We start from the raw sequence: 72,089 nt of genomic DNA, 5'->3' as shown, positions 1-72,089 counted from the left end.
AACTGTGAAAAAACGGAGAAAGCAAGATCTTCGTTGCTTTTTTAGTCTCGCTATGTTAAATGAGTTTAACATAGCGAGACAGTTTAAAAATAAGCAGCGGACATCTCCGTTGCTTATTTTAAACTCGCTATGTTAAACTCATTTAACATAGCGACATAAAAGCAACGGAGATCTTGCTTTCTCCGTTGCTTTTTTTTAAAACATTGTCTCGCTATGTTAAATGGGTTTAACATAGCGAGACAGCTTTAAAATAAGCAACGGAGATGTCCGTTGCTTATTTTAAAACTGTCTCACTATGTTAAACCCATTTAACATAGTGAGACAGTGTTTTAAAAAAACGAGTTATACTAATGGAAAAAAGTCCGGGCGACCGGACCTTTTTCCATTAGTATAACTCGATTTACAATGGGCACGCTGGCCAATCAGCGTGCACGTTTTGGGGGGATCATGGTATAATATGGAATCCTTTTAACTAGCATGAGTAATTGGAAAGAATGGAGTGTAAATATACCAAGGGTATCCATGGATGTGAAATATGTGTACAGTGTTTCATATAGATAGTTAAGAGGAGACCTTATTTATAGGTTCATAGGTATACACTTGGCTAATGACCACCAGGACCTTTATTGCAAAACCATGCAACTCAACCTAATTGTGTCCCTATGTATCATGGGTGTTTACTGGGAGGGATATGTTAATTAGGAAGTTTCTCAAGGTAATGTTCAGGATATATGCAAGTTTGTGCAGAACTGCTATCTGCCCCTGTCTATCAGAAGCATGAGGGCCAGACCCAATGTGATTTTTCTAATTGCCCATCCATTGGTCAAGATTACACTTAAATAGGGTTAGGGGTGAACTGTGCTTCACATGGATTGGGAGCTTAGTCCAGAGCATGGGGATACCCTGAGACACATATTTGTCCTGTTTATGTCACATGCAAAATTTAAATCTTTAATCTAGTGGTTCTGATGCTGTTCATTTTGCGGATGTGCTAAAGGTAAATCACAGCTGGATCTGAGGATATCTTGTATGCCAGGCATAGAACAACTTTCATTATTCTGTATGAGACTGTGTACAGAGATAGGGCTTTAAGGCAATCCATATAAGATAATGTATTTATGCCCTGATTTCTTATGGTATGGAACCTTTGTAGGCATTCCAACTGTTGCATGTCTGCTCAGGTGCATGCTGAAGGGGGCATTACATTCAGTGATGGGTCTGATAAGGAATGAATAAAGTGGCACTATGACTTCTTTGGACTTGGATTCCATGCCCTTATAAGCTGAGCAACATAGAATGATTTTTTCACTATCTTGGCCGAAATGTTGGTCAAAGGCTGGATTACTGTCTACATATGTTCCCAGATCCTTGACTACTGGGTCAGCTCTTAGGGATGACTTACTGATGGAGTAATTACAGTAGCTTGGGTGGCTGTTTTCCCAAACGGCACAATAATGCATTTCTTGTTATTGAGTTTTAATACACAACTTTGGCACCAGTCAGTTGTCTGGGTTAGACCCTCTTGCAAGATGTTTGTATCATGAGGGAATATATGATAGCTCCCCATTTGCAGTCATCTGCGAACTTGGTCAGCCAAAGGCCCTTGATGTTAGCCTTTACTTCCAATATGTAGATGACAAATAGTGGTCTCAACAAGGAACCCTGAGGCAGTCCACTAGTGACTGGTCTCTTACTGGAAGTGATCTCACCAATCCTGATTTCCAGGGTCCTTTCTGTGAGCCAGTTGGCAATCCAGTGAGTTATGTGGAGGTTTATGCCCAGTTCAGTGAGTATGTCAACAATTCTCAAGAGACAGGGAGGATTATGATAGAGGAAGACAGTTTGAGTCACACAGGGGGGTTAGGTTTGCCCAGGGTACTAAGAATTCGACTTATGTGCGTAAAAAGAGGCCTAGGTCTATTTTGAAAAAGGCGGGCTTCAGTAACACTACTTCTGGTGAGGAGTTCTCAACAACAGACACAGAATCCTTTGGTACTGGTGACTCACCATATGTTAAGAGGGGACGAACATCAGATGACCCTTTAGGGGTAGAAAACATAGGGGATGCAGAAAACACAAGGGTAAAAAGTTTGGAAGATCTGTTCCTGTCAGTAGCGAAATAGATTCACCTTGTACTAATGTGCTCAACATCTCTAAGTATGTTTTATCACAAGATGAATATACATTGCTCAATAAAGGTCTTGGATTCATTCCTGGCTTTTTTATTGATGAGAGTTTTCTAGTATCAGACACTATTGCATTCTGTAGAAAGATTAACCTGAATTTATTTTTCAGACAACAGGATCATTCTGATCCTCCTCAAAGATCTTCTGAATTTCGGTTTCATAAATCAACATTTAATCCTCCAATGGATAAACATGTGGCTATTTTTCAACAGGCAGTTATCAAAGATTTACGTTTTCATTTGAGATCAGATTACAATACCAAGCATAATTTATCCAAATCTGAACAACTTGCCCTAACACATCTTAAGAATAATACTGATATAGTCATTCTGTCTGCTGATAAGGGGGGTGCGGTTGTAGTCATGGATGCTGATTATTATTGGGATGAAGGAAACAGACAGCTGTCTAACCATCATCATTACATGAAAATGAGTACCGACCCTACACCTAACTTCAAAAGGGAAATAGATGACTTTTTACAGGAGGCTGTGGAGGCTGGCATTATTTCTGATAAGATTAAATCACATTTGATGGTCAAAGATCCAGCTAAACAATATCTATATTTACTACCGAAAATCCACAAATCTCTACATAAACTGCCAGGCAGACCTATTGTGTCTGGGATTGGATCACTTACAGAACCACTTTCTGTTTTTTTAACTGAAAAACTGAAACCCCTTCTATCTCTAATTAGAGCCAGACTTCATGACACTACTGAATTTTTGCAAATTGTCTCTGAATCAGAATTGGAGCCAGATTGGCTAATGTGTACCTTAGATGTTAAGTCTCTATATACTAGTATTCCACACTGGGCAGCTTTGGATTTTTGGTTAAACAAAGCTAATATTTATTCCCCAGGATTTAATACATTACTTATTTGCATGGCTGAACATATCCTTAGAATGTCTTTTACTTCAAACAAGATTGCTATTGGCAAATACAGGGTACGGCAATGGGTGCCTCATTTGCACCCATTTATGCTGACCTTTATATGGGTTATGTGGAGGAACACATCATCTATGATGAGTTACACAATATATACATACCAGAGATTGATATCTGGAGAAGATACTTGGACGACTGTTGGCTAGTGTGGAAAGGTGGCAGTGATTATCTTCAAGAATTTGTTGAACATCTTAATGGAAACATTTGGAGTACAGAATTTACGGTGGACTATCATCATAATGAAATACACTTTTTGGATGTCTTTTTACAGCGCCAACCAGACAATACACTAAAAACTTCTGTATATCGAAAATTTCCTGAATTGAATACGTTGCTCCATGCCAACAGTCTACATCCAAAACATACAATTAATAATATTCCTAAATCACAGTTTTTGCGGCTCAAAAGGATATGTTCCTCTGAGCAAGATTTAAAACAACATCATGATGACTTAGCTAATAGGTTTCTCACTAGAGGATATTCCAGACATGCTATCAGTTCTGCCATGCAATGGAGCAGAAACCAATCTAGGGATTCACTACTGGAATATAAAGAACATCAAAAACAGACAAATCAAGAAACTTGTAGATTTGTCACTACCTATGGTAGGAATACTAAACATCTTCTTAATATTGTAGATAAACATTGGAACATACTGAAGTCTTATTCCCTCTTAGAGGACTATTTGGGGAAGCAATGCTCATTTTCATACAGAAAGGGGAAAATGCTGGGATCTCATTTCTCACATTATAAGAAAATCAACTTTAGGGATGAAACTTTATCCCAAAGGACATTAACAGGTGAGAAACTAGTTGGAATATACCCTTGTGGTCATTGCAGCTTTTGTGGCTACATATTTAAAACAAAAACTTTTACTAGTAAAAACACTGGTCATTTATATGATATTGTTTTTTTTGGTAACTGTAGTTCAGATTGGATTATCTATCTTGCAACATGCACATGTCAAGCGTTTTACGTTGGACAGACATCCAGACAGTTCAGAATTAGAATATCTGAACACCTGGGGGATATCAGAAATGGTAGGATTACAAATGCCTTATACAGACACACTATAAATCATCCCACTGCCAAGTTTTCATTTACTATCATTGATAACATTATAGGCAACCGTGCTTTCAAAACTGGATGGCATGACATTCTGAATAACAAAGAGAAAAGATGGATAGTGAAATTAGGGAGTTTGTTTTCCCCTGGACTTAATGACAAATTATCATAATTCAAACATTGTTCTTTTTTTACTTTAATATTGATGTAAGAATATGTATATCTTCAAAGCACATGCATTTTGAATTGTATTACATTATATATACCAATATTTATTTTTATTTTTTATGTTTATTTTTGTAACAATTACATTTTCTTCTTGAGACAGGAAATGATGTCTTTCTACTTCTGGTTATAAAGGTATTTATAGCAGGACCTTCTCATTCTATGTGTAACAATCTACTGATGAAAGCCATGTGCTGAAACCGGTCTAGAATTTTAGCTTAAATAAAGCTATTATTACTCAATTCATTCTTGGTGCTGGCATTTTTTCATTTTAGTATGTCAACTGTACCAGAGTGGGTTACTGTATCAGAAGCATTAGCCAGGTCCAGGTAGGCACTATGCACCATTTTCCCTTCATCCATTGCCTTGGTGACCTTCTCAAAGAAGTCCACCAGGTTTATTAGACACAACTTTCTCTTGACAAAGCCAAATTGGGTTGGGTCCACTGTCTGAAAGTTGTGTAAGTCATTGCTGATAATTTATTTTATTTATTTATTTTTAAACAAAGAAACAGCAACAGAACACTCCATGGTGATCGGACCACACACAGAGAAAACTAGTTGCATTATAAATAATAGTTTGAGCATGTAGTATAAAATCCAAGGTTTATTGGAATACTAGGTTAGCGCTTTCACCCTCATGGGCTTCTTCAGACCTTTTACTTTATTTATTTTTGTTTTTATTTATTTTATTTAACATTTGTTTACCAGGAAAGTCCAACTGGGACAGAGCCCATTTTCAGCTGAGGCCCAGGGAGAAAAACTCTTCAGACTCAAGTCTTTGGAATGTTGGAAGCACTCGGAAGAAACCCTCACGAATGCAGGTAGGACATGCAGACTCCGCACAGAAAGTACCCAGACAAGAATTGAACTGGAGGACCTCTTGCTGTGAGGTGACAATGCTAACTGCTGAACTTTGGTTTTACATATTAGACTAATCAGACTAATTGGTCTGTCGTTTCCAGGGTTGTTTGGTCCACAGTTGTGAAGTGGGATAACTGTTGCAGTCCTCCAATCTTCTGGTGCAAAGCCTGTTCTGAGGATGTAGTTCAAAAGAGACTCAAGTTGTCCTGACAGATTATGGTTCAAGCTGTTTAAGTGGCATCGTGGGATATTGTCGGGGCCCACTGAGGCTATGTTTTTGGCCTTGGCAAATGCCACCAGGACCTGCTCCTTGTTAATAATTGGGGGTTATGCTAATTGGTATTTCATGGGGGGATAAAGGGGGAGTGGGGTGAAGTTTGAACTGAAATTGTTAGTAAGCAGATTCACTGTGTCACTTTGATCAGTGAAGTTGGCACCACTGACCACCAGTTCACCACACTGGTGTGTGCTGCCTTTGAGGCTTTGGACATAGCTGAAGAAGGCCTTGTGCTGTCTTTAGACAGTGAGGCTATCTTGACCTCATAATTGGCCTTGTTAGATGAAATTAGTTCTCTTAGTTTTCTATTTATTTTAATTAGAGAGCTCTTATCATTATGGGAGTTGTTCTTGCTGATTTTAGCCAAAATGTTTTTTCTTTTATTACACACCATATTAAAGTTAGGGTTCCACCAGTGTGGTTTGTTTTTAGTTTGCTTTGGGTTTACTTTTATTACATACAACAGCCTCTATACAGCCATTTACATGGTTGTACAGGGTCTCTGAACAATTCTGCACAGGTTGCTGTGAACTCGGGGTTAGGAGGGGCACTGAATTTTGACAAGCTATCACTTAATAGGATGTATGCTTTGCAATAACTCCTTACTGTTACTGGGTTTGCCAGGGTTACTGAGTTGATTTTTATTTCAAAGGAGACAGCTTTGCGGTCCCACCTCACCAATAAGGACCTGACACTGAGGAATGGAGTGCAGATCCCTCCCATATTGTTGAGTACCATGCGCAGTATGTGCATACTATCTGGTCAAGGGTATTTGTGTTAATAAAGTTCATGAATCGTTATGCCTGCAAGACTGTGGCAGTGTATGTTTCCCAATCTATACAGGATTAGTCTCCCATGAATAGGGCATTTGGTTTAATGGCATTTTCAGTAAGTCTAGGTACAAGCTATGGGATTACTGGGACATAGAGCATAGCTTGCTAGGATATGGTAAGGGGCTTTGTCTGTGGTTATTTGCAGGTAAACACCAGGTCATATTCATCTTAAACCAAACTAGAGTTATACTTATTGTTAATATAGATAGAGACTCCTCCACCTTTTGTCTGTGTCTGTGCAGCTGATTGTCTAAATGTGTGGAATGCATTGTCTGAACACTTTCTGTGGATTTAAACCATGTCTCGGTAACGGCACATGTGTTTATATTCTTTGCACCCTACAAGCTCTCCTTCCTCTCGAGTTTCTTGCCCCTGGCATTGGGTTTTATTTGCTGTGTCAGTAGGCTTGTCAATATGGCATTCCCTAAAAAAGATTTTAAGGGGATGGATAAAGTTTTAGCCAATATTCTGAAGCCAAGAAGAGACAGGTGCAGATCATCCTTTGCGAGAAAACATGATCATATGCTGGCAAATATTGAATCCCCCTAGAAAGACACCAAAAATAAGTCAATTATTGAAGTCAATCATCTTTTGTGTGTAATGTAGCATCATCCTTCATGAAGGCAGAATGCTGCTCAGTGGTAGTCACATAACCTCTTTGAGACATGTATTCAGAGACATCAATAACATCTCTCTAAATACAGACTAAACAGGTGGATCTCAGGTTATTACCCACATGGACTATGACAGAATCAGACTTGTACCTGTACCTGTAATGTGGTAACTTGAGTGCATGCATAACCTGGTGCATCCTGGCTACAGATAAGGAACTAACCATTACACTTTTTTATATTTTCCTTGTTCAGTTCAGTCTGGTGAGTGGTGCCTCTGTAAGTCATACAGTGGAATCCTCTATGACAAAAGTCCTTGGTAATGTGTTTGCTTGCCTTGCAGGCTTTGCTCTTGGGTTTCCTCTGAGTGTAGGCATATGTGTGGTGTTTGGTTTTGCTTTTGGTGAGTTGTTTAGAGATTGCTGAGGATAGGTGCTGTCATTTATAGGCTTAGGTCTTTGAGGTTTGGGAAGATTGCTTTTCACTGACTCAGCATAAGTTGGTCTATGTGTGTGGTGGATACCATACATGGTAGATGTAGTGTGTGGATGTGCATGTGCGTGTGCGTGCACGTGTGCATGTGTGTTCTTGACAACTTTGTTTGAATGCAAGATTTTTACCTGCAGTAAAATTGTATATAGTATGTTTCTTTATGGATTAAAAGTTTGTGAACATGAGACACTTGCTACATTGTCTCAGGATGCTCATATGTACCCCTGACCCTAACTGTCTACACAGATTTGTTTTTAACAGTTAGATCATCTAGTTTTCACATAGCTGAGTGGTGCTCATCAAGTTCATTGTGTTAAATTTTCCCTCACTCCTCCCTAGTAGATTAATAGCCATGGACATGCACTCCCTGACTCTCTTTGTGGCCGGTCTGGTTGAGATGGGTATCTTGAGGCATTGTAGCAATTGCCTCATGTACAGTGACAACCCACTTATTCTTAATAAACAGATAAAATATGCAAGAGGTGTAAACAGACTTTAACACTGGTAGCTAAACTCTCTCATACAACCAAAACTAATCCTTTAGAGGTTGTCAGTGACACTTGCACCATGCCTACTCCACAGGCTAAAGACCCTACACAGAAAACTACTTATGCTAAGGTACTTACAGGTAAACTAAAACATTAAGACCTCCAGCACAACACAATTAAAAACGGGTCCTCAGCTATCATGTAAACACTCGGTTAGAACACCACTCACAGCTACACATAGTAACACTGTATCCAGTGCCTCTACTGCAAAGCCCTTAAAGCAAACTAGTGCACAACCAAATTTCTTGATCATAAGTGACTGTATAGTGAGGCACACCAGTGTCCCCCACACCTGACTGAGTAAGGAGAGAGCTATGGTTAGTTGCCTTTCTGGGGCTGTGATCCCTTAAGTCACACAGGCACCATTAAACATTAAATACTGGTACCAGTATGACTCTGTCATAGTCCACATGGATGTTAATGACATACCGCCCTTGACTATATGAAGCAAAACCTAGTTAAGCTCATTGATTGTGTGTCTTGGGCAGTTTACTATTAAAATGTCATCGTTCAGATGTTCCCAAGTGAATATTTGAAACACAGATGTTCAAATGTTCATCTGGCAGAACATCTGAATGTCCAAAAGTTTACATTAGCGAATGCACTGTTCATTTGCTAATATAAATGTGAAGAACTGTGCAGAGATCGTGGTACAGTGCAGTTTGGGAAATTCTTCCCTTTCCTTACTGTAGTGCAATCACAGAGTTGGAATATATAGTTAGCATGGGTGTGGGGGCTGCATGGGGAGTACAGCATTTGGCAGCCTGGGAGGACATGTTTGACAGACCACACTGTTTTGCCAGGAATGGTCTGCATTATCCCCTCTAGGCTTTTGTATATTGGCAAAGACATTTTCCACTCCTATAGTGCCTTTTTTACACAATGTCAAACTAATAAACCTTCTGGCATAACTGAACCTATGAAGGAATATCTGGAGGTGGTACTGCTCAATTCTAGAAGTATTAACAAGAAACTCCACTCCCTGCAAGCCTTCCTCTCCCTGGAGAGTATAGCCATCTGTGTAGTAATGGGGACATGATTTAAAGTTGCAGATAGTACCCTGGTAGTGCAAGGTTATAATGCCTTTCATACCTTTGGACCAGTTATTACACTGGAGCGAACTAAAGGTGTGTGGGGGGGGTCTCAATCTATATTAAAAACAACCTCACATCCAGACTAGTAAGCTTATGACCCTCTGGAACTCATACATGTACAACTCACAATAAATATGATATTGTACCATATCCTTGCAACCTATAGTCCCAGGCAACCTCATGTGCCAGGAAATCCATATTACTTATCAGAATGTACTACAGTCACTCACTGTTCAACCCATATATGATCTTCATTGGGATCTCCACTACCCCTCTATTGAAGGGGAATCCTACACCACTTCTAATGCGCAAACAAGCCCAATGATCCCTCAACTTCATTAATACCAATATCCTGGAACAGTCGGTCCAATCTCCTACCAGGACTGCAAATATCCTTGACCTTGTAATCATGAACATGAGGGAGAGATGTTTCTCACCCAGAGTAATGTCCTCTCTCATCATATCCGACCATAAGGTAGTATTTGCTTGAAATAAAAATTAAATTCAAGGACCCAGTGAAAGCAAAATTCTTTAGGAACTATTCCAAGGCTAATTTCTCTCTACAAAGTGATACCTTGGCTAAATTCCAGGCACCCACAAACCCAGTAAAAATCATAGCATATGCAGAGCTATTTACAAAATCATTGTACAGCCATATTGATCCACTCATATTAAAGCTAAAAACACAGCATCAATGGGACCGGATGGCGTCCCCGGCTGTGTGCTACACGAACTCAACGAGGAACTAAACCCACATATAAGGCAGCTGTTTAATCTTAGCCTTACCACAGGATACGTGCCCAAGGAGTGGCATACGGCAACTGTGGTCCCACTCCACAAAGGCGGTGCCTCTACAGACCCTGGTAATTACCGCCCCATAAGCTTAACAAGCCTGGTCTGCAAAGCTATGGAGAGGATCATAATGGAACTCATAAACAAAGACATAGGGGACTTGCAGACATTGGACCCAACCCAGTTTGGCTTTGTCAAGGGCAGATCATGCCTTTTGAACTTGGTCGACTTCTTCAAAACAGTCACCAAGGCCATTGATGAGGGAAAGGCAGTCCATACAGCCTACCTTGACCTTGCAAAAGCTTTCGACACAATACCCCACTTGGGTATTATAGAGAAACTTACCAGCTTAAATATAAACCCATATGTCACAAGATGGGTTGCAAACTGGCTAAAGGACAGAACCCACAGGGTTAGAGTTGCTGGCACCATGTCAGACTCCAAGCCAGTCACAAGTGATGTCCCACAGGGCTCAGTCCTTGGCCCCCTGTTGTTCGGCATCTACTTCTCAGAAGTACAGGCAAACATAGGAGGACTATGGCTGACAAAGTTTGCAGATGACTGCAAACTGGGCACCATAGTAGAAAGTACATCGGACACAGATATCCTTCAGAGGGGTCTCACAGAAACTGATAACTAGTGCCAGAGCCATGGCCTGAAGTTAAATGCCAAAAAATGTATAGTCATACCCTTCGGGAAAAACAAGGTAACCCCAAGCTACCATATAGGTGGCAATCCATTAAGCACAGAAGAGGTTATCAGGGACCTGGGGACCCAGGTTGACAGTGGCCTTTCTTTTGACACTCACATTGCTAAAGTGGTTAGAAAGACCTTCTACATTGCCTACCTGATCATGAAGGGATTCACATCCAGATCAAGTGAGGTCATTGTTCCCCTGTACTCTTCACTTATCAGACCAATGATCGAGTACAATGCCCCATTCAGGATGTATCTCACCTGACACCTGCAGCAATTGGACAGACCCCAAAAGTTCCTCACCAAAAGGATAAAGGGACTCCAAAATCTGTCATATGCTGCCAGACTGAAGAAACTCCAGCTCTATTCAGTTGCATACCGCTTGCTCAGAGGTGACCTGTGCCTGACATACAAGGCCATGTCCAACCCAGAATTAATGGACATGCTCCACCTCAAAAAATCCAAATCTTCCAGATCCACTAGAGCAAGTGACTTAAACCTTAGCACGGATATAAACAGGACATGCTGGAGGGATAGATTTGTCATCCAGAGACTCCCTATGCTGTGGAATAAAATCCTGGTCCATGTGAGGCAGAGCACCTCGCTGGCTCTGTTCAAGAGAAATCTTGACCGGTGGATGGGAGATCGTAGGTTTACCCCGGGAATCATCTCTGTGTCACTGCTGGACAGAGGCACAACAAACTAATGGGCACAGTATTTTTTAACATAAGGGGTGGCGTAAGCCACAAAACTTTGGGCTAGGCTTATAAATGCCTTAGGGCAGATAGCCTAGTATAAACCTATGAACCTATGAACCTAAGAGTGAGACAAACTCAAAAGACAAGCTACACTAGGGGAATCACAATATCATTTGGTTATAAAACAAAAGAAAAACAAATCTTGGCAAAGCATAAGAGGAACCAACCCCAATATACTAAAACTCCTTACTCCACCCTGGGACTACCCATAATCCATGCCCAAATCCAGAAAAAAACACCCAGTGAATGAGCCTCTCTCTCTTTCACTCTTATTTCATTGACGCTATTGCTAGGCTTACCACCACCTTCCCACCCATCAACACAGACCAGCCAAACCCTACAATGCTACATACCCCAGCTACTACAGTACCCATTTTCTCACTTTCTCCCATACCTACCTCAACCATGCAAAAACTCCTTCACAAACTAAAACTATGCACCAATGTCCCAGATAACTATCAGTCCCCTCCATAGCTTACCCCATCAGCATTCTCCTCAATAGGTCCATTCAGGAATCATGTATACCTGACATCTGGAAAAATGCAAAAGTTCTCCCACTTCACAAAGGCAGCGTTAACTGTGACATCTCTAACTTCCAGCCTATCGCCATTCTCTCCCCATCTCAAAAATACTTGAGAAGTGCATTCGCACTCAGCTCCTTAGTCACATGGTTAAACGCCACCTCCTTTCCTCCACTCAGCATGGCTTTTGGCCAGGACATAGCACTAACATTGCCCTCATTTCCTTCCTGGACACAGTTAATAGAGCCAGGGATGATGGATCCATAGTCTCCGCACTCTTTCTCGATCTATCAAAGGCATTTGACACAGTTTCCCTCTCCCTTCTGCTTACTAAATCCTCAAACCTTGGCATCTTTCCCTCCACTCTTCATTGGTTTTCATTGGTCAGAAATAGGCAACAAGCTACTATTTGGCAGTACTGCTCCTCACCTTTCACCAACACCAATACAGGGGTGCCCCAGTATTCCATACTGGGTCCCCTTTTATTTAGTATATTCATCAATGACTTCCACACATCTCTTATCCACATTACTGTAATCCAATATGTAGATGATTCTACCATTATCTGCTCTTCTAAATTTGCCTCTGTACTACAGCAACTTAACCAAAAAGCATTCACCTCAACTGAATCCTGGATGTCACAGAACCATCTTGCCCTTAACCCCAATAAAACTAAACTCAACTCAAACTCAAAACTATTTACTCAAAAAAAATCCAGTCCAGTTGACAAGTCTGAATTCTCTGTTCATTCCCAAAACAATACTGTTATTGAAGTTGTTCCCAATACCAAATTACTCAGTGTCATCATTGACGACAACTTAACCTTTGACCTTCATATCCATAACATCATCAAAAAAAAACATCAAAAACTAGAAGCCCTTTACAGGCAGAACTACTTTCTTAGCTTCTCTGCAAAAAAGGCTCTTGCCTCATCATTCTTTGCCTCCTCATGTTTTCAACTCTCTTAGCCCCCATCCTCACTAATATTCAATCCTCTCTGAAAACTAAACTCAATTTAATGCTACAAAGTTGCCACATTTGCTACAAATGCTAAAGTCTGCACTCACCACTGTTCCGCACTACATCAACTAAATTGGCTCGAATTCCCCCATCACCTCACATACCTATAACTAACTACTGCCCATAAACTTATTTACTATCCTGCAGCCTGCCCATCCCTCTCCAACATTCTGACCATATACCATCCTAATCGACACCTAAGGTCAGAAAACAAAATGCTATTAAACACTGATAAACCTAAGCTCTCAGCGAGTCAAATGCTGTATTCTTTTACTGTCTCAAAGCTATGAAATAATCTCCCTCCTTCACTCAATCAGTAATCCCACTGCTTTTAAAAATTCCCTTAAACTTCATCTCTTCTCTCATTGGATTTGCACCTACACCCCTACTTACAACCCCAAACCTTGACCCCCTCCTAAGATCCTACTCCTCCTCACTCTACAACTAGTCTATTTTGCCCTTCTCTCTATCATATCAACTCCTTCTGCTGTCACTTTAGCCTGTGCTATCCCTGCTTTAAGCCTTCGGCCTCCTTCTTTTTCCCTTTAAACTAATTTCCTCTCTCTCTGCTAATAATCTTACCTGTTATCTAAAACTTCTATTCCTCTACTTGTACCATGATTCTAAACAATTCTTTACTTTTATTACCAATTTATGTAATGTTATTAAATTATTGTATGCAGTTATTAATTTATTTAATGTGCTACCTCTACCTTATATCCTCTGTATGGTTTGTGTATAGTTTTTCTTTATATGTAATTACATGTGGAGCTTTTCTTCCCGGGCCTCCACTGAAAATGGGCTCATTTCTGGCCCAGTGGACATTCCCGGTAATAAAATGTGATAAATAAATAAATTAATAAAAGCCCTCTGACCAATCTAAATATGTATCTAAGATGGTTAATTAATACTTCAAAGCCTAAATTTGAAGAACAAAAAATAGCTTCTCAGGCAAAGGACAACCACAAAACTTTCTACAACTGTGTCCATGAGCTCAAGGGAAATAAGTAACAATGAGCAGAACTTAATGTAAATGGCATCACCCACATTCAACAGGAGGCTATTGTCATCGAGTTTGGCTGATAGCTTCAGCTCAAATCCCCCCATTCCCTCCTAATAGTCGAAAGGAAAATATGCATAACACGATTCCACCAACCATTACCAGTGAACAGGTTATCAATACACTTTCCAAGGCCAAAAACACTGCATCAGTGGACCCTGATAACATCTTAGGATGCTTACTAAATAGCATGAAACATCACTTCTCTGGTCTACTTGAATCACTTTTCAGCTGGAGTCAAGTTTTTATTTTTGCCCAAGGTATGGAAGACTGCTACAGTAATTTCCCCCTGCATAAAGGAGGTCCAACCACTGATCTGGGTAACTACATGCCCATAAATCTGACCAGCCTCCTATGTAAGATTATGGAAAGAATTACTGTGAAGGAGCCACCTTTATGCATAGGTTAGTACTAGACTAACTGCTCTTGTGGGCTATTTTAAGCCTAGCCAATTACCCTGTGTAAGGATCAAACTGTGCACCTTGTGTCTGTAAGGTAAACACTCTAGCCATTATGCCAACTACCCACCATTACTAAATAGCATGAAACATCACTTCCCTGGTCTACTTGAATCACTTTTCAGCTGGAGTCAAGTTTTTATTTTTGCCCAAGGTATGGTAGACTGCTACAGTGATTTCTCCCTGCACAAAGGAGGTCCAACCACTGATCTGGGTAACTACATGCCCATAAATCTGACCAGCCTCATATGTAAGATTATGGAAAGAATTACTGTGGAGGAGCCACCTTTATGCATAGGTTAGTACTAGGCTAACTGCTCTTGTGGGCTATTTTAAGCCTAGCCAATTACCCTGTGTAAGGATCAAACTGTGCACCTTGTGTCTGTAAGGTAAACCCTAACCATTATGCCAACTACCCACCATAACTAAATAGCATGAAACATCACTTCTCTGGTCTACTTGAATCACTTGGTATAATATGGGATACTTTCCAATGTGTAGGGACATAGCATTCTGTTAAGGAATGATTAATCAAGACATAGACTGGGTAGGCTAGGGTATCAGCTGCTATTTTTAGGTATTCGCTGGGGAGATTGTCAGCAGCAAGTTTGGTAGGCTTGAGTTTTACTAGAAGTTTTTTTATGTTGGATGCAATGACTGGAGTAAATGAAAAGACATTGGGCAGAATATTTGGTATTAGTAAGGGCAGGGGGTTGTGTTGCCTAGCCAAAGCTAGAATGGCTTCAGTGAAGTGTTTATTGAATGAGGTGGCAATATTGTTGGGGGGTAGGTGGGGGGTTGTCAGCTCTACCTGGGTGGAGAACGGAGTCAATGGTGGACCAGAACTGCCTAGGACTGCGGTGGGAAGAGTTTAGGGCAGATTGATAGTATTTTGTTTTATCTTCTTTTATTTACTTTTTCACCTTATTTTGCCATTCTAGGAATGACTGTCTAGAGGAGGTTTTTTTGTAGTGTGCCAGTGCTCCCAGACCCTGTCCCTGCATTTCATTAGTGACCTAGTGCTTTTTTGTAGCCGGGGGAGTATTGTGGCTTGACTGTGGCATTTCTTATGGGAGCATGGGTATTTAAGATGTTTAAGAAGGTACTGTTGAAGAACTGTACAGCTTCATGCAGATCGAGGTACTTTAGTGGTGACCAGTTACAGGTTTTAAGTAACGAGGTAAAGGTGAGAGGGTTAAAGTTCTTCCTGTTATGTATTTGTTGATAGATAATTTGTTCAGCATTATTTAAGTGGTGTTTTAGAAGGAAAGTTGGGGTATGGTCACTGAGGGTGTCAGATAGACAGCCAGCTAGGTATAACTGAGGGGCTTTATTGACAAATATCTAATCAAGAGTAGATTATTTGTTAGAGCTTTTATGTATCTGAGTGGGTGACTGTATAAGTTGGAAAAAAACATGAAGGTGTAGGTGATGGGATGGATGATTGTTACAGGATAGCCAGTCGATGTTAAAATCATCTAAAATTACGATTTCCTGGAGAAGAGAATGGCTTGTCCAGTTGAGGAGGTTTTCAAGGAGTGAGGTGTTTTGGCCAGGTGGGAAGTACCATCCAATGATGTTGATTGTTTTATTAGAGTTCAGTTTGAGGTCAGCAAATAGGATTTCGTAATTTCCAATTTGGGGTGCTGATTTGTTAAGGATTTGAATGTTTAGGTGGTGTTTGAACATTAGAGCAATACCACCACCTTTCTTTGATAGTCTACCCATACGAAGTATGTTATAAGCTGTTGGTAGTATTTCCTCACTTTTGATGTGAGGTTTGAGACAGGTTTTAGTTAGAATGAGTATGTCTGGGGAGTATAAAGCTATATTGGCATGGAGGTCAGGGGTTTAATTAGTTATACTTCTGATATTTAGACTTAGTAGGAGAAGGTCAGATGGCTTTCTGTTTGCTGTTAGTTGAGAGATGGTGCAGGTAGTGGGTAGGTTATTGGGAGTGGGGTTGGAAATGTTTGGGCCAGGGTTAGAATAGATGTCACCACTGAGGGAAAGTTTAGATAGGGCTGCATGCATAGGTTTTCTAAATTTGTTAGTTAGTTTGTACTTGGGAGAATTTTTGCTTATAAATAGAAGGTGACTGATAATGTTTTGGGTGTATTGGGATAGTGATTGTTTTGGTATGATAAGTGTAGGAAGTGGGTGGATGGAGGATGGTCGTGAGAGTAGTGGAGCAGTGAAAGTGGTTGGGTGGGTCTGTTATGGTGTTATGGTAATATGTGAGGTGTGCAAGAAGAGTGCATGTTAGGAGTGTAGTTGTATGTGTGAGAGAAACTAGGTGTGGAGTAGGTTTATAGGTGTGTACTAGGCTAATGGCCATGAAGTCTTTACAAGCATAGCCCATAGAAATGCCCTGGCATCATGCCGCCTGACGTTAGTTCCTAGTGCCTCTATCAAGTGGAGTCACTGGAGTGATCCCTGGGGTGAACTTTCTATTACCCATCCACTCACCAAGATTTCTCTTGAAGAGGGACAGAGAGGTGCTCTGCTTGACATGTATGAGAAGTCTATTCCAGAGCTTGGGCAGTCTCTGAGTGAGGAACCTGTCCCTCACTAGAGTAGTATTATGTTTTGATGAGATTGGTTTGCTGGCTATGGGCTAGGTGGGTAGAAGTTTCAGGATTGTTGTGACTGGTTGTATGGTTGAGTGCGAGGGGTTTGTGGATAGAATAAATGTAGAAGTAGTGAGGGCGGGTGGAAATTGGGGGCAGAGTAGGTGAGTGGAGTGAGAGCAAGTGAAGTAAGCAGCGAATGGAGCGGGTAGACTCTAGGTCCTTGCAAGGGCGGGAGCCATGAAAAACAAACAGAAGCTTTGGAACAAGGGTAGGTTTACACTCATTCCTGCAGTCTTATACCTATGATTTAGGCCCTCCTTCTTGCCAAATTAGATAGATTCCTTAAAGTTATTTGATATCAGGGGAGTTGGGGAAGGAGTTTAGAAGAGATGGGTTTGAGAGTATGGCAGTAGTGGGTAATTAAGCAGCTGTTTCTCCTGACAGAGCGCTAACTAGAACAGGCAGAGAAATTTGTTGTTCTACTTTGGCAGTGACCTATTGATGATACTATTACAGTACCCAAAGCCTTAGAGGTTCAGCACTTTAAAGCACCTACAATTAACTTTCAGTAGAATTTCTCATTTATTATGGTCCTCGGGTTCCTGGTGTACAGAAAATGTATCCATTCATTCAATGTGTTTATTCATTCATCTTTGTTAGCTTGGTAATGCACTAAAAAAAATAGTGTAGGTTTTCTTTTTCTTTTATTTTTCTCTTTCTTTCTACTTTTTTTTTTTGAAAGGATTGGAGTGGTTGCTTATACTTTTTAAGAAAGGATATATGTATGTCACTTTCCACAGAATTCATCTCAGTTGAAAATAATCTGTCACACTTGAAAGTGAGGTTAGTATACTATTTTTCTAATAATAATAATTAGTATTATTTAGGAGGTTTTTTTTAAGCTGGTGACAGTGGGCTTATAAATTAGATACAATGGATTTTGTAAAGGGCAACTTTTGAATTTGGCTGCTGTTGTGGCAGATGTTAGATATAGTGATTGTTTTCTGGAGGTCATTCATACAAGTGATCACCTTCATGAAAGGAGATGGTCTTCATGAGACTGGGCTTTAAAGACAGGGAAGCATTTTTTATGTTTGGGAGATTCTTATTTAAACTGCCGTGAATCACTTCTGATGTCTCTGGTGCAGGGTGTAACTACCGGAGGAACAAATAAGCTGGAATTATATATTTAATGCACTTTTTGTTTCAATGCTGTATTCTTTAAATTACTAAACTCTATGTTTCATATTTTACCAGTTTTGCTGCATTTTGTGTGAGCAGTTATTTCAATATTTTCTCACACACTAAACCTTATTTTTCTTTAGTTCTATTTGCTCACTATGCTCATGTGGCTTTGTGGTAATTTGGCAACCAGTCTTTCTGAGTGATTTTTTTTAGAGAGTAGGTGAGGTGAATATTTGTGTATGTCTATAAATATATGCATACAAATATGTATAGAAATGTATGCATATGTGTGTATTTATCTGTTTCCGTGGTACGTATATGGCTTTGTATGCATGTGTATTTTTTTGTATCACAGTAAACTCTTCAGTTAACTGCAACTCAAGCAACCAGAACTTTCACGCAATGAGAAAAAAAAATTGTAGAAATAAAATACAGTACAGTTTTCATGTATTGCACCCCCCCCCCCCGCTTCGCAGAAACAAGACTTATGTTTTTAGAGTTTAGAGTATTAAAAAAGAAGATAGGAATAAATTTCCTCTCTCCCCAACCTAAGAACAAGCCAAACCAAACAAATAGTATAGGGTACAGTATTAGGCCTATTTTTAATAGTAACTCTCAAGCAACCAGAAACTACAGTTTTTCGGCATCTACTAATCCCCATGGGTGCCGGTTAACTGAGAGTTTACTGTATGTGTGTTTTTTAACATCACATGCTGTTGTGTTAATGCTTTACTATACTGAATTCCTTACTTTTTTCCCCTTGGTTTGCATTCAGTTCATTAGTTGTACAGATTATGACTGATGAAACAGGCAATGTATTGAGGATGGCAAGATGAAAGGAGAATGTAAATACATGGTTGATAAGGCCACATTGGCAATCAAACATCTGAAGTATTGGTCAGACTAATGTTTTACGAACCCATTTGTCAGATTAGATAGTGTAGGTGTGTATGCTAATGTGTGTGCATATATGTATCTTTTTTATATTTATATATAAAATCTTTGACTCAGAATTTTGAAAATCATAATATTGATGAATAAAACTTATTTTATGCAGGGGAAGACCCCCCCCCCCCATACCGCCATACCCTGTGAAACTATATTTACCAAGTATGGGATTGCACAACAGCAAAGAAAGGGCAAATTCCAAATTTTTGATATTTTCATTTTTAGATAATTTCACTTTTAGATATTTTGACTTTAGATCAAAGGAATGTAACCAGTTTATAAATCTGGTGGCAGTGTAGTAACTGCTTCATATTCACTGACAACCATTTAATTACAGAACAAACACAGTATATGAGAGATGTCGATGCACAGTGTCATTGGAGACAAAGATCTCATATACACACATGAAAAATGCAAACCAGGTTGTCAGCATTACACCCAAAGCATTCACTGCTAACACTAAGGAACAAACATATAGACCTTCATAGGTGGAGGTACTCACTCTAATCTACCCAAACCTGCAAGACCCCCTTAAAGAATCTCTCATTGGTCCCGTGCACATTCTAAAAAGACAGTACCTCACACAGCACATAATTCTGAAAGTCAAAGTAGTTCCACTTCTGAGCCCATAATACAACAGCACACAGCCAAACATTCTAGTTATTGGGGATTACATTGTAAGACATACTGTTTCCTCCTTACCAGGCTAGACAAGGAGAAGATCACAGTGAGCTGTCTGTCCAGAGCCGGGATCCACCAGATCACTCATGCACTTAGGTCTTTAAACCACAAGTACCAGTATGACAGGGTCATAGTCCATGTGGGCGTAAATGCCCTAAGATATACCTCACTGGACTATATGAAAAGAGACATGATGGAGCTCTCTGAATATGTGTCCCACATGGGTATGAATCTAGCCTTGAGTAGCATCCTACCTTCACCAATGATGATGCCACAGTACCAGCAAAAAATGACTGAATTCAACAAATGGCTTAGTTTCTGCTGTCAAACAAGGGGATCCAATGTATGTCAGCCTGGGGACACATGACTGACTGTGTTGCCATATATGGTTTTCACTTTTCACCACTTGGCTTTCAGATACTTGCAAAAACTTTACCTATCCCCATAGTGCCTTTTTTAGGCTATGCCAAGTTGTTAAGCCCTCCAACAAAATAAAAATCACTCATGACTACCCAAAGGTACTGCTGCTCAATGCTAGGAGCTTAAATAAAGAACTGCACTCCCTGGAAGCACTCCTCACCATGGAGAACGCAGACATATGTGCAGTCACAGAAACATGGTTCAGAACCATAGAAAGCACCCCAGCTATCAAAGGCTACAATGCCTTTCATACATTTTGATCTGCCTCAGCTCAGGATAACCCAAAGGGAGGAGGTGTCTCAGTGTTCATAAAGGAGAAGTACATTGCTAGAATGGTCCAACAGAATAACTCATGAGCTGCTCCATGCCCAACTAATCATAGGTGCAACCCCCTATCATATCCTTGCTAGCTACAGATCCCCTAACATGAGTCTGGAAAACCACTTCTCTAAACCTGCTGGGATCTCTTTAACATTCAGCCTAAAACCATACTTATGGGTGACTTTAATTACCTCTCCAAAAACTGGGAGACTTATATGACCCGTAAATCACTTGCTCAGTAGTTTGTCTTCATCAATGCAAACAACCTGGAGCAACCAGTTAGCTCCCCAACTAGAGGTACAAATATCCTACACACAGTACTAATGAACATGGGAGGAGGATGCTGCCTCCCTCCCATGCATTAACTCCTCCGCAGTAAGATCTGACCACAAAATGATCTCCCTTGTATTAAAACTAATTTAGAACACCCATCAAACTCCAAACCTGTTAAGAACCTTGCTAAGGCCAAATACCTCAAACTAAGTGACAGCATATTAAACTTCCAAGCCCCTCCGAACCTGGATGCCACTAAGGCCTACTATGAGCTGTATACAAAAGCACTGCACAACCACATTCATAGTTGCATAGAGAAGGCAATACCCGTCTAAGTAAAACCTGTGATTACTGGCAAAAATAAACTGCCCTGGTGGACCCCTAGCATAAACAGGAAGAAAGAACAGACAAAACAGTGCAAAAATTCTAAACAAACAAATTACAGAGCTAGTCAGATCTGCCAAAGCAACCTATGAGGCCAAGATAGCCTACCAGGTGAACTATAACCATAAGGCTTTTTTTTAATTATTTTTGTAGCACAGGCATATGACTGGTTCTGAGGATATTGTTTCCTAAGTTTCTACTACATACCTTACTCAAGCTGTTCTAGAAAGAAGAAATTAGCATATAAGACTGACTAGTAAACAGGTGACACATTTTTGGGATATTTACCTTGTGCTGGAAAAGTTAATTTTGTCTACATTTGAACCAGCTCTTCTGGCTGTTTTTGTTTCAACATTACTTGCTGAATGTTTTGCTCTCTTCTGACTTATACTGCGGTGGTGGTGCTGCAGTAGCGTTGTCGCCTCACAGTAAGATGTTGTCTTGTTCGATTCTCAGCTACAGCGTCTTCTGTGTGGAGACATGCGTGAATGGGCGTACCTTCGTTGAAGATTGTGTGTCAGGGCTGGCAACTCGGCATGTAAAAATCTACTGCCAATCATTAGCGGACCGGAGTTCCGCTGTAGCGACCCCTAACCGGGAAAAGCCGAAAGACACAACAACAACAACAACTTGTAGATTGTTTCACTTATTGTTATGACATCTACACCACAGTATCCCAATTGAAAGTGCTGTACTTTCTGTTCTTGTCCTGACACATTCTGATTATTCCCCCTCTATCAGCAGTAATGCTTCCTGTACTGTTCACCTTTGGACATCTCCCATAATTGTTGTGCCCTTTTCCCATATAACAGTAGGAACCATCACTGCAACAAACTGAAAGAGACATGTATGTAAAAAGCACCTCAATGAGCAGTTACATTAGCAAATGAACAGCACTGCTCCAGACCGTACAGTAAAACATGTTCACTGCATCTGTTTCCATCATCATTAAATCAAAACAACTATAAGAAACTATGTTGCAGAAAATATTTTAAAAAGTTCACTGCTGTGACTGCCGGGAAAAAAAAGAGCTCATATAAGCACTACTTCACTACATTTCAAAGACTACTAAAGCTTTCCTGTCAGCATGGGGCTGCAGATAAAAGGAGCACACAGAGGAAACTGTTAACATTTCCTGAAGCATTAGTTACCCTTCCCATAAAGTACTGAAACCTGAGGTCATAGACTAAAATCTGCCTGAATGTAAACAAAAAGATCACATGAGCTACCATCCTAATCAAAACAATCAGACAAGCAGAGAATATTGACACTCTCCCTTTAAAGTAGAGTCGTCCACATATTGGATGCAGGTGGCCTTGGAGTGATGGTGGGTAGGTCATTGATAAAGACTGAGAAGAGTAGTGGTCCTAGTATGGAGCCTTGGGGGACTCCTAGAGTAATGGGTAGACATGTGGATAGGGTATTCAGACATAAAACTGCTTGTCTATCAGACAGGTAAGATTAGAACCAGTTAATAGAGCTACTATTCAGTGACAGTTCCTTCAGGGTACAGAAAAGCAGTTGGTGATTGACCATATCAAAGGCCTTAGAGAGATCTGGGAAGAGAGTAGAGGTAAGTTTGCTATTGTTTTGGTTGATGTTGATAGAGTTAGAGAAGGATAGGAGGGCTGATGTGGTGCTGTGGTGTGGCCTAAAACCATGCAGAGAGTTGGCCATTAGTTTATTTTAGATGAGATGGTGCATTAATTGGTTATGGACACACGTTTCCATAATTTTGGCCAATGGTGATAGTATGGCTATTGGTAGGAAGTCTGAGAGGTCTAAAGAATTCCCTCCTTTATGAAGAGGAATGACATGGGAAACCTTCCAGAGAGAGGTGATAGTGGCTTCAGTCAAGGTGTGGTTTATTATGATCAAGACAGGGTCTGCAATGGCATCTGTCCCTTTTTGTAAATATTCTGGTGGGATGAGATCAGCTGCCAGGGTAGTGGGCTTTAGTTTGTTAATTAGAGATCAGATGGTGGATGAAGATGCAGGTTAGAAGGCGAAAGGGAGTGGGGTAGTGGTTGTGGAGGAGTTTTGAAAGGTGCTGGTGCGGGGTAGTTGGCTAGCTAGTGATTGATGGTTTTGGTAAAAAAATTGTTAATGATGTTAGCAGTTTCCTCTGGAGTTTTAAGGTCACAAGTTGAGGGGGTGGGGGTGGGGGTGGAGATTTGACCAGGGTGGAGCACTTTGTTTATGCTTGCCCAAAATTTTGAGGTTTGTTCTGGTGTTTTTGATGAAAGTGTTGATAGTTTTTTTTTTGTCTAACAATGCGGCTCTCTTGGTATCATTTCTTAGTTGTCAGAATTTAATATGGTCGAGTGGGTCTTTGGAGGTGCGCCATTTGTCCCATGCTTTATTTCTTGCTATGATTCTGGTTTTGGTTACTTTGGAGAGCCAGGGGGCAGTCTTTTAGTTTTAGCTCTGAGGGGTGCGTATAGGAGCATGGGAATCTAGAATGGCGAGGAATTTAGAATTAAAGTAGGCTACAGCATCATCTAGTGGAAATTCTTTAAGTACGGTCAATTGCATGCTCTGAGTTCATTCTGAAAGTCAGTGGATTTAAAGTTCTTGTTGTTTCTGATAGATTTATATAGAACTTGGTGGTGGTTATCTACTTTATGCTTAATGATGTAAGTGAGTAGGTGGTCACTTATATCATCTGGGAGGGTACCCGTGTTATACAGGTCTGGGAGATTGTTGATAAGAATCCAGTCTAGGATACTGCCTTTGTAGTTGGATTTATTTATTCTGATGGGTGAGGATATAAGTTGGGTATAACCGTGAAGGTTTATATGGGTGGTGGGAGATTCAGAGGAACAATTGTTCTAGTCAATATTAATGTCTCCTAACACCATAGTTTCATGGGGGTATGTGTTGGAAAGCCATTGGAGAAAGTCTTCTAGGGTATTTGCATTGTTGTCTGGGGGGATATAAATGCAAGCAATGAATATAGATTTACTTTTGTTAAGATGTAGTTTGCTAACTAGGGCTTCTGCATTACTGAACAAGTGGGGTTGTTGTGGGGCTAGTGTGACATCTATTGTGTTTTTAAACAGAACTGCTACTCCTCCACCTTTCCTGGTGTTACAGTCTAGTCTAAGTATGTTGTGCCCTGGTGGGATAACCTCATCATTTTTAGTTCCTGGTTTTAGCCAGGTGTCTGTAAGACATAGATCATCAGATGAGTAGGTGGCTAGAAGGGCATGAAGATTATGGACCTTGTTGTTAATACTTCTGATGTTTAGGTGACAGGTCAGGAGAGAGTTAGGGGACCTTGAATTTAGCCATATGTTGAAGGTGGTAGTGGACTGGGAGCTTGTGGGAAGGGTGGGTCCAGGGTTAGGGTGGATGTCCCCATACCTCATCAGAATAAATTGTACAGTGATTATTAGTTTCAGCACTTTACTTATTATTTTATGATAATATCTAGTTTTGGGGGAGATGGACCATGGTCTAGTTAGTTGGTGCTTGTTAAAAGTGGAGAGGATAGGTTTTTAGTGAGGTAGGGGTTCGTCTGATTCACTCAAGGTGGGAGAAGAGATGGTATGAGATATGGGGTGGTGAAAGCCAAGATAGGGCTGGTTTTCGTAGATGGTGAGGAGATATAGCCCAGGCAATATAACTGAGAGGAACATAATTGGTCTCATCTTGATAGTAGTGGTACTTGGTAAGGAATGTGGGTGGAGAATTAAGAGGGTTGTTGGCAGGAAGGGGTGGTGTATGGGTGGTGGTGTATGGAGGTGTGGGTTATCTGTGATAGGTTGTAGGAGAGGGAGTGGTTTATTGGGCTTAACTTTAGCACTAGTGGGGGTGGGTGGAATTTGGGGGCATGGTGAGGCACGGAGCGTGCCCGAGCAAAGCGAGGGCAAGCGGGGTGGGGCTATAACAAGCTGCAAGGAGTTCCACAGTCAGTGAGTATGAAGGCTTAAAGAATACAGCTTTACAGTGATTTTACTCAGTTCCTTTTAAAGTGAGCTGCAATTTACCCAATTTTACTCAATTCTTTTGAAAGTGAGCTGTGTTTTACTCAATATTGTATTAAACAAAATTTGTAGTTTAGCCAGACAATTTTACTGACTGCTGGGAGTAAGCAAGCTTTTAACCTGAATTTTGTACAGATATTTATTTCTTTAGCAACTGTGAGATAAAGTAAGCAGGGGGAATGTGATATACAGGCTGTTTGCGATGTAGCATGCTTATTTTATTACTTATTACAGCAACCTGACTAGAGAGTCTAAGACTGTTAAGCTATCTTTTACTATGGTCCTAGGCTAGCTGTAGACGCATTCAGCCAAGCAATCTATTAGCACAACAGTTACAGTTAAGATTTAGACCTTGTAGTTCTTTTCCTTAGTGAGGGACAGTACAGGAATGCTTTTCTTTTAGTTTTCAGGATGATAGATTCTTTTCAGCACAGATTGAGCCATTCAAGGTAAGGACAGGTGGGGTGGAAAGACCTTGCAGTCCTTTTCCTTAGCGAGGGGCAGTGCAGGAATGCTTTACTTTTAGTTTTCAGGATGCTAGTTTCAGATTGAGTCATTCGAGGTAAGGACAGGTGGGGTGAAAAGTCCGTTTGTGTAGAAAAACAGCTGACTGGGTCCTTAGGCACTTTAATGTTCCTGGTTTAATGGGAATAGTGCACTTATGGTGTTCAGGCTGTGCTGTGACATGCTCACATATATACTGGGATCATGTCCAGTATAGAAATATCTAGGTGCACGTCCATACATATTTGCATGATCATTGCATACACATTCATATGATGAACAAGCAAATAAAGTCACTGGTGAAATCCTCTAAGGCTAACTTCGAGTCCAAATTGGCTACATCCACTAAGGACAATCACTAGGTGTTCTTCACATACGTTTGCAATCTCAAAGGTAATTCCCAAATCTTCTCTGAATTGGTGGTCAAGAATACCACATACACAAATGCCATAGATATAGCCAACCTGCTGGCAGACAAGTTCAGTGAAAACTTTACCTCCACGTCCCCCGTCAGTAAACCAGGACATCCTCAACACCTGACCCCCTCCCCTAATCACCAGGGAGCAGGTCATTAATGCCCTCTCAAAGGCAAAAAATACAGCCTCAATGGGACCCAACAACATCCCTGGCTGTGTCCTACATGAACACAGGCAAGAGCTGTCAGCACCAGTAGGCATGCTATTCAACCAAAGCCTGTGCACTGGCTTCATCCCGGCAGAATGGAGGACAGCCACTGTCATCCCTCTACACAAGGGTGGAGCATCCACTGACCCAGGCAATTATAGGCCCATCAGCCTAACTAGTCTGATCTGCAAGGCCATGGAACAGATTATCATGACCTTATAAACAAGGACATTGGCAACCTCCAAATGCTTGATCCAACACAGTTTGGTTTTGTCAAAGGGAGACCATGCCTGTTAAACTTGGTTGCCTTTCTTCAAGCAGTCACCAAAGCAGTGGACAAGGGGAAGACAGTGCACATCACCTACCTTGACCTAGCCAAAGCTTTCGACACTGTTCCCCACTCCATCATAATAGATGAAGTCTCCCAGCTAGGCATCAACCTGTATGTTATCAGATGAGTAGCTAATTGGCTCACTGATAGAACCCACTCTAGTAGTAGACCTGTAACAAGTGGCATACTCCAAGGATTGGTCTTGGGGCCTCTACTGTTTGGATATACTTTTCTGAGGTGCAAGCCAAAACCAGTGGTCTGTGGCTGACCAAGTTTGCAGATGATTGCAAGCTGTGCACTGTCATAAATTCCCCTAGTGATGTGAATATCCTCCAACAGCGCCTTACCCAAACTAATAACTGGTGCCAGAAGCATGGCCTCAAACTGAATGCCAAGAAATGCATCATTATCCCTTTGGGGAAAATGGTGTCCCCACTATTTATCACATTAATAACAACATACTAAGCATGCAATCAGTCGTGAGGGACTTGAGCACCCAGGTTCATAGCAACCTGACTTTTGACCACCACTTTGCCTCCATTGTATGGAAAGCTTTCTACATGGCCCACCTGATAAGAAAGGGTATAACATCCCTGTGCTTACCCTTATCAGACCCATTATCGAGTTCAATGCCCCCTTCGGCATGTACCTTGCCAAGCACATGCAGCAGTTGGAGATACCACAGAGGTTCCTGACCAGGAAAATGCAGGGTCTCAAACACCTGTCCTATACAGGTAGGCAAAAAGTCCTGTCCCTCTACTCAGTCTCATACAGACTGCTCAGAGGTGACCTGTGTCTGGCATACAAGGTCATCTCAGACTCAGCCTTGATGGAGTTGCTGCAGATCCATAAGTCCAACTCCACTCGTGTGACCCGTATGCAATACCTCAACCTGGTCTGTGACATTAATAGAAATTTTTGGCAGGATAGATTTGTGTCCCAGCAACTCCTCATCTGTGGAATAGACTCCCTCTCCATGTCAAGCAGAGTACCTCACTAGCCCTCTTTAAGAGGAACCTGGATGACTGGATGGGAAACAGAAAATATACCCCTGGGATCTCACCTGTGTCTCTGCTGGACAGGGAAAACAGGTGCTGACTTTGTGAAAACATGGGTGAAATTCTTGGCTATGTTTATAAGGTCCTCCGGGCCAATAGCCTAGTATCGTCCTATGAACCTACGAACCTATATGCATTTATATATTCTGTAACATAGTGTGGAGGTTCTCACCAGGATGCTATCCCAAAGTGAAGTAAAAGTGACATAAAAGTAACTAAATACTTTTCTTGCAAACAGAACAGTTACTATAAATACTGCATGTAGAACTATGTCTTAACAATACAGTGTAAATAGAACTGGTAAGACAGTCAGACACATGGTGTATTAAGCAGAAAAGATTCCTACAGGATTTTGTTATGAAGCCAATTATCCAGTAAATCCATGGACAAGGGTAAGGTGGTCCACACAGCCTATCTAGACCTTGCCAAGGCCTTTGACACCACCCCCCACTCTGGAATCATAGATAAACTTACTAAGCTGGGCATTAATCCCTACGTCACCCAATGGGTTGCTAACTGGCTTACTGACAGAACCCACACTGTAAAAGTATCCAACTCCAAATCCAGCTCCAGACAAGTGACAAGTGGAGTACATCAGGGTTCAGTCCTGGGACCGCTCTTGTTTTGCATCTACTTCTCTGAAGTACAGGCCAACACTAAGGGACTCTAGATAACAAAGTTCGCAGATGACTGCAAACTGGGAGCCATTATTAAATCCCTAAATGATGTGGATACTCTACAAAAGGGCCTTACAGAAACAGATGCTTGGTGCCAGAGCCATGGACTCAAGCTCAGTGCCAAGAAATGCATAGTTATCCCCTTTGGGAAAAAACATGTATCCGTGAATTACCATATAGATGGCAGTACACTAAACACCAAAAGTGTGATAAGAGACTTAGGAACACAGGTGGACAGTGGTCTCACCTTCGATGACCACATCGCCACTACAGTCAGGAAATCCTTCTATGTGGCACACCTCATCACTAAGGGCTTTTCATCCAGAAAAAAGGGGGTCATTGTCCCACTGTACTCATCCCTCATTAGACCCATTATAGAATACAACGACCCGTTTGGTATGTACCTCTCAAGACATCTGCAACAACTGGAAAGGCCGCAGAAATACCTCACTAAAAGAATCACAGGCCTAAAGCAGATGCCCTACGCTGACCGCCTTAAAAAACTCCAGCTATACTCTGTCGCATATCATCTACTTAGAGGTGATCTCTGCTTAACATACAAGGCCATGTCAAACCCAGAGCTGTTGGACATGCTACACTTAAAGAAATCCCAATCTCTCAGAGCCACACACTCCAGGGATCTAAACCTTGTCATCACAATAAACAAAACATGCTGGAGGAATAGGTTCCTGACCCAGAGACTCCCCACACTCTAGAATAGACTGCCCATACATGTCAAGCAGAGTGCTTCTTTGGCCCTCTTCAAAAGGAACTTTGACAATTGGATGGGAGATAGGAAATTCACCCCGGGGATCACATCAGTCGCCCTGCTAGACAGGGGTCCAGGGAAGTAAATAGTGTGGGAAGAAATAGCCAGATAATTGTTTTGGCTAGGCTTGTATAGGCCCTAGGGCTGATAGCCTAGTACCAAACTATGAACCTATAAAAAAGTAGGGCTGTAATCTTTCAGTTTGGGAAAGCTGGCCACTCTAATGCAGATACTTGTCCTGGAACATTGATTCTGGGTGAACTGCTGCAGAAAGAAGAGGTCTGCTGAAAGACACCTGAAGGAGCCTAGATATTTTTTTTTCTGTCAATTTAATTCAGACAGAGGAGAGCTACTGAAAAGCACCTATAGATTTGATAACTTGGTATGAGACACTGTGTCTGTTTTGTATAGGGCTGTAGTAGAAAAGGTGCTTTGTGTTGTTTCTTTTATTTCACTTGCTTATTGAAAACAGTCTCCACCATTGTTTTGTTTGTACCTTAATAAATGTATGTTTATTTTTTTGAACTGATGGACTATGCTACCAGTCTTTACAAATGTAGGATGAACTGTATGGAAATTTTGAAATATTATTTTATGACTGATTGATTTAAAGTAAAAAGGTGACTTTTAAAATGGTGAGTACTTGGTATCCGCAGATACTGTGTATCAGACCGACAAAAGTCAGCAGCTTACTTTTTGTGTCATTTCATGAGAGACTGACCATAATGTCAGTTCCAAATGCATTTTGTACTTAATTTTAGTTGGGTAACATACAGTATCATAAATAGGTCTCTGATCTCATGTACGTTGTGAAATTTACCTCAAGAGGGAAGTGAAGAGAAGCTTGAGAGGTGAATCTTGACATTTATGTTGAGAATGCATAACAAGCAAGTTATTGTCAGAGACCTTGTGATAATTCTTTGTAGGACATGTAGTTTGAGCTGCTTTCATGTGCTAGTAGCTGCAGAAAAAGGGTGTAGGAGTATAGGAGTGCAACATTCTTTACAGCTTTGAAAGCTGTGAAACACTTACTGGTGTCACACAGAGAGGCCCGAAGCTCAGTGTTCCTCTATGAAAGAACATTTAAATTTGTTAGATCCTCACTCTCCTACACTTTTTTTATGTGATGGCAGCATGTAATACAGTTTTAAAGCTGTTTTAGCTTCTCATTGCTGTTCTATGCTCATTGATACTAGCTGTAGTCATGCTCAATCACATTGCTAGGGCTTAGCAGCACAAACTATGCTGAGCGTAACTTTGCTAAGCCCCTGTCCTACATCAGAAAGATATTTAATGATGTTGTTTTTTTTCCATGAATTTAGATCATATTTGAGGTATTCCACACACTATATTAAAATGTACACAGCTTCTGTGTTGTGCTTCGTGAATGCTACTATTTGTAGCATGTGCTTAACTGTACAAATTCTTGTCATTTCCTCTTTAAGTACTGTCCTTTTTGGTGTAACTGAAAACTCAGTAGCAGAAACAAGTAACACGTATTAATAAGTCATTGTAAAATGGTTTTGAAGGTTTATTTTCCTTTTTATTCTGGAGAGTTATATTAAAATTAAAATTAATTGCATTACATTTTGCTGATGATTAAGTAACAGTGGTTTGTTCACTTACAGCCCTGTTGCAGTGTGAGATGCTATGAGAAATACATGCATGCACAGCTTAAATTTTTACTTGTCAGGCTGTGCTACTGCAATAGTTCTATAACTTTTATTCTCAAAATCATGATTGCCCTCAAAAACTGACAGAATGCATGACCTTGGGTAATAACACAGAGTACTAATTGCGACAGCTAACAAGTAACTTGCCGATTAAACAAATTATTTCTGAGGATGCTGATACTGAAACAAAAGAGCAGCACAAATGCAGTATTTTATATCACACCAGTCCATACAGATGCTAAATTATCCATTCCATATTTGCCTTGCAGTTATCAACAGCCTCTGTGTGAACTGTTGCTGTTATGTTTACTTCTGTTAAGACTATGTTAGGTTACATGGGTACAGACTGCCCTCATTTCTTAATGAGGCAGATGCAGACAGTTTGGAAGAATGCGTGGCGGATTTCTTTATTAACTAATGTATAAATGAGGGGATTCAGAGCAGAGTTAAGAACGGCTACAACAATGAACCACTGTGCTTTGTATAAAATTTCACACTGCTTGGGTTGGCATGTCACATCTGCAAGGAAAATGATAAACAGTGGGGACCAGCAAGCAATGAATACACTGACAACAATTATAACTGTTCGTAAAAGAGCCATTGATCGTTCTGAGTTATGATTAATTACCTTTTGGCTGATGGATTTTACCAGTATGTAAATGTGAGCGTAAAGTATGACAATGGCAGCTAAGAGTGCCATAAATATACTAACAAGTACTGCAATATACTTTTTGGAATACAGAGGTAAAAGTGTGGAGCAGTCAGGAAGATTTCCAATGCAGTTCCATCCAAGGATTGGCAGGGCACCAAGAGTAAAAGAGATAAGCCAGCATGTTCCAATCAGGAGAAAAACTCGGTATTTCTTGTTTGCATCATACAAGCTAATTTTGATCATGGTCAGATGCCTTTCCATAGCAATAGCTAGCAAACTTAGAGTAGATGCCCAGAGGACCACAAACATGCTTCCTTCTTTTATAAACCATGCAGTGACTGACATAGTTAGTGTCATTTTCCCTGACATAAGAATGTTAACTTGATAGGTGATCCCTGCCAACAGGTCACAAAGTGCTAGGTTGCCAATGAAAGGGTACATTTGGTTATGGAACCTGTTATTTTTCCATAAAGCAATTAACACCATCAGGTTTTCTAAGACTATAACATTGCAAAAAATCAGCAAAGTTACTGTAATTGCATTTATGTTGTCTATTCCACTTTCTCTGTCAACGAGTCTTCCTGTGTGGTTGTAGTGAAGTTCAATGAGAGAATTAGAGAATTCTGAAATACAGCTGTTGGTATGAGTAGACCCTGCCGTCATGATGGATCTTAATTAGTGGGAGTTTTGTGCTTCACTGACAAGAGGGAGCTCATGCTGCATACATCAAAATATCAAATGACCTTGGCAGTTGTCCCACCGTCAGTGCTCTTTATGTGTAATGTTAAGCTTTAGGAACTATCCACCCTAAAATAAAACAGAAATATTAAACAAATGCAAACAACTACATATAGAGTCTGAAAGAAATCTTATAATTTAAGGCAGCATTTCATGACAGTTAAAAATGTAATCCTGCACAGATCTTAGTTAACCATGAACAACCATTTCAGTCATATCATTTAATTTTCTAAAGACTTAGAAAATACCCTACTCTTTTGAGAGACCTAGTAGCAAGTTCTCCTCAGCACAATAGGCAAAACTCAGCCCAGCACCAAAATTACTAAATAATAAATGCACTTCTTTATTTATATTTTGTTTTGACTGGGTTGTCTTGCTGGGTGGAGGGGGGCCCATTTTCAGTGGCGGTCAATGGAGACAGTAATGCTGGCTGTATAAGAAATGTGGCAAATGCACAAAAATAATGTGTGCATGCACAACAATAAATGAAAATGCACAAAAATAATGTGTCCATGCACAACAATAAGTGAACATGCACAAAAATAATGTGTGCATGTACAACAATAAGTGAACATGCACAAAAATAATGTGTGCATGCACAACAATAAGTGAACATGCACAAAAATAACATGTGCATGCACAACAATAAGTGAACATGCACAAAAATAATGTGCGCATGCACAATAAGTGAACATGCACAAAAATAATGTGCGCATGCACAACAATAAGTGAACATGCACAAAAATAATATGTGCATGCACAACAATAAGTGAAAATGCACCAAAATAATGTGTGCATGCACAAAAATAATGTGTGCATGCATAACAATAAGTGAACATGCAAAAAAATAATGTGTGCATGAGCAACAATAAGCCAAAATGTAGAAACAATAAAAGAGAAACTGTATATTGTGGACAAGATAATCAACATGACATCCGGATTAGTTTTAGAAGACTAGATTGTTCCCCTTAGCCAATTAGTACATCAAATTTAAAGGAACATTATTTGAGTTTAGCTGCTAAATACCCAAACAGAACAAATGGATGACAACAAATGGAATTTTGTACAAAAGTAGGTGAAATACATTGTATTTGCAGAAAAGGACATTTTATTCTTCAAATATGAAATTTGAAGGCAAATGTGTGGGTGCTTTGATTATCACAGAATGTTTTATTTCAAAATGTGGAATCGTAACACATTAATGCAGCAAGTAAAAAAATAATAGAAAAACTTATCAATGAAGGTACTTTACACCACATCATACTGAGCAATTGATATACAGAATACAACTCAACAAAATGTTGGGAACTGGTATTCCTTGGCAAGCAGTGGCTGGAAATGTTGCAGTCAAACTCATTATGGCACTGCAAGTCAAGACTTCAAAATGGCACAGGCACGGTATTTACTATAACTGACCCTCTCATTTTTATAGAATTCTTTGGTTAGTCCACTGAGAAAACATAAAATGGTACCACTTGTCCTTTCACTTGATTAAAGTAATTCACACACTGAAATTGACAGCACAGTTATTGGTATTGAAATATTAAATTGTTCTAATGGATATTAATTCACTAGCTTGTTACATTTAAATGAAATGGAAAAGCCTTCACTGCAAGTTTGAATAACATTTCCTACATTACTGTGACCCTGTGCATAACGAAACATTTTCTGTGATGACCTCATCTGTGTTCCATTTCATGTAAGGTTATGGAGAACCTCCCATGAAGTTTACCGGTCAGAGTAAGATTATGCTTTGGACATATTCTTCTTTATTTAAAATTATCCCCACCCCACCTCCCCCAAGCATTCAGTCATCATTTGGTGTTGTTTTCTGAAGATGAATGTGTCTCTTAATTCTTCTTAAACTTGCATCTTCTACCTCTTCGTCCTGCCCATCAAGAGGGCAGTTTAAGGCAAGAAAAAAGCAGGCAGATTACATAAGTTTAGGTAAGCCTTTTGTATCCTGACTTCTTTGATTGATCAGACAAAGCAAACAAATAAAGTTGCAGGGTTCATGCACTCAACAAAGCACTTCGATATGTGGCATAAGCATTTGGGTTAGTCAGAGTGGAGCTTTCTTCTGGTGGTTGGCCAAGGGTAGAGGCAAGAGAAGGGGCACTAGGCTACCTTTGATGGTGATGGAAGCAACTTATAAGGCTAAACCACAGAATGGAAGAAACCAGTACCTCAAAAGAGCCAACTTGACCAAACAGAAAATAGAAGCACTAGGAGCCACGAGCCACAGGAACACACTTTATTAAATCCAAGCACTAAAATCCACAAAGAAACTCTGAACTACTTCTCCCTGTATTTCGTCACAAATGTAACTTCATCAGCATACTAGATATATTCAAACTGTTATTTTATGTAATCTTGCGATTATATCTAGTAATATACTATATCTAGTATGCTGATGAAGATGCATTTGTGACGAAAAACACGGAGAAGTAGTTCAGCGTTTCTTTGTGGAACTTATAAGGCTAGTTATTTGCAAGGGTATATAAAAAAGGCATAGAAGATAAATTTATTTGAAAGGGGCATTCATGAAAGTGGGGTTCAGTAACCAGAGGGAAGTCATTAGGGAGATTCCAAGCACTGAATTATTTTTCATCTTAGTTGCATGTCAATGGTAGAGGGAGCATGCTGATATGAAGTATAAAAGGAAACAAAAACATTAAAAGAAGCAGAGGAAACTTTTTGAAGGAGTTCTACTTTCTAGTCTAAGTTGTAAATAAGCTAAGAGTTGAGTCAGCTTGTAAAATAAACTGGGTTCAGTAAATGTTGCTGTGTTTGAGTTTTAGTTAGCAATTGAAACACATGCACTTGCAATAGTCTAACAGATATGTAGTTGCTCATATTGAACAGGCCCTGTGTGTTGCTGGAAATAAAATAAACCACTGTATTCATAATTAGAAGCTGTAAATGGAATAAAGAAATTGCATTGTGTGGAGTCTGCATGTCCTCCCCGCGGTCGAGTGGCCTCCGAAAGACATGCTTGAATGGGCGTGCCTTCGCTGAAGGTTGGGCGTCGGTCTCTCAACTCGGCACCTAAAAATCTACTGCCAATCATTAGCGGACCGGAGTTCCACTGTGGCGACCCCTAACCGGGAAAAGCCGAAAAGACAAACAAATGGAATATAAATGTGGAGTTTTCTAAACTGTATACTATGAGACAATAGCAGCAACTGAGGAGGGCAGGGTAAGCTAGATGCTGGTCAAATTTACAGGCAGCATGGTGGCTGGGGAAGTGTTAACTCAATACCTGCAAAGGATATTTCATAGTACAATTAGTTTAATTAATTAGGATTTTAGATATGGTCATATGTCTGCATTTTCTGTAAGGAACATAACTTTACCTATACTTTGCAGCGGGTTCTTGTCTTTAAGGAATAACAAGGTTCTATGAAGCAAAGGATGGCTTACACAGGAGTAGGCAGATTTGATGATGGCTCTGTGGTTATAAACAAGTTTTGTCATGACTATGTCTGTGGCAGAGTGGCATTAATTAAGTGTCTAGACTTGGGGTAGGCAAGGATAGTTACACAGCAAGTACGATTTATGGTTAAGCAGAATTTGACTATAATTATGTTGGAGATGGGACTGTGGATAAAGAAAGAGAGGTTTGCATGTCCACTCATTGGTGACAAATGTGCTGTGAGTCTGAAATTGTCTTTATTGGATTAGCAGTGGGAGTGAGGGAGGAAGTTTCAAGCAAATAATTTGATGAAGTGGTAGCTAAGTTGAACACAGCTCATGGCCCTATAACACTCTCAGAAGCAAAAGTGACATTTAAAAGCTTCTGCCACATTGGTGGGGACCTTCTGGGCAAAGGAAGGATTATGCTGACAATTTTTTTATGTCAGTTAGCATAGGACATTTCTGTTGTATTTGTTTGGATGGTATGGCAGTTACCATAGGACATCACTGCCATATTTGTTTGAATGGCATTGCAGTTAGCATAGGGCATCACTGCTATATTTGTTTGAAAGGCATGGCAGTTAGCATAGGACATCACTGCCGTATTTGTTTGGATGGCATGGCAGTTAGCATGGGGCATCACTGCCATATTTGGATGGCATGGCAGTTAGCATAGGGCATCACTGCCATATTTGTTTGGATGTCAGGGCAGTTACCATAGGACATCACTGCCATATTTGTTTGGATGGCATGGCAGTTAGCATAGGACATCACTGCCATATTTGTTTGAATGGCATTGCAGTTAGCATAGGGCATCACTGTCGTATTTTTTGATGTCATGGCAGTTAGCATAGGACATCACTGCCATATTTGTTTGAATGGTATGGCAGTTAGCACAGGGCATCACTGCTGTATTTGTTTGGATGTCAGGGCAGTTACCATAGGACATCACTGCTATATTTTTTGATGGCATGGCAGTTAGCATAGGACATCACTGCCGTATTTGTTTGGATGGCATGGCAGTTAGCATAGGGCATCACTGCTGTATTTGTTTGGATGTCAGGACAGTTACCATAGGACATCACTGCCTTATTTGTTTGGATGGCATGGTAGTTAGCATAGGACATCACTGCCTTATTTGTTTGGATGGCATGGCAGTTAGCATAGGACATCGCTGCCATATTTGTTTGAATGGCATGGCAGTTAGCATAGGGCCTCACTGCCATATTTGTTTGGATGTCAGGGCAGTTACCATAGGACATCACTGCCGTATTTGTTTGGATGGCATGGCAGTTAGCATAGGACATCACTGCCGTATTTTTTGATGGCATGGCAGTTAGCATAGGACATCACTTCTGTATTTGTTTGGATGGCATGGCAATTAGCATAGGACATCACTGCCGTATTTGTTTGGATGGCATGCAGTTGGCATAGGGCATCACTGCCATATTTGTTTGGATAGCATGGCAGTTAGCATAGGACATCACTGCCGTATTTGTTTGGATGGCATGCAGTTGGCATAGGGCATCACTGCCATATTTGTTTGGATAGCATGGCAGTTAGCATAGGACATCACTGCCGTATTTGTTTGGATGGCATGGCAGCCGTATTTGTTTGGATGGCAAGGCAGGCTGGGGGGGGGTGAATGACAGATCAGATTCAGTGTAAGTGTGACGAGTAGCATTACGGCAGTAATGCAGATCTGATAGTCCTAGCATAGCTAAGCACAGCTGGTTTTCCTGATGATTGTGAATGGTTCAGGAGGCAATGGTTTTTACAATTTCTGAGGGCTTGATGGGGGAGATGGAGTGGTTAAACAGAAAGAATACAGGAAGTTCAATGCAACTTGCTCTGTGCTCTCACTGTTTAATTTTGCCAATTCCCACATTCAATAAGACATTCTTGAAACCAGCAAAAAGTGGTGTTCATTCTCTCGTGTTGTTAAACTACTCTTGTTATCTGAAAGTATCCTTGAGAAGGTGGGAGACACACATTTTGCAGAAGAATGGAAAGTTATAATCATAAACATCAATAGAAGTAAAAAAAAAATATCTGTGTAAGAAATGCAAATTTATAAAACATACGTGGACAGTGCTACTACTGAGCAGACATAAAAAGGTTGTGTTGTCAGAGTTAGTTGCACACTAGGGAGAACATTCACTTTTGATGACAAAGATGAAGCTAAAATCTGTGGGTTCTATTCTACCAGAAGAACATGGATTTATTTAGTGCATGCATGTTGTCCAAGGAAGATGATATGTGATATGGAACAACAGGTGCTTTTAGGATGCAACTTGCTTACATGAAAATAACTGGAATAAGTCCTCAGTCCACAGGGATTACACTTGAGAGTGGTGGCCATAACAGACCGAATAACCTGACTTAACCATTTGAAATGTCAGGACTCACCAGAGCAAGTCCTAAAATACAGAGACTGAATGGCTGAAAGAATGGAGATACTATTTCTTGGCATATTCCCCTTTCTCCGAGGTATGGTGATCTCAGAGTTGATATATAAGTTTGGAGGTTGTGGTGGTGGAGGGGGGCTTGCCTCCCATACAAAAAGAAGTTTTAAGGAGAAGAGTGATTTTCAAGATTCGCTCTTATCCTTTGTTTTCTGTCTTTTTTTTGTCTTGTTACCACTTAGCATCTTGAGTGCTGACGTTTCAATAGGGAGACAACTTAATGTCAGGATAAGCGACCAAGTTAAAAGACCTGAGATATGGAAGCCATACAGAGCTTTCTTTTGTAAGTAATGTAGTGATTTAACTTTTGGAAAATAATTATTTAAAAAAACTGTTGGCATAAGAAGTATTCACTTCTATAAGTGGATTAAGTGAGTGGATGGCTTAATGAATTATAACTTTATTTATATCCATATTGTGGGGTAGCAATCTTAGGTTGATTCCAAGAAAGAGCACAAGCCATCTCAATATAAATGGAGACAAGCTGTGCAGGACACAGATATGCTACAAGAAACTGATAGTAAGAAGAAAGGCACAAGGAAGTAACACCAGGTTACATGACAGCCCAAAGCCACCACATGTGCAAAGTATCAAAACAGTACAAAATGAGCAAGTTTGGGTCTAAGTCAATACAGTAGAGACATGAAAGCAACAGGTTCTACTGATAGAGAAAACAGGTAGTGAATCTGATGCAATAGAAAATCAAGTTATATTACAGGACAGTGTGGAAGGATTAGGCAAATATACTGGAGACTTTTTAGGTTTCTCGGATTCAGGAGTGTTCAACAAGTTACAGCAAATCATGGGCATAGCTCATTGCCAGCAGCAGTGTGAGGTGGGTCTTATCTCAAATATGGAGTTAGATTGGGGGCAGGATATATAGCTTGGGGGTTGTGCACAACTGCCTCAATGTTCTCTCATGTACTTCTAACCTCAGCTGGTGGGGGTTTGCAGGTGATGAAGGGGTAGTGCTTCAGGTCAGCATATTGCAGCCCACATTATATGGGCAGTTAAAGAAAAGAAAGGCAGGCTTGGAATACAGAGGACTGTGGATGTGGACTTCCTGGGAACAAAGAAGCTCACATGGCTGTCATGGCTTATGTCAATTGCAAACTAGCTAGGTTTTGTCTAAGGTCGAGGGATTATTGAGTATTGGAGATCATCTTTTATATAGCAGTTATAACCAAGAAGAACCCACACCAAACACTATTCCTGCAGCATATTTTGTTACCATCTATGAGGCACAGAAAGTGAGATAAGGTTTGTTGTGGTTATGGAAACTTAAAGCAATGGTTGCTTCACTGGGATGTGAGCCCTGCTATCCAGAAACATGGTTGGTGGTGATGCTAGATAAATGGCAGCCCAGCTGGCCAGAAAAAAAAAAAAGAAGAGGAGTGAGAACATGTTTGGTATTTAATAAGGGCAGGAGAAAGTGTCCAGTTTGTTGTTTTGTACATAATTGTTTACTGTTGTGGTGAAGCACATGATACCACCTCATGTTTTAAAAATAAAGGGGTAACTAGGAAATTTCTCCAGGGGAAGTGACTGGGGGGGGGGCACGCATAGTGGAGGAAGAGGTTCTTTTTAGGGAAAGATAGGTGTTGATTCACCCAGGGGGATACAGAGATTGTGGGGTTACCACCCTAGTTAAATGGGAACTTTTACAGCATCAACGGACAGGATAACATAACAAGCTCAAAGTGAATGAGCTAAGGGAGGGTTATTGACACACCATCTCACTGAGGGTGGATACACCCTGAGATGAAAAGGTTGGAAAAATATAGGGCTGGTCAGAGATAGACAGGAGATCAAGGCTAGGGTAATGTCCAGCCAGTTTGCCACCTCGACATTTTCTGTTTACAGGAATTCTTCATTGGGCTCAGTATCTATAGAAAGGTCCAGGGAATTTAAATTAATGTATCACCTGTCTATTACAAAGGGGGGAATCTGTGAACAACAGCCAAACTTGTCAGAGCAATGCAGAACCCATGACTGGCCAAATTGGATACCAAAATAACCTTTCAATTAGTTCCACTCAGGAGAGCTGATTGGTATTTATTGATCATGCACCTGCAGGGGAAATTCGTCTTTGACAAGACCATGACCATGAGTTGCCAATGCCCTGTACTACACTTCAAAAGTTCAATACAGCCTTACATTGGGTTTGGGAGTCACATACTTAGGACTGTAAAGCAGCACATTACCTGGATGATTTCTTAATAGTGTGGGAAACCAGGGAAGCCACACAGGCAGAAATCAACAGATTTCAAGAAATCTGTGAAAGGCTGAGGGTTTTCATAGCTATGGACAAGATATTAGGAGAAGCAAAAATGTGGAAAATTTTGTTTTTTGAGAATGAAATTCCATCTCATATGTTTAGACTGCTAAGGGGAAATTGTCAAAGCTAGCTGAGAAAATTGTACAGATGCGCAACAGAAGCAAGAATATGGCAAGTGATGTCATGGAATTGTTGGGGCTCTTAAAGTTTGTCTTTAAAATGGTGGCTCCCGGATGGTCACTCAACAGAGCAGGAATTTGGTTGTTGAAAGGTGCCAGTCAGAAGTATCCACAGTTTGGATATCATAACAGGTTAGGCAAGATTTGGTTATTTAGTTTCAATTTTAGCCTGTGTAACAGGGTATTTTTTTTGACCGAATGATCTCAAACTGTCCACAGATGTGGTCAGGTCCACAGGCATCACAGCCTGCAATGGAAGGTAGTCGTTTACTGCCCACCGACTAGAAACATGACAAAAGATGGGGATTAACATTCCTAGAAGCAATGCTTATATGGGCAACAATGATGCATTGAGCTATCCATCTGGCCGATAAGAGGATCACATTGTTTTCTCATAATCAAGGAAGTAGTAGCAGCATTGGATAAAAGGTTGAAAATTCAGTTCGTGCACAAGCTTTAATATGGTGTATATTTTTGCAGGGTTTGAAAATTAAACTATCTTTTGCAGCATGCTATTATTCAAGTTAAATCAACAAAGACTGTTGACAACCTTTCCATTTCCTGTTTCATGTGTTTTGGACCATGGTTCCAGAAGCAAGAATGCAGTGAGCAATGATATCCAGGGCAGTCTGTAAGACTGGAAAAGGCATGCAGATTAACTGATCAGGAAGTCATGGGATCCAAGCACTAGGAAGGTATATAACAGCAAATGTAAAACATTCCAACTGTTTCTGAGCTCAGCAGATCCCAAGTGTTACCCTGGCATTGAGGTATCTGGTTCATAGGTGAAGGATGGGATGAGAATGACCCGGATCCACATAGTAGCCTTAACCTTTTTCTTTCAGACTAGAAAGTTTCCAGACTTAACAAAAGTGGACAGTTACTTGGCTGTTCAAGTGTTGGGGAAGAATTCAGGCATGTAAGGCCACTGGCCAAATGATGCCCACAGGCAATAAATTCCTACTACTTATGTAAGCTGAAAAAACAACCAAAAAAAAACAATGATCAGTGATAGAAAAAAGGTTTTAATAATCTTAGCGCCTCGGCAAAAAGGCTTCAAGAGATGAAATGCTACATATAAAAAAACACATTATATACAGGCCCCAATAAAATTAACACCACATTAAATCAACACCAATAAAAAGCTGAAGAAGTACACTTAATTAAATTTAATTTAAAACAACACCTTCCAGTTACATTCCAAATTCAGTCCTAAAGGAGACAGAGTGCCAAATTTTAAAATATAGTTTCCTTATAATGCAACTTATTTTTTAAATCAAAACTATCAAAACTTACAATTTTTTCTAAAACAGTACTTTTTAAGCAGCAAATCCCCCCCATCCCCCCATGACAAGACATATAATGAGCTGCTACAGGACTTTCAACTTTCTTACATTTAACATCTCTAATGTGTTCCTGCAGTCTAACCCTGAATGCATGCTTAGTTTCTCGAATATAGAAAAGACCACAGGAACATCTAAGTGCATAAATAACACCTTCACTAAAACAAGTGAAATATTGTCTAGCACATATTTAACAAAATTAATCTGAGTAAAAAAAATAACTATATATTTACAAACATAACTGTTCCCACAAACAAACGTATCCCTACATACAGGTTGCACACAAATATCTACCTGAGGAGCTATGAAAGAGCTATGAACTAACATGTCTTTTATACTCCGACCCCTTTTAAGTAATAGAACAGGTCGTAGGGGTAAAATATCCTTAAAAATCTTGACTTTCAACAAGTAATTCCAATAATATTTAACAATCTGATAGATTTCATCAGTTAAAATATTATAAGCAGTGACAAAATATACCTTATTATCTATTTCATGGGCATTCATAGCTTAGTAAGCACCTTAACCATTACACCAATCTCTTTCCATAATCCCCCGCATTATTAGCATTTTGCCTAAGTATTCTATCACTATTCTCACATTTCTCTCCATTGCTTAAGTATTGATTTACCCCAAACAAATGATTCAAAGCTCTTTCTAGAATAGATAAATCATAGCCCCTGTATAAAAAAGAACAACACCATCAAAACTTATAACAAATAAATGCTTCTGTAAATCATCTATAAAATCATTCACAGACATATGTCCATCTTTACACAAAAAAATTAAATCATTAATAATCTAAAGTATTTGATAAATCTCTTAAAAAATCTAATTTATATAAATGTCTAACCTCATTCATAAAGAGATATGTAGTATTTTATCTCTTGAAGACTTTTTGCCGAGGCACTAAAATTATTAATACCTTTTTCTATCACTGACCATTTTTTTTTTGTTATTTTTTCGTATTTTTCTTTTTAAGTGGTACATTTACCTATGTAAGCTGGTTTATATAAGAGCAGCATGAAGTGCAATACGGGTCTATATTAAATTAGCGAAAGCTTAGAAAAGCGAACGCTAATTCATCGACCCCTTTTAAGAGAAGGCTTAAAATCTCGAATACCCGGAAAAGCGATTTTTTTCCCTGGGGAAAAAAATCACTGTTCCAAGAAACACACACACAACACAAACACATCGAAAAACAGCAATCCACACACATACACTTAAAATCCTACATCTATCCTACACTAAACTGTACATACACTACTATCTATCCACTTACCTTAACCAAAACCCTAACTCTAAGGTCCGTCACTATCGCGCACTCACCTGACTCGCACCCTAACCCTAACTCACCTAACCCGTGCCCTAACCCTAACGTCCGCACAATCGCACACTTACCTGAACCCAACCCGTAACTTTCCACCACAGTGCTGAAAATAGCGAAGCCACAGAAACGACCAACCAAATTCTTTCCTTAGGAAAAAATTTGGTGTTCTGCAGCTTCGCTATTTTCAGCATTTACTGTTTTGGGGTCGATTTTAGAACATTCGCTGTTTTAAAACTTCAGTGTTCTAATATAGACCCGTGCAATACATATGCCATTGTGGCAGTGCTGGTGTTCTTTTTATATCATGGGGACTAGGATGGGGAAAGTTCTTTGTAATGGAAAAAGCAGCATTCAGCAGTGATTGACCTGGGGGAATACTGTAATTCTGAACAAACAGGTCATTGTTTTCTGTAAGGATCAATGACAGAACAAGGGCATAAGTGGCAACCAGTAGTGCTGGGCTCAGCACTTCTGATTGAAGATTTAGAGTGAAAAGTTAGACTGTGAAGCTGGGGGAAGACAGACAGCATAGCCTTTCCTGGGACTAACATAGAGTATTCCACAAAGGGAGGCATGTAACAAGGTTTTCCTGAGGAACTGGATTTCAATTATGGTGGGGACTTGAGGTCTCTGGAAATGGGGAAGGGGCTTTATGCCCCTGCATAAAGGGTAATGCAAGTTTAACAAGGAAGTGTATAAAACAAGTATGCTGAGATAAAATTGTAAATGAATGGTGTAATATGAAGATGAAATAGTGAAACTGGCTAATAAAGGGTCATATGAATAAATGAACAAAGCTTGGTTGAAAAGGCAAAAAAGTGCCTGTGCTGTGGTGTATCAGACAGCTGTGGTGAATCAGACAGCTGGGGCAAAGGCTGTTTAGTAGCAGGCTGTTTTGTGCTGGATTCCCTATCAACTCCACTATCCTGCAAGCTCAGTGACTAAGCTGTAGAGCTGGGGGTTAGGCAGTTGACTAGGCTATCTAATAAGACAAGCTGTGAATCAGGAAAGGCAGGCAGGTGGCATAGATTGTATACAGTTAAACCTCAAATAACTGGACGTTTTTGATCAGGTGTATAAGCAAACTCTACCACTCTTTCTCCTTCAAGGTTCCTTTGCCCAGTATAGCTGGGCTAGTAGGCAGGAAGGCCATATCGATGCCAATGGCTGGTCAATTTCTCTAGACGTAAAAAGCAAAGCAAACACCAAATTCTGTAATTACAACCTTAACTTTTTCTCTGTCAAACTGATTCCAATTTGAGTGGACGAAAAAGAATGCAAAGAGGATCAGAATTCCTAAACTGTATTTGCTGGGGGGGGAAAAACTGCCAAAACACTTCTTAAGTGTTTTTTGCAAGGTGGAAAGCCCCTCTGCACCTCAGATGTGGGAAGCAAGCCTCCTAGCCCCTTGGTCATACCAACTTGAAGAAGTGGAAAATTACCCCAACAGTGATTTCCCACAGAGCAACTCCACTCATCGACGGGTTGAACCTCTGGCAACTGATGCTTGAACATTCAACCTTCATCCACCAGTAGGTTACCCCTAGCACAGCTACATGTCTCTGTTCCTAACAAAGGCCTACATCTACTTAGAATACAGCATAATCGTGACATGTAATAACATGATTCATAACACTATATCACAACACTAGTCCTATCTTCCAGCCATCTTCCCTTCCATGCTCTAATCCAAATAACAGCTCACACTAACATTATAATCAGAAATCATTCCTCAACTGGTTAAAATAATGGTATGTTCAGATATGGAATGTGTCTTGCAGATCTATTTGTAGAAATTGTATACATAATAAAGTGGCTCCCTTGAACCGGATTGTATTTTTCTGGAATTTATGGACTTTGCTGTATTTGTGAACTGTAGTAAGTCTTTGTGATATGTTAATGTTGTTATCTGTGCAATCTGTTCCAAGAGAATATACTCAAGAGTAACAAAATGCCAGTTATTAATGGATATTTTTATTCCTCCCTTCAAAATAAATAAATACACAAAGAAAATCAAATATTAATTTCAAATCACTTTTACAAATAGCTTACCATTAATTTGCCAATAAATACTATATCATAGCACTTACCAAAATGTTGGTAACACGCTTTATTCCTTCTCTTTCGCCATAATTTATATAATGCATATGGAGATGTCATTTGTTTAGTTTTTTCATTCTCTGAGCCCCTCTTAACTTCTTCCACAGCACAACAAAGTAAACCAAAGATTTTGAAAATGATAAAATGTCACCTAAGCTCTTATTTTATGCTTTATCACATATTAACTTGGTGATGTCACAATTTCCTGCGTGAAGTCACAATGTACAAGTTCAGAAAGATAGACACGAAAAGATAGACACGAAAAGAAGAACTGCAATGAATTGAGCTGTTTAACAGGTATGCTTTCTAAGTGTTACATTCATATGCAGTGTTACAGAGATAGCATGGTAGTTTGCCAGGTTTTATTATTCCTGTAAGAGTGTGTGTGTGTGTGTGTGTGTGTGTGTGTGTGTGTGTGTGTGTGTTACACACACACACACACACACACACACACACACACACACACACACACACACACACAGATGCACACACGTTTTCACACGCACACACACGCACATTAACATGCATGTTCAAAGCACATGAACAGGCCATCTTGAATTAGCAGAAGTCTTTCTTTACCTTTCTGGCTGGATTGTGTTAATAGGCTGCTGGCTAGTGGGGGCTGGTTCTTTTGTGCTTTTTAAAAAAAAAGTTGTCTAAGGTTGTATCTTCTGGTATTTAAGCCATAACTTTGAGAGGATTTCTGTCTATACACACTGAGCAGAGTGGAGGAGGGGCGTTGACTACAACTCTGATCTGAGATATATAAGTATCCTGTTTTTGGCTTATTTATACTGATTATTGTTTCTAGCAATTTATATATAGCACTTTTTATTGCCTGCTGCATGGTTTTTACTGCATTTTATTGCTATTAACTAATCTGCACGGGTAACTGATTTGTTTGCATTTAAAAGCATTCTGTAGAGTTTCTTTGCTCCTTTATCTGTTTAAAAACTTTCATTTTGTGGCTTTCTGTAGTGTTTACTGTCTAAAGAGTGTAGGCTAATAGCTTTAGTATTGGTCCCCACCCTCACTCCCTGTTGGTGTCTTGTTGTTATACTTGGTGGCTTTGCAGTTGCCCACCCCTACTGCAAATTTGATCTGGGATACTCCTCCCAGTCTATTGTCATTAGCTCATTCTACCTAATACAGAGAGAACATCTCAGAAGGCCTTCTGTTCCTCATTTCTCCCTTTCAAAAAAAAAAATAGTCTGAATCTCCCTGTGTACTGACTGTGCTTCTCAAACATTTTGGAAATATAGAGTATATTTTAGAGCATTTATTATAACTGTATTTGCCTTAATATTGCTACAACTCAAGTGCTCTAGGTTGCACTGCATCTGAATTGTGTGTTTTAGCTGCTTCTCTGTATATGTAGACTAGCTACTTATTCTGCTGTATTACTGCCTCTTAAATCGTTTTTCAGTTGTGCACTTGCCTTGCTTCATTTAAAAAGTTTTAAATTGCTAATTTTGTAGAGTTTTAATTGCATTTACTGTTTAGGACTACACATTCAAGTGTGTTAGTCTTTTCTGTATTTATTTACTGTATTATTGCATTGTTTAGCCTGTTTTAACAAAAAAAAAAAATACTATCTTGTTTGCTCGTTTCCCACCTTTTCTAGCCAGTCCAGATCCCAGGCTATACTTGTCTCAGGACTTTATTTTCTGTGTTCAGAGCTATCCAGACCTTGCTGTGGTAGAGGGAAGTCCTACTGCTTACCAATGGGAGTGGTGAGCATTGTACTGCCTATCTAACACTAGAGGAGTGGTTTCCAGCTCTGAAATTGTAATTTTATTAGCCTTTTTGGGCTGATTGCTATCCCTTCAACTTTCTGGCTTAAAAACGCATGTGTTTGCACATTTTTCACATCATACAGCACCGTGAGGCTACAGTTAAACTATTCCAGGTGCCAGAAAGTCTGCTCTTCAAATTTTCCCTTAGAACTAGCTGGATTCTCAGTAGTAGGCACTAAAATCTGAACCCCTGTGACTAGCACTTGCTCTAAAACCTGCTGGAAAGCACTAGGAAGCCTGAAACTGATACAAGAACTCAACTCTCCTTGTCAATAAGGAGAAATTAATTGTAGGCACTAAACAGCCTATAATCGCAAAGTACCTTGCAAAGGTAAGGGAAAACAGCTCTTATACTTTACAAAAAAAGCACCTAAACAGGCATGTCCAGGGGTCAGCTTCCGGTGATTTCTCCTGTCCACCTGGTGAATCTGGGCATACTGGGGCAATGCGGCAACTGCCCTCTCCTCCTACCACCCAACACTACAACCTGTGAGAGATGCACTTACATAGCCAAACTGGAAGCAAAGCTCTCTCCAGCCAAGATTATGCTAGACAGTCAAGAGGAGAAGGTTAACACTTGCACTACATCTCAAGCAACTCATAGCCCTTCAAAACCACACCAACACCCACACATAGCAACACTAAACCCACAAATGCAGAGGCCCTTAACATTAACTTGCCCAAGCAACAAAGACCTCCGAAGCTAAAACGAAAACAAACAAACACCAGTCACAACCAAAGTGACACATAGCTCACAACACCAGTGTGCCACCCAACAACATCCCCTAAGGCAAGACAATGTACCCAACACTTTAGTCATAGGTGACTCTATAGTCAGGCACACTGATGTCCCACTCACCAGGCTGAAAAAGGAGAAAATTACAGTCAGCTACCTGTTGGGTGCCAGGATCCACCACATAACGCATGCACTCAAGTCACTCCACAACAAGTACAAATACGACTCTGTCATTGTCCATGCTGGAGTGAATGACTTGAGATGTACCTCTCTGGACTACATGAAAAGAGACTTGGAAGAGCTCTTGGATCATGTGGCTCAGGCAGGTATGACCCTAGCCCTGAGTAGCATCCTGCCTTCACCCAGAATGATACCACAGTATAAGGACAAAATGATAGACTTCAACAATTGGCTAAGCTTCTGGTGTCATTCAAAGGGGATCCAGTATCTGTCTGCCTGGGAAGACATGATTGACAAACCACGACGCTTTGCCAGAGATGGTCTGCACCTGTCACCTCTGGGATTCAGGTTACTGGCTAAAGCTCTTGCCACCCCTATAGTGCCTTTTTAGGCAAGGTTCAAAGGACAAAACCACCAATGTAACAGATACAAGCATGCAAAATCTGAAGGTAATGCTACTCAATGCTAGAAGTCTAAACCTCAAAATGCAGTCTCTCGAGGCACTCCTAAAAATGGAGAACCTCGATATCTGTGCAGTAACTGAGACCTGGTTCAAGGCTCCAGAGAGCACCCCTGCAATACCAGGCTACAACTCTTACCACACGTTTTGGCCACAAAACCAAGACCAAAACACTAAAGGTCGAGGAGTGTCCATATTCACCAAGGATATTCACACCTCCAGGCTAGTTGCCCAACACAATGCATCTGAAATTCTCCAGGTGCAACAAACACTAGGTAAGACTGCAATCCAAATTGTAGCTTGCTACAGATCCCCCACCCTGCCCCAGGATTCTCACTACACCTTTCTAAACATACTGGAAAATATTAAAATGCAACCAAACACCCTAATACTGGGTGATTTCAACTACCCTGCCATTAACTGGGAAAACTACTCGGGTACCAACTCCTTTTCCCAATGGTTCTTGGAATTCATAAATTCCAATGCCCTGGATCATCTAATCCATTGTCCCGCCAGGGGCTCCAATATCCTAGACCTGGTCATTATCGACATGGGAGACAGATGCTCCACACCAGTGGTCACCCCCTCATTGGTAAGGTCTGACCATAAGCAAATCACCCTTGACATCCACATCCCACCCCCACCCCCCAGTAATGAAACCTCCTTAAAAAACTACTCCAAAGCCAACATCATGCTACTGAAGTCAGAAGTGACAAACTTCATGACACCCATGCAGACGGGATCTGAAAGTTCGACTGCAGGATCCTACACTAAGGCACTGTATGAGCACATCCACTTGTGCATGAATCATGCCATCCCAAATAGAACTAAGATGCTCTCCTCCAAAAAAAGGAAGCCAATCTAATGGCCCCCTGCTATAAACAAACTATACAACAGAAGGAAGAAACTGTTGCAGAAAAGAGGAAAATCCCAGGATGCAAAAAACTCCCTCACCAGCCTCAGTAAGAAGCTGAGATCTCTCATAAAATCCTCAAAAGCTAGTTACAAAAATAAAATTGCCAAAGATTCCAAAGACAACCACAAGGCATTCCATAGTTATGTCAAGAATCTAAATAGCAATGCTCAGATTTGCTCTGAGCTTTAACAGAATGGCATTAAATATGCTGATCCAAAGGATATTGCCAATATTCTGGCAGATCGATTTAGTGCCAACTTCACCCCCCTCTCACCCCCTAAAGGGCCCATCTCACTACCAAAAGATTGCCAAATTCCAGTAATCACGACCATACAGGTAAAAAACGCACTCTCCAAAGCTAAGAATATGACATCCCAGGCTGTGTACTACATGAACTACAAAATGAAGTGGCACCTCACCTAAGTGTCATGTTTAATCATAGCCTCACCTCAGGCTTCTTGCCCACTGAGTGGCGCACAGCTACAGTTATCCCACTCCACAAGGGGGAGCCACCTTGGATCCTGGGAACTACCGTCCCATCAGCCTGACGAGCCTGATCTGCAAGGGCATGGAATGCATTATCATGGATCTTATAAACAAAGACATTGGCAACCTTCAAACACTGGACCCCACCCAGTTTGGGTTTGTGAAGGGCCGATCTTGTCTCCTGAACCTGATTGACTTCTTCAAATCAATCTCCAGAGCTGTGGACAAGGGTAAGGCGGTCCACACAGCCTATCTGGACCTTGCCAAAGCCTTCAACACCATCCCCCACCCTGGAATCATAGATAAACTTACTAAGCTGGGCATAAATCCCTACGTCACTCGATGGGTTGTCAACTGGCTTACTGACAGGACCCAGACTGTAAAAGTAGCCGACTCCAACTCCAGCTCCAGACAAGTGACAAGTGGAGTACCTCAGGGTTCAGTCCTGGGACCGTTCTTGTTTTGCATCTACTTCTCTGAAGTACAGGCCAACACTAAGGGACTCTGGCTAACAAAGTTCACAGATGACTGCAAACTGGGAGCCATTATTGAATCCCCAGATGATGTGGATATTCTACAAAAGGGCCTTACAGAAACAGATGCCTGGTGCCAGAGCCATGGGCTCAAGCTTAATGCCAAGAAATGTATAGTTATCCCCTTTGGAAAAAAAACATGTACCCATGAATTACCACATAGGTGGCAGTACACTAAACATCGAAAGTGTGATGAGAGACTTAGGGACACAAGTGGAGAGTGGTCTCACTTTCGATAACCACATCGCCACAACAGTCAGAAAATCCTTCTATATGGCACACCTCATCATTAAGGGCTTTACATCCAGAAAAAAGGAGGTCATTGTCCCACTGTACTCATCTCTCATTAGACCCATTATAGAGTATAATTCCCCATTTGGTATGTACCTCACAAGACATCTGCAACAGCTGGAAAGGCCACAGAAATACCTCACTAAAAGAATCACAGCCCTAAAGCAGATGCCATATGCTGACCATGTAAAAAACTCCAGCTATACTCTGTGGCATATCGTCTACTCAGAGGCGATCTCTGCTTAACATACAAGGCCATGTCAAGCCCTGAGTTGTTGGACATTCTCCACTTAAAGAAATCCCAATCCCTCAGAGCCACACGCTCCAGGGATCTAAACCTTGTCAACGCAATGAACAAAATATGCTGGAGGCATAGGTTCCTGACTCAGAGACTCCCCATACTCTGGGATAGACTGCCCATACATGTCAATCAGAGTGCCTCCTTGGCCCTCTTCAAAAGGAACCTTGATGATTGGATGGGAGATAGGAAATTCTCCCCGGGGATCATGTCAGTCACCCTGCTAGACAGGGGTCCAGAGAAGTAAATATTGTGGGAAGAAATATCCATGGAATTGTTATGGCTAGGCTTGTATGGGCCCTATGGCCGATAGCCTAGTACCAACCTATGAACTCTGGTGTTTAAGATGACAAACATGTCAGTACAGAACAGTGTAAAACACAACAGATATATCTTGTAGAGAAGGCATTCTGGTATGCGGCCAGGAGATATTTTTATTTATTTCATATCCTTCTTTGTTTCTCAGGCTTCTGGTTGCAAATGTATTAATTAGTTCAACAAAACATTTTTCTCTGGCCCTGCTGAGGGCTCTCATATTGTAGATGCAGTAACGCACTGTAATTGCTGAAATTCTGCCAAAACAGTCGACTTTCTAGCAGCTCGAAGCACACTGTACCTTATTCTGTTTTCTTGCAAGACAGATTTAAAAAAATAAGCTGTCAGTCACGATGTGGTTTTGCTGCACTTATTTTCTGACCATTAGAAAACTATTTTCCATTACTTCCTGCTCACCAAAGAATCTTTGCTACAGACCTTGTGGAATTAAACCTGATTTCTCTTTTCTTTTTGTCAGATACAGTGAAGCACAGACAATTGGATGTTCTTCCAGGAGGCTTGTGACACAACATGGATTAATAGCTGCCATTTTAAACAAGAATTTAGCTTAATGACATCATGAAAACTGAGATAATACTTAAAACAGAATATTCTGGTTAATTGCTTTTAACAATTCCTTAGCTTAGCTTTGCTGAAGTAGCATATTCGTTTTGTTTTTTTAAGTGTTTAATTTCTAGATGTCTGGAATCAGAGAATTATAGCCAAATTCAATTACAAAGTTTTAAGCCAGGCACGTTGAAAAATTGTATGTGCCCAGAAAGACAGAATAAACTTGATTTCTCCAGTCATGTATTCAGTCTGATAAAAACAAAACAATTACAGTCCAAATAAGTGGCCTGTGCTGTTGTTGTCTGGCTAGGAAGAATTGTTACAGTATACTGACTGTATGTGCAAAAAGGCAGTGAACACTGACACAAACTGGAATTCATAAACAAGCAATGGCAGCCTGTCCAGTGCTAAATGCCATGTTACCTGTAGCATAACACAGCTCCAAAGTTATTCAGGTATGTATTAGAGCTAGCATAGTGCAGACCTACCAAAGGAATGACCGCGTAGTAAAAAAGAGTGAAACAATGCTACTTTCATGAAATTTAATCATACTAGGAATGGGGTCCATTCCCATCATGGTATTAAAAAACCCAAAAGACTTGGAGAAATTAAAAGAGAGTAAAACAGAGGTGCTATGTTCCTGGAAGAGCAGTGGAAAAAGGGCACATGATCAGCTTGGTAAATGTCACTGCCAAGACAGGCTAGTGCAACACAGTTCGTCTGCTCGTGCATGCAAACAAGCTGTACCCTCACTATGTTTGATTGTTCTGTATTTCCAATGTCCATCTCAGTATGTCATAGTTAATTTTGTAACCTTGCTACTGCCAACTTCCCTTTAATTCTCTGAATACTAATAAAAATCAGAAGTTTTCAGCCATAAGACACAGAAGTTCATCACAAAACGCCAACTTTAATAAACGAAGCTTTCGGGTTCTCTACCCTGATGCTGATGAAGGGTAGAGAACCCGAAAGCTTCGTTTATTAAAGTTGGCGTTTTGTGATGAACTTATGTGTCTTATGGCTGAAAACTTCCCTTTAATTAACATTTGCAAGCTACTTAGAAAAATGTTTGCACACTTGTAGACTTACCACAACTTAAACATTTTGTCTATTTGCACGCGTGCATTTAAACAGTAACAACTAGCTATTATAATTAGTTATTCTTCTTTAATGGAATTTTGCAATTCTAGTAATGGAAAGACCAACCAAGCACATAACACTGACACATTAGTATTACAAATAGCTTAATAGTAATTAAACAGTTGCTTTCCCACTTACAATCATGAGGACTTGTAAGTTCTTTCTGGTAAATAGAAGTCAGTTGGCGGACATGTTATCGGTCTAACAGGTTAATCATGTCCATGCTGCTCCTTCTTCCCATTCATCCTCTAACACCATCTTAGGAGAGAGCCATACCCGTCACTACAGTATGTTGTTCAGCCTCACTGATGTCCATCTCAGTTTAACGTGGTGACTCTTGTAACCTTGTGAATGCTGACTTCACATTATTGAATACTTGCATGCTGCTCTGAAAAGGCATCTTCAGCACAGCTGGAGATGTCAACTTATATCTAACAGTCACTGTCTCTTACATTTTTTGTGTTCCTTTTAAAGATTGTTGCTTTTGATGAAAGTTGGTAGCTAAACAAAATTATGGTAAGAAAATATAGGACACCCCCTTGACTCTACACTCAATACCTGGTTGCCATAACTGTCACAGAACTCTTCTTTCTTTCTCACACCTTGTAGTGAAGTGAGCCAAAATAATCAATGGTTTGACAGATATCCTATACACCATAGACAATACAACCATATTTGCCTTTTCAATGCCTTAATATTGTTTCAGAAATGCAGTCCTCAGAGCCATCTTGTAACTGAGAAATCTCAAGCAATCTGAACCTTCAAATGAACAACTTATTTGCAAATGCCTCTTTCTTCCTTTATCCTCCAAACTCATTAACCGGTGCTCTATATAAATGTATATCCAGATATCTCTAAATGTTTATCTCTAACCTCTACCAAATGGACTGTATTAATGGTGTGATGCCCCACCACTTGCCAAGTCAGGTGGCAGGATGCCAGGGCACTTCTATTGGCAAGGCTTGTAAAGGCTCCAGGGCCATTAGCCTAGTACACACCTATGAACCTATGAACCTAAGTAATCAGGGAACCTCAATCCTCACCACTAGCACCAGTGGGGGATGTACATTGGGAGGATGAAAGTACACACACAGTAAAGTGCAATTTCCATTAAGAGCACACAGAGACCACAGTCAGTCTGTGGCTGGTTTCTCCCTCTTTCTCCAGATCCCCAATAAGACTCCCCACTGGCACAGCTATAGAGTTGAGATCTCAGCTGAGTGGCCAAGTCAAGACCTCCAGCACCCTCTCTGTCCAACCAGTGCTTTGTGTCCCTGCCCAAGTAGCTGACGCACACATTCTTTGAGAACTGATTTATACACAAACACACACACACCTGGGAAAGGCTGGCACAGCTTTACTAGCTATGTCCCCTTTTGCCCAGGCTATAAGGTAGTTATCACTGCCATCAGCCACGTCCTTTTCAGCTACTTTAAGGCCCTTAACAAAGGGTGTCTAATCTTACTGTGTAATGTTACTATTAATCCAAATGGTAGTTTGACCAAGAGCAAGACTATTAGGAGTGGCCCACAGTGTTACCAAATAAATATGCAAGTACTCTCAGAACTTAAATGTGTCTCACAAATATCAGCCACAATGAATAGTTTAAATATATTTAATAACAAATAATAAAAGAACAAGAAAATACTCCGTAAATAATTACAGTTACATCAAAGTTTAAAATCATGGGAAATATTTAAAACAACATTGCAGGACAGTCTCAAGTAAATAAAGAAAACATCTAAGCTATACTTCACTATATTCCTGACTGTATCTAAGAAATTACTGTGCCCTAGTTAATTTACTTACAGAGCAAGCAGGTAGATATGGTGAGTTGATGTTCTTGTCAGGTTAAAGACAAAATACAGAAAACTCTCTTTCAGAGACTTCCCAAATTAATATCCCAAGTATTACTGCTGGGATACTTGCAGAATGACATCATTTATTGTCATCTGACTTCAGTTCCCAGGCTCAAAACAACCACTGATGCCAGTTGGTAGCATTTAGCATCTACCTGTAAAAATACATAAACAAGGGCTTTTCTTAGATCTAAGGCAGATCCTGGAAATCATAAATCAATAAACACTTCCAAGACAACACAAAAAACTTCTAGTTCTAGACGTTGTATCTGTTACTGCACTGCAACTGGGAGATAACATCTTTTGTTTATGGCTCAGCCATAAAGTAACTTAATTTCAACTATTCTTCTGAAGTTTTGCATGATACTCTCCTGTGTTCCAGTTTCTCCTGTTAATATATATATATTTAAATAGTTGCAATAGTGTATATACATTTCTGCTCAGTAGATCACGAAATATCTTTTCAGCACACAACTGTACAATATGACATACAGTTCTAATACATCTGTGACACATGCATCTTACATAAAGCATGTTGACATTCACAAATGACACATAACCATTTACAAAATTACAGACAGCTGTGCTGGCAGTATCTCCTTTTGTTACACTTCTTTATAAATCATATTAATATTCAGAAACAACATACAATTATTTACAAAATTCCAACTAGCTGGGCTGGCAGTATCTCCTTTCATGACCCCCCCCCCACACCGAACACTCAAGCTAGTTTTTCAAGTGACCCTAGAGAAACATTGCTTGTTAGGGTTGAGCCTATCTGGGAATACCTTACCCCATTCCCTGTCTTGAGATTTCAGCTGCCTTGGCATTGCTGACCCCAGTACAGTGCTGCATTGTCCTATCAGATGCCTGCAGCCCTAGGCCCCACCATAGTACTTTGGGATTTTGCTGGCTGGCTCTCTGTAGCCATAGATCCCTTTCAGACTCCTCCTGCCTCTTACTGCAAATACTTATGTTAAATAAAAACAAAGTTACAACACAGGAGGCTCAGATGCAAAAGTTTACTAGTGTACACCAGGAGGCAAAAAACGTACAAGTACAGAATTTTGTCTGACATGATGCAGGAAGTACACAATTTTATATAGGTTTAACATTCAAGCTGTGCCCACCTTACTGACGTGGTCAGTCACAGGGCACCTACATCACTATGGTTTACAATATTCTATTCATAAGAAAAGCTGATGTTATACATTTTAAAAGTTTTCCCATGGGAATAATACAGCCTTGCAAAGCACCTGGTCAGTTATAATGTCTTTCTGTAAATGTTACTCCTTCAAGGTTTCAGGCCTGCTCGAATACAATAGTTGGTTCAGTCTTGTAATACACCTCTTTGTTCTTCTTGCAACATTCTACCAACAGCTGCGTCTTATCTCGATAACATTTACAAGGTCAATTGTCCCAGAGGAAGGAGAAGAAGATTTTCAATGCTTTATACATTTAATTTCCTGACCCAGCAGATAATCATTAGTGAAAAACATAAGCTTGCTGAGCTGGCTACTGCCAGGGTCAGAGTTCAAATACACTGCAGCTCCAAAGCATCAAGCAGTTACATGTTAAAATCATTCTTATTGCCATATTATTAATAGAATAAAATGCATTATATACTATTTGCTTTTTAACTAGCACTTTATATATGTTCAAATACATATTTTCTAACATTTTCCTCCCTTTTTAATACTTTTATTCTATTCAGAAATATAAACAATGTTATATCGTCTCCTAGCCTTCTCCCTTATAAGAACTTTTAACCAGGCAAGTCATTTAGTTTATACTTCGGAAAGAATTTCATCTGAAATTAATTTCTCTAACTCAATGTCTTGGTACAAAGTTTCAAGTTAGAGATATATCAATAAAATCTTTGATTAATCTTTTCATGCAGGGAATCCCACAACAGACACATGCTCCTAATAGGAGCAGACCCATACAAATAGCAATCAAGATGTTCATTAGGATAGAACCCCACCCACCAAACAGACTCTGGAAAAAGTTCATCAGTGGGTTTGGGCCTGGTTCAGTCATGATCGATACCTGCTGTATTACCTCTAGGTGGTCATTAATTTCATGTCGATTGTCTGGTATAAACGCACAGCATTCTTCTTTGATAAGCGCGCATGTACCACCTCTCGCCGCTAGGGTGAAGTCAAGAGCCATTCAATTTTGTAGCACAACAGTTCTCATTGCATTCAGTTCATCAGTCACTAGTTCGAGAGCAGAAAAAGTTGCGTTACTCATTACTTCGAGAAGTTTCAACAGCTTTCTCAACTCCCAGATCGATTTGACTGCTCCATATGCTGGAAGTATTCCAGCCCAAGATATAACACTGTCACTCAAGTCCATATGAGTCAATTTTTCTTTATCTTTTACGGAATGATGGTCTTTCCAACCAGCTTCGATTTTTCCCACCGGGTTCACAGGTTTTCCGATTGGACCTTCAGGTTTCCGGGCTACATCTCTCACATTTCGTATCTTACCTAGAGGTAATTCTGCAGTATGTCTTATGGCCGGAACCAGATAACCCAAAAAACAACTGCCGGACCAATTCTCAGGTAGCCATTTGTATGCCTTTTTCCCACAAACAAAATAACAGTTTTCTACTTTAGTACTGATGCGGGTTAATTCTGAATGAAACATTTTCTTGTCTATAACAGACAGTTGTTTATGTAAAACAGGATTTCTCTGCACATCACTTAATGTTGTTTTCATTAAACTCAAATATGAATCATAATTTGTATTACAAACAGTGCCTCTATCTTTAGCTTTAATATAGCATTTGTAAAATATGGTTATATTACAGTTACTCCAACCCACTTGAAGTGTATCATTCTTGTAAAAACATACAATTCCCTTCTGTGTAATAGGCAAATACAATGCAATTTTGTCCTGTGATCTTACAGATCCTGTATCAAAAAGTAAATTCTCCCAAGTCTCATTTATCCCCAAGGGGACAGCGGACATTAACAGTCCTCCATATGCTGTTGGTATAGCAGTACATACCCAGCAATTTGAAATGTTCATAGTCTCTACATATACACACTTCATAGCTAGGTATGTGTTAAAGTTTGGATGCCAGTCTATAGACAGTTCATCATGTCTTTCCACTTTCACTTGTGTGGTTACATGTAGGAAAAACCACAACAAAAGGAAAGTTGTCACAATCATAGTCAGTAAATGCATAGTCAACAAGATGATTAAACAACATCTCTGGGGTTGATCTGTATTTTTACTCATTTTGTTCTTGGCCATCCTGCCTTTGTTGTGTATCAGTCACAAAATGTTTATCAAGTTGAAAATTCTTTATCGGTTTACAGTGCGTCAGATGGACCCAGGACGACCTCTCAGCAACTTTGACTGCAGTAGGCATCACCAGCAGTACCTGGTACGGTCCTTCCCACTTTGGACTCGCCCAATTCTTCCTCTTCGTAACCTTCAGCCAAACCCAGGACCCAGGGGTCAGCACTGCTTCCAACGGTCTGGTCTGTCTTTTATCTGAAAAAGAGTTCAACTGCAAAACAGTTTTATTTGTTAACAGTTTTCTCATATAGTTAGCTAATGAGCTGTCAGCCTCTAGTTCTGCAGGCATGAGAGTTTTCCACTGTGGCACATAATATGCCCTTCCAAATATCACTTCAAAGGGGGTCAAACCCTTTACGTTTGGAACTGTTCTCATGTTCAGCAGTGCCAAAGGCAAACAGCAAATCCAGTTCTTCTGTGTCTCGCTCACTAACTTTCTCAACTTGCTTTTTAAAATTCCATTGTACCTTTCCACCAGTCCTGCAGACTGTGGGTGGTAAGCACAATGATTCTTCAAGGAGATTCCAAAGAATCTCCCAAGCTGGTGAATTGTCTGATTAACAAAATGTGTTCCATTGTCACTATAGATTCTTTCTGGTATGCCAAATCTAGGAATTATTTCTTTTATTAGGGCTTTTGCCACTGTTGCTGCATTCGGATTTTTAGTTGGAAAAGCTTCTACCCATTTAGAAAACATATCTATAATTACTAAACAGTATTTTTTCCCTTCACATTTATTCAATTCTATGAAATCCATACAAATAGTATGGAACGGATATGGTGGTATAGGAAAACTTCCTTGCTTGGGTTTGAATGCCCCTTGTGCATGATGTTTATTACAAATATGACATGCTGCACAAAATATTTGTGTATAGTTTGTGAATCCATATGTTTGGAATATTCGATTTACTAACTGTACCATCCCCCCTGTTGAGACATGGCACTGCCCATGGCTCAACAAAGCTGCATATCTAAATAAATTAGATGGCAATATTGTTTTTTTCTCTTTGGAGACATACAGTCCATTTTCGAGGATTGCACCTCGCTTCTCCCATTTCTGTTTCTCTGCCTTTGTAGTTAATGTCTGCATTGTTTTTAACATTTCTAGATCTAAAATCTCAGAGGGCTGTAATTCCTCGGTTAAAAGTAAAGTTTCAGAGTCAAAGGCTGCTTGCTTTGCAGCTGCATCAGCTTTTGCATTCCCTTTTGAAATTCTATCCTGTTGTTTTGTATGAGCTAAACATTTACAAATAGCTACTTTAGTAGGTAACTGAATAGAATCTAATAGGTTCAAAATAAGTTGCGCATGATTAATCGGTTTACCATTGGAAGTTATCATTCCCCTGTTTTTCCATTGTTGTGCAAAAACATGCACTGTAGAGAAAGCATACTGACTGTCAGTATATAGGTTTACACATTTATCTTTCGCTAGAGTGCAAGCCCGTGTTAAGGCTATCAATTCTGCTGCTTGAGCAGATAGGTTATGCGGTAAGGGTTGGGCTTCTAAGGTTTCTGTATCTGTAACTACTGCATACCCCACTAGATTTTTTCCTGTAGGACCCCTTCTGCACGAGCCATCCACGTAAAATGTCACCTCGGCATCATCCAAGGGCATATCAGTGAGATCTTATCTGGGCAAGGTTATTTGCTCAATTTCCTGCAGGCAACTGTGCGCTGTGCCATCCACAAGGGTTGGAAGCAATGTTGACGGGTTCAATGTTGTACAACATTCTATTACCATATGAGGTTGGCTCAGCAGTATGGTCATGCATGAAAGATGTCTAGCAGGAGAAAGATATGCTATTTTTTCTTGCAGTAAAATTATCGCGACTGCATGAGGCACTCTCAATGTGAGAGGGTGGAATAACACCACTGAGGCTGAAGCCTGTACTGCCATTGCAGCTGCGACCACTGCTTGCACACAGTGAGGCAACGATCGCACCACTGGGTCTAACTGTGATGAATAGTAAGCTATGGGGCATTGCTTATTCCCATGCTGTTGCATCAGAACTGACATCATATATCCCTGTTTACAATCTACGGTCTGAAAGAATCTTTTGTGGTAATTCGGAAGTCCTAAAACTAATGATGAAGCTATCAATTGTTTTAGTCTGCAGAAAGCTGTTTCTGCTTCGGGTGTCCATTGTAACAAATCTTGTGCTGCCATTGGTGTTTTATATATTAAATCAGCCAGTGGAGCAGACTCTAAAGCATAGTATGGTATCCAGCTTCGACAAAAATTAGTCGTTCCCAGGAAGGACATCATTTCCTTCTTGGTTGCTGGTTTGGGTGCTTGTAAAATTGCTGTTTTTCTGTCTTCATCTAATATTCTACCTTCATTAGATATTACATATCCTAGGTATCTAACCTGTTTTTTCCAAAGTTGTAACTTACTTTTGTTTACTTTATGTCCTTGTGCTGCTACAAATTTCAATAATGCTATTGTATCCTCCCTGCATTGATGCTGGGTGGGGGCTGCTAGCAAAATGTCATCTACATAAAGCAGAATTTGACTACCTCCTGGTGGGGTAAACCCTACCAGGTTGCTAGCCATTTCTTGTGCAAATATTGTTGGACTCTCACAATATCCCTGTGGTAGCCGAATATAGATGTACCTTTTACCCTGAAATGTAAATGCAAACCAATACTGGCTATCAGGATGTATAGGTATTGAAAATAAAGCATTGCTTATATCTACCACAGTGAAATATTTTTGTTGTGGCTTCAAATCATTCAACAAGGTGTGTGGGTCTGGCACCGTAGGTGCTCTAGGTATTATTGCATTGTTTACAGCTTGTAAATCCTGTACCATCCGCCACTCCCCGTTTGCTTTTTTAACAGGAAATAGAGGGGTATTACATGGTGAATCAAGAGATTCTACCAGTACTCCTTCCTTGAGTAATGCTGCTATAATAGGCTTGATTCCCTGTTCTGCATCTTTCCTCAAGGGGTATTGTCTTTTCTGTGGTCTAAATACTGATTTTGGTGTAATACTAACTGGTCCTGCTGTTCGAATAAGTCCTACATCTGATTTGCCTGTTGACCAAAGAATCTTTGGTATATCACACAAGGCTTTTTCTTCTTCTTCTAATAAGAATGCTAATCAGCTGTCCTCACTAGTTTGTAAGTGTACAGCTGGATGCGTCTGTGTTAGCCAATTCAATTTCTGTTTTTGTATTCCCTGCTCTGATAATTCTGAATCAGTTTGTTTTTCCCACCTTGTTACTTTTTCTCCTAAATCTGCCCATTTCACATTCTTGCTTTTCGCTAAGCTGACATGTGGTAGTCGATTAGACTTGTACAGTGCTATGAATTCCTGAGGTAATGAACAGCTTACCACACTGTTTCCCTCAGTATCCCAATACAAGGTTCGTAATACTAATCTGTTTGCAGGATTTTTAAATAACTCTTGCTCATATTCTTTATTGGGTCCTGGTATACTACAGTAGTATAGAGTACAGTATAACAAATGCTGTCGGTCAGTGTCAAGGGAGGGGGCCTTACTGATGGCTACATTCATCAGTTCCTCGGTTACTGCCCCTGGACCAGTCGTAACTAGGTCCTGGCTGTACCAATAAAAAGTTTCACCCTCCGGTCGCACCACGAAAGTATACATTTGTCTTTGTGCCTCCATACCCTGCATAGTGGGAACTACCGCTATGCCAAATATCTGCATAAGATCTCTTCCCAGTAAGTTTACTGGACATTTTGCAGAAACTGCAATTTTACTTTTCTGAGTCATACCTGAAACAGGGTCAGTTATTGCTATATCATGGGAGAGTGGCTCCCTATATAGCTGTCCGTTTGCTGCTTTCACTAATATATAATCAGGTGATTCAGAATATTCTGGTAACTTGGAGGGGTGTATCAAAGTCCGTGACACCCCTGAGTCACACAGGAATTTTACTTCCCTCCCCTCCACCAGAAGTGTAACTTCCGGTTTTGTGTCTGCCAGATAGAGCTCCAAGCTCAGTAATGCCAAATCTAAAATTTCACTTTCTTCATCCTCCATATCTACTTGCACTTCCTCTGTTCCTTCTACTACATTTACATTTGTTCTTTGTTTGTTAACCTTTCCTGATGATCTCTGACTTCCATCACTATCATATAGTCAGTCTTCATCATCCTTGCTTCCTGTGGTTACCTTTTTATTCTGCCTGCAATCCCTCGCTAAATGTCCTTTCTTTCCGCACTTAAAGCACTCACCTTTCTTTTTTCTTTCCTCAAAATCTTCTGACCGTTTGTCAGATTGTCTATTTCCCTGGGCATTTTTCTTACCCTTTTTACATGACTGCACTACAAAGACCTCAGCTCCGTCTTCAGCAGTGAAGACCTGTGTCTTCTTTTTCTTTTTACTATTAAAGTGTCTTTCAGCATGTCTAGCATATTTAAGTAAGGCTTGTAGCCTACTCGTTCGATGATCTATCATATGCTTCGTAATGAAGCTACTGATAGGTGCAATGCAACCCTTCAAAAATGCATTTTTCAGTTGCTGTTCATATGAGGTATCATGCGTTTGATTTTCAGGAATAGCCATACCACTATGGTTATTGAAACATTCCAATAATCTACCATAATACCCATCTACAGTTTCATTTTCTTGTTGTATGCATTGGTTAATGCAAGTCCAATCTGCTCTAGGTTTCCATTTTTCAGAAATTCGGTCTGTAAGACCTTTTACTCTGTTGTCTAGTTCTGCGTCACTATGTGGGAGTGGTTTAAGCTCTGCATTACGAGGATTCCAGGTGCCACAAATCATGTGCTAGTCTGGACCCACAATTTGTCTAACTACCTTTTCTACTTCTTCCCCATTCAAGTGGTAACTTAGTCTCATACCTTGTAAATCTTGTAAAAATTTTGTATAATTGACTTTTGGATGGGGGATTCCCTCTGTAGCTTTCCGGATATCTTCCGGTGTCCATGGTCTGTACACTAGAAGAGTTGGGTCCTGCCCTTCCTGTCCTGCCTGAGGATTTGGTACCTTGATAAGTGGACAGATTTCTTCCTCACTTTCCTCTAGCGTGTTTTTTCTTATTTGATACGAGTCTGTGTCCCCAAGTGTTTTACATGTCCGGGACCTAGTTTCAATAGGATCTCTAACAAATGGTTTTAGTGTCATTGTGAAGTCATGATAACGTGGAGGTGGACTAGCTTGTCCACCTGCTTCATATCCTGCAAAAGGCATCAGAGAGGGCGGGGGAGGAGGAGCCGCCACTATTACTATGTTATTATCCTCTTTGTCTAAAAATAACATCTTAGCATTTTTAGTTTTCTGTTCCCTTCGGTTTACTTCCTCAATCCACCTGTGTGCCTGAGGAATGCCTAATCGCTGTTGCTTTTTTGCCTGACCTTCTGCGTCAGATTTCAGTTGTTTTAAGAGTTTAACTAATGAAATTTTATCTAATTTACCATCGAATCCGTATTTATTGACCCATTTTTGTATAATACCTAACATTATCAGCCCGTTGCAATTGCATATATTTCGCATCTTTAGTTAGGGGCGGATCTCGCGATACTTTAGTGCACTGATTTCCCATATTAGAGAAAATGTTACGTAACCCTTTTTCACCACGTGGTATTTCAATTCCTTACACAGTTTATCTAGAATAACTGCCTACCTTATTCTGTTTCCCTGATCTCTGACAAAATATACAGTAATTTCCTTTTGTCCCTGATCTGTATCACAAATCTCTGACAATAACATTTACTGTAACCTAGTCCCTGATCTAAAACAGAAAAAAGGCAAATATCTTCCTACCTGAGCCTCCTGGGTCGACCAGTTCGAGACCGCTCTTCGGCCGCAGATCAGAAAGTGGCCATCCTCTCAAAATGACAATTCAGTCGGAGGTCTTTCGTATTTCAAGAAGAACCGTTTTGGTAGCTTCTCCTGCGCAGTGTTCGTCCACCGGTACACTCTGATCTGTAGCTGTCTGACGGTTTCCGATTCAAGAAGGACCAAACTGTTAAATAAAAACAAAGTTACAACACAGGAGGCTCAGATGCAAAAGTTTACTAGTGTACACCAGGAGGCAAAAAACGTACAAGTACAGAATTTTGTCTGACATGATGCAGGAAGTACACAATTTTATATAGGTTTAACATTCAAGCTGTGCCCACCTTACCGACGTGGTCAGTCACAGGGCACCTACATCACTATGGTTTACAATATTCTATTCATAAGAAAATCTGATGTTATACATTTTAAAAGTTTTCCCATGGGAATAATACAGCCTTGCAAAGCACCTGGTCAGTTATAATGTCTTTCTGTAAATGTTACTCCTTCAAGGTTTCAGGCCTGCTCGAATACAATAGTTGGTTCAGTCTTGTAATACACCTCTTTGTACTTCTTGCAACATTCTCCCAACAGCTGCGTCTTATCTCGATAACATTTACAAGGTCAATTGCCCCAGAGGAAGGAGAAGAAGATTTTCAATGCTTTATACATTTAATTTCCTGACCCAGCAGATAATCATTAGTGAAAAACATAAGCTTGCTGAGCTGGCTACTGCCAGGGTCAGAGTTCAAATACACTGCAGCTCCAAAGCTTCAAGCAATTACATGTTAAAATCATTCTTATTGCCATATTATTAATAGAATAAAATGTATTATATACTATTTGCTTTTTAACTAGCACTTTATATATGTTCAAATACATATTTTTCTAACAACTTAGCACCAAGGCCTTCCTGTCATGGTAAGGTTTCAACATGTTAACATGGTACAGCTTGTGCCCCTACCTCCTACCTTGCAGTTCTACCAGGTAGTTAACATCACTGATCCTCCTTACCACTTTGAAGGTTTCCTCGCAAGCTGCCTGACATGAATGAGAGCCATTACCTGCTGCCCCACAGCATACTCTCTAGCTCGAGCTTTCCTGTCATACCAGACCTTTTTCTGCTGTTGGGCTTCTGCCATGTTCTCCACGCCAAGCCCATGAGCTCCCTGAGCCTTATCCTGAGGTTCAGGACATATGCCACAACAGACTCCTTGTGGGATTCACACTCACCTTCCCACTCATCACAAATCAAATCTAGAGGTCCCCTCACCCTTTGCCCATACAGCAACTCAAAGGGTGAAAAACCTGTGGATTACTGGGGCACCTCCCTGCAAGCAAACAATAGATGGGGCAAATATTTGTCCCGCTCCCTCTTAAAATGGTCTGCAAATGCCCATAGCATGGTCTTGAGTGTAGAGTTTAACCTCTCAACAAGACCATTAGTTTGTGGATGGCAGGGGGTGGTCTTTAGGTGTTTCATCCCACAGTGCTTCCACAGACAAGTCAGCAGGTCTGACATGAAATTGGCACCTCTGTCAGTATTTCTTTGGGGAAACCTACTTTCCTGAAAATCTCTAGCAAAGTATTTGCCACCATCCACCTTTTCTACCTCAGTGGAGGATATGGCCACCACTTCAGGGTATCTGGTAGTATAATCTACTACCACTAGGATATACTTTTTTCCCTGTGGAACATGGGGTACTCAGAGGCCCCACAATATCCATAGTTACCCCCTGAAATGGCTCCTGAATCACAGGCAAAGGCATCAAAGGAGCCTTGACCTTGTCTCCTGTCTTGCCTAACTTTTGGCACTGCTCACAGGTCCTGCAGTACCCTGTTATATCTCTGGAAATCTCAGGCCAATAAAACTTTTGCATAATACGTCTCTTTGTATACTTTATGCCCATATGACCTGCAAAGGGAATATCATGGGCCATGGCTAGAAGTGGAAGATGGTAGGCTCTGGGTACTGCCAACTGCTGTATTCTCTCACCTTCTAGCCCTCCCTCAGGGGTCCACTCTCTTACAGTAACCCTTTGTCCAAGGATACAGATTCCCCTTTTCCTTAACAATCACGTGCTTGACTGGTTACCTCCCACAGGCCTTGTAATGTAGAGTCTGAGAGCTAAGCCTGTCTCAACTCTCTCTTTGTAACCATTCCCAGTTCCCCTTCCACAGGAATTCTGGCATGCTCTGACAGTGGTGCCTCACTGTCAACCTGGGTAATGCTACTCACCTCTGCCCTTGCAGTCATTCTGTCCAAGGGAGCATCAGTACCCACAAGCAGCTCTGGCTCACCTTCAGTCTCACTGCTACATGGTAGCTCTCTCTCTCTGAAGTCGCCACCACACCAGTCCTGGCTTCAAGTCTGTGGTCTGTCTGGGTCCCCCCCAGGCTACCACACTCTCATGCTTGTCTCCAAGCCTGACTGCCTGTAACTCAATGTACACAAGGTACTGTATTATCAAAATCATTCCCTATCAGGACATCTGCAGGGATATCCTGAAATACACCTACTTGCTTGCTTCCTTTTCCACCCTCCCAGTCAAGGTGAACTCCAGCTAAAGGTATTTGGAATGGGGTCCCTCCTAAAGCTCTGACTGGTGTAAACTGCCCAAGCAATTAGTGCTACTTTTTAACCATTGCAGGCTTCACAATTGTTAAGTCAGAGACTGTGTCTCTCTTAGCAGTGGCCTCTTTCCCATCTACTAAGACAGGATATAATCTATTGTGGTAGTTTGGTATCCTTGTTGTCTCTAGACAACCATCTGCTGGCATTCTGTCATTCCCACTTACTGGCTGTCCCACCTTTTGTTCCCTATCTTGCTTTCGTGGACATCAATATGCTACATGGCCGCACTATTTGCATTTAAAACATTTAACCCTGGGTCTTGGACATGTACCTGGACTAGTAGCTTCCCCTGCTACTGGCAGATTCTGTTCAGGTAATTTAGCCTGCCCACCATGGGTTCCCTTACACCCATGGCAGCACTGGGTATCCCTTTCCCGTGCAGTGATGCCCTGCTTGCTAGGTATAGCTCTCCCTTTTTCCCCAACTCATCTGCGGCCCTGCATTCCCTGTCTTTCAACCAGATCCTCATGTCCTCAGGCAAAGTGCTAAGGACTTGTTACCTCACCAAAATGTCTGCCAGATGCCTGACACCCACTTGCCCATCTATGAAAATAAGTGCTTAAATCAGCAATATATTCACACACACTTTCATCTAACTTGCGTCTATACTCACTGAATTTTTTCTATAAGCTTCAGGTGTTAACTTAAAGCACTCTAGCAAACATTTTTTTAACTGTATTATAATTTAAGCAATCAGTATCAGGCAATTTAGAAATAGCAGTTACAGCTTTACCATGGAGTAAGAGGATCAGGAACCATACCCAGAGCCCTTGGTCAACATTATACTGTTTACATACCCTTTCAAACATATGAATAAAACTGTCAAAATTATCACCCTCTTTAAATTGTGGAAGAAATTTACTGACCTTTGTTGCTTCTGGGGTTTGTTTATTCCCTTCCCCATTACCTCCATGACGCCGGTGAAGAGTCAGCATATACATTTGATATTGACTCTGCCTCTTATTCTCTTCAGCTTCCAGATGTCTCAGGCTCTCTGCTGATTCTATTTCCAAATGTTTGGTCTCCAGTTCAAGTCTCTTTACCTCCAGACAGATTTTTAAGTTCTCTGTGGAAAGGTTAAACTATACATTTTCTGAGAGTTGTATCTCCCAAAGGCCAGTCTGATTGTCCTCCGGGTTGCGGGTTTGTGATGCAGCTGTGACTAAAGCTGCAATAATTTCTGCTTTAGTCAGGTTGGCATGCCCCATTCCTTTGGCTTGGCACATTCTCAGTCAACCCTCTCCTCGTCAGCTTGCCATACACTTCTGCTGATATCCTTGCCTGGTCTCTTTGACCAACTAAGCTAACAAAAAAAAACTATTGTGATGTGAAACTCTGAATGTTCACTGTGCGACTGACTGAGTGTGCAAACATCTTCTTTAGTGACCACTGTTTACAGGATACAGGAATTTAATATCCACACCACTGAATCTTAATATGTGGATATCCCACCACTGGCCACCAATATATGTTATGTGGATATCCCACCACTGCCCACCAATATATGTCACACCCCATCACTGGCCCAGTAATCAAGGAGCCTCAATCCTCACCACTAGTACCAGTGGGAGACGTACATTGGGAGGATGATAAGTACACACACAGTCAAGTGCAATTTCCCTTAAGAGCAGAGGCCACAGTTAGTCTGTGGCTGGTTTCTCCCTCTTTCTCCAGATCCTCAGTAAGACTCCCCACTGGAACAGCTATAGAGGTGAGATCTCAGCTGAGTGGCCAAGCCAAGACCTCAAGTACCCTCTCTGTCAAAGTAGCTGACACACACACTCTTTGAGATTTGATTTATAAACACACACACACACACACACACACACACACACACACACACACACACACACACACACACACACACACACACACGCACACACACACACACACACACACACACCTACCTGAGAAAGGCTGGCACAGCTTTACTAGCTATGACCCCTTTTTCCCAGACTATAAGGTAGTTATCACTGCCACTGGCCACATCCTTTTCAGCTGCTTTAAGGCCCGTGCCACCAGCCACGTCCTTTTCAGCTGCTTTAAGGCCATTAACAAAAGGTGTCCAATTTTACTGTGTAATGTTACTATTAATTCAAGTGGTAGTTTGACCAAGAGCAAGGCTATTAGGAATGGCCCACAGTGTCACCAAATAAATATGCAAGTACTCTCGGAACTTAAATATGTCTCACAAATATCAGCCACAATGAAAAGTTTAAATATATTTAATAACAAATAATAAAATAACAAGAAAATGCTCAGTAAATAATCACAGTTACATCAGAGATAGAAATCATGGGAAATAACATTACAGGACAGTCTCAAATAAATAAAGAAAACATCTAAGCTATAATTCACTATATTCTTGATTGTATCTAAGAGAAATTACTGTACCCTAGTTAACTTACTTACAGAGCAAGCAGGCAGATGTGGTGAGTGGATGTTCTTGTCAGGTCAAGGACAAAATACAGAATGCTATCTCTCTCACAGAGACTTCCCAAATTCATATCCAAATATTACTGCTGGGATACTTGCAGAATGACATAATTTCTTGTCATCTGACTTCAGTTCCCAGGCTCAAAACAACCATTGATGCCAGCTGGGGAGCATTTAGCATCTACCTATAAAAATACATAAACAAGAGCTTTTCTTAGATCTAAGGTAGATCCTGGAAGTCATAAAACCATAAACACTTCTAAGACAATACAAACAAATTCTAATTCTAGACGTTGTGTCTGTTATTGCACTGAAACTGAGAGATAACATCTTTTGTTTATGGCCCAGCCATAAAGTAACTTAATTTCAACTATTCTTCTGAAGTTTTGCAAGATAATCTCCTGTGTTCTAATTTCTAAAATATATACATTTAAACAGTTACAATAGTGTATATACATTTCTCATGTGGCTGATGACACCCATCAGAAATGCACAGACACCCACTGAAGAATGTTATAATGAGGCACAAACATAAACAAAAAATATCGTAGAGTGTGTGTTTGAGCTGCTGATGTTCCATTTCCACTGCATAGCTACATCAGAGGGAACCCTGCAGAATAATCCCCATACTTGTGCTGAAATGTTCACTGTCTATGCTATTCTTCACAATATTTTTCTGACAGCTTTAGCAGGAACACCAAGGGGAAGGAGCACACTTTCCATCACCACTGCCAAGGTCACCCCAGCCACACACAGGTGAGGAATCAGAGGGGGAATCATCAGCTGCTGTGGGTGTAGGTAGATCTAGGCGTGCACAATATGCCCTTGCCCTGGCCAAGAGGAAATGGCTAGTACACATGCTCACCACCGAAGGGGTACAACTTTCATCCTATGCACATACATACAGTAACATTGATGCCAGGCAATGCTCACAACCTTTACTTATCTGAGTAAGAAAGACAGGCAGGCAGAAATTTTGCTAAGTTATCAAATGGACACTTAGACAGAATGAGCTGTAAGCCTCATGAATGACCCATATACCTGTTATGTGTGTGTATCTGTATGTGCACTCAAGGTGAAATGTGTGTGTGAGTGTCTGTAAGAATACAGCCAGGCTCTGTGCTAGTGCTATGTCCTGGCATGTCAGACAGGTGTGAGCCCTGCATGCTAGGGGTAAGAGTTCATTGTCGTCACCCCCGAATATAAGAAATGGCTCTGCCAGGAGTTGCACTGGCATGCCCATGGCCATAGTCAGATGTCCTCCTGCTACCAGAATGTGACTGATGTCTGCTGGACAAGCTCTCCTCACAAGGATACCCAGGACCACAGCCCTATGGCCTATCACACCTGGGTGTGGACAACTCAGTCACTGATGGAGCAGTGTAAGAAGTGCCACTATGGGAAAGTAATTGGGCATGCCCATGTTGGCGAATATCAGATGATGATGCTGACCTATGTTCATGTGGATGCTGTCTCCCTCCCAGCAGATGTTCCATCACTGCTACTGCCCATTCCATTGTGTCATTCACTTGATCCATTGAATCGGCCACATGGTGGAGGCAGTCATGCACATCAGCCTGTGCCACAGCTACAACCCTAAGCATGTTCTTGGAGGCCCTAGTGGAATGTGCCTGTGCCTACATGATGAACCTAAACATACATCAAGTGGCATGTAAAGGCACACCAGGATCAGGTAGTGGGTGGACAGCAGGCCTCCTCTGAGCACCTCTAAAAACCCTCCCGAGTGACACCTCAGTCACACTTTGGCTATGGCCAGAGTCAACCGGCACTGAAGTCACGATAGCCACACTACCCTAATGAAGTGTGTCACCCTCCACCTGTCCAATATTTGAGGGCTCAATGGAATAGGCATTTGTAGGCCTACTGACTGTGTCTGAGGGAAATATAGGAGATGGCTGAATGTCAACCTCAGTGTCAGATTCAACCTTTGCTACCCCTGACTGAACCTCTGTTTGGCCCCCATCATCATTAGAGTTGACCAATTCTCTGACATCAGGTGGTAAGAATCCTACACTTCCACAGTCAGGATCACCTGTGATAATAAGCAATAAACATAGGAATGAAATTAATACTACACTAAATATTTAAATATATTTATATGACAACAAACTAACACTGGTCCCATTATCGCATCTGGTACAACAATACACCTACTCCTTACACCCACCTCACACATACAGATAAATGCATATATCTGACAAATGGTCATCAATAATCAAAGAAAAATTTTTGGCTTACCATGTGCAGATGACCCTATACTTGGTAAGGAGGATGGTCCTGGAAGAAATGAATCAAGGTAAGGATGCAAGTTAAATATCACAATTGCAATAACACAGGGGAACAGTGAATACACAATTTTGCCTATTTGTCTGCTAAAAACAGTTTTAACTGAAAATTGGCTGATACGTCCACCCACAGCCCATGTGTAATGAACAAATGTGTTGTTAAGTCTATTAATTTATCAATAGGTTCATAAAAAAACATCCACTTAAATTTTTCCATATTTTACTATACAAATAAATCTTAAAACTTGTCATATGTAAACTTAGCTGGAAGCTCCTTCTGGAACATACTTGTCATCCCAGACACATCAGCACCGACATACATGTTGGTGTGCAGTCTCCACTGAGCTCTCTGGATCTCTGACAGTGGACAGGAACTCTTCATTTGGTGTTAGTGGGGGCTCAGTAGCAGCTCTCCCTGTAGCCAGCTGTTCACAGGTAACTGCAGCTGGTCTACTCTGGGCTGATGAAATCATATCAGTGGCCCTATGATGCACCTAATTATAAGTCCTGGTCCAGTCCCCTACTGCATTGATATCATTGACTATCTGGTTTCAAATCTGCATTCTGGCAGCCACATCCCCACATCCTCTCTCAAGCAGAAAGGCACCATGGTGCCTGAACACTTGCACTATTACTTTATTTTCAGTCACTAAAAAGAGTTTTACGTGAATTTGTACTCTTAGGTGCCATA

General features: G+C 40.6%; 1 protein-coding gene across 1 annotated transcript; it reads right to left on the bottom strand.

Annotated features, from left to right (window-relative positions):
- Positions 1-30,786: 30,786 nt before the first annotated feature.
- LOC122796055 (sphingosine 1-phosphate receptor 3-like) lies at positions 30,787-32,307 on the bottom strand. The gene has a single exon (XM_044064519.1). It carries the CDS (start codon positions 32,167-32,169, stop codon positions 31,207-31,209), a length of 963 nt encoding a protein of 320 aa, XP_043920454.1. The 5' UTR covers positions 32,170-32,307; the 3' UTR covers positions 30,787-31,206.
- Positions 32,308-72,089: the final 39,782 nt, after the last annotated feature.

The sequence above is a fragment of the Protopterus annectens genome, chromosome 2.part2 (assembly GCF_019279795.1).
Source record: "Protopterus annectens isolate FY-2018-M chromosome 2.part2, PAN1.0, whole genome shotgun sequence".
NCBI classification, from domain to species: domain Eukaryota; kingdom Metazoa; phylum Chordata; order Ceratodontiformes; family Protopteridae; genus Protopterus; species Protopterus annectens.
This window is presented reverse-complemented; position numbering and strand designations above follow the sequence as displayed.

Excerpts from the sequence above, each read along its gene's own strand:
- LOC122796055 (XM_044064519.1), bottom strand. The coding sequence starts at position 32,169 with ATGACGGCAGGGTCTACTCATACCAACAGCTGTATTTCAGAATTCTCT.